Source organism: Oenanthe melanoleuca, chromosome 5, assembly GCF_029582105.1.
Source record: "Oenanthe melanoleuca isolate GR-GAL-2019-014 chromosome 5, OMel1.0, whole genome shotgun sequence".
Classification (NCBI taxonomy): domain Eukaryota; kingdom Metazoa; phylum Chordata; class Aves; order Passeriformes; family Muscicapidae; genus Oenanthe; species Oenanthe melanoleuca.
Window position 1 is genome coordinate 38,020,878 of NC_079339.1, and position 60,072 is coordinate 38,080,949.

The 60,072-nt window shown below is 37.8% G+C and overlaps 1 protein-coding gene and 1 long non-coding RNA gene across 3 annotated transcripts; both read right to left on the reverse strand.

Moving 5' to 3' along the window:
• Window positions 1–8,729: 8,729 nt before the first annotated feature.
• LOC130253766 (uncharacterized) lies at window positions 8,730–23,785 on the reverse strand. Of its 2 annotated transcripts, none has more exons than XR_008840609.1 (4): window positions 23,606–23,785; window positions 18,085–18,180; window positions 15,651–15,771; window positions 8,730–8,814 (listed from the first exon to the last, which is right to left on the reverse strand). It is a non-coding gene; the product is annotated as an uncharacterized LOC130253766 (long non-coding RNA). The 2 variants fall into 2 exon arrangements; XR_008840608.1 differs by having other exon boundaries at window positions 18,085–18,205.
• An 8,077-nt stretch (window positions 23,786–31,862) lies between these two features.
• SEC23A (SEC23 homolog A, COPII coat complex component) lies at window positions 31,863–59,617 on the reverse strand. Its single transcript, XM_056492635.1, has 20 exons — window positions 59,543–59,617; window positions 55,915–56,156; window positions 54,018–54,075; window positions 53,678–53,764; window positions 52,277–52,513; window positions 52,098–52,177; window positions 51,065–51,209; window positions 50,580–50,738; window positions 49,649–49,764; window positions 48,113–48,236; window positions 46,918–46,998; window positions 45,734–45,823; window positions 44,451–44,557; window positions 43,295–43,448; window positions 42,494–42,571; window positions 41,362–41,523; window positions 39,807–39,893; window positions 38,197–38,352; window positions 37,533–37,598; window positions 31,863–33,293 (listed from the first exon to the last, which is right to left on the reverse strand). Exons 2-20 carry the CDS (start codon window positions 56,133–56,135, stop codon window positions 33,204–33,206), a joined length of 2,298 nt encoding a protein of 765 aa, XP_056348610.1. The 5' UTR covers window positions 56,136–56,156; window positions 59,543–59,617; the 3' UTR covers window positions 31,863–33,203.
• Between the last annotated feature and the right edge of the window lie 455 nt (window positions 59,618–60,072).

Sequence of the window (60,072 nt, forward strand, 5' to 3'; positions counted from 1 at the left end):
GCAGTGGTGGAAGTGCACATGGAACGCAGCTTAGAAGTTAAAAATAAGTTGCCAATAGAGATGTTTATATTATCCCCTGAGCAGAAAATTCTTTAAGTGAAATCTGCTCCATTTAATTAGTACTTCTCAAAAGTGATCTTTGTGAAGTAAGACCCAGTTCCACAAATTAGTCTGCAAAACTGTCTTAGATGTTTGCACTTTTTTCCTCACAAAAATAATTGGGTAAGTTGCTTATGATGTTGAGCAGTCAGGATCATAATGTTAAAAGCTTTAACTAGGCATTTAAATATCCCATGAGCATTTGAAATTACCAAAATTTGTCAACATTAAAAAGATCAAGCATTATTTACTGAATTTCTCATTGAAATAACAGCAAATACAGGAAAGAAAAGTATTTTAAATTAAAATCAAATCAGCAAGATCATATACTAAGCACCAGAGCTACCATAAAGCTTTTGATGTTGTCTACCAGTCATTTTGCTTGAGAGAGAGTTGCTACATACATGGCACTCCTGAAGATAAATAATTTGCTTGCATATCTGGGTCTTCATTTTGGAGTAGTTTGGGTATATGGAGCAGTAGCCATTGCCAGAATCAGGCTAGCTACTCCTAGGAAAAGTAATCCTCTTGCCTTCCTCCCCCATTTCCAGCATCAGAAATAAAGCAAGTTCTTGCTCCTCTTCCCACCCCAAGAGTACAGGTTAGATCAGGCTTCACCCTTCAGCGTTGATACATAGTGCTATAAAGTCTTCCACTGACCTTGTTGTTCTCACTGTCAGCTTCCCTTTCCACTCTCCAGTTAGTCATTGGCCTCAGTATATTCTAAACAGTTGATAGTGAAAAGTGATCAACTTAAAAAGAGGAATAACTCCCCAAAACTAAGACTCAAGAGTGCAAAATAGAGCAAGGCTCACATACCTTGATCTCACAAGAAAACCTACATAACCAAGTTATTAACACTTTAAGTAGCATCATTGCATGTTTTATGAAGAAATTCTTTGAAATTAGGCTTTTAAGGGGAGAAAGAATGCTATCAGTAAAAAGATGAGTGTACCAATAAAGGGTGCTTATAGAGACAAGTTTCTTTCTTTCTGATCTAAGTTTCTGCAAGATTAGGAATGAAGTGCAGAGGAATACCATACTTGAAGCAGTCCAAATTTGCTCTGAAAATGATACATCACTGGCAGGACTGTTTAAAGTTATTGTTTTATATTTTACATCATTATCATCATTATTTGTGGTGGAATCACCACACATCCCTGGAAGTGATTTAAAAAGCTTTTGAATCAGGCACTTGCAGACATGGTTTAGTGGTGAACATGGTAGTTCTGGGTTAATGGTAGGGCACAATGATCTCAGAGTTTTTTTCCAAACCTAGCAATTCTGTGGTTATTATTCCACTCAATATAATATTTGAATACCTTTCAATTCTTTGGGAATCCAAATGCACAGAAATAATGGGAAGAGTTCACCCTGATTTCAAATGTCCAAAGAAAAATCAGATATTGTAAGATTTGCTGAAGTACAAAGCTTCTGACTGACAAGGCAGAATAAAATGAAAAGGAGTTTCATATAAATGGGTCAATTGACAGCTAAAACATGGAACTTCTAAAATTGAGGGGAAAAAAGATAATACCAGGTTAAAATTCTTAAAAGACAGCATTATATACTGCTTTCTTAAATATTTTGTTATCTATTACTGTTCCTACAAAATATATAGATAAAGGACATATTGATTTTCTTTCCTCCCATTAAAATCCACTTATAGAGTAGCTGCATTTCTTTTCATATTTGGTACCCTATTTAATATTCTTACTTTAACCTCTATGATTTATCCTGTCTCAGCATATCAAAGATTTCAACAATATAGGCACATTCATTTGGACATGACGGAAATTCCTGGAAAAACTGAAGGCTGGAAATGATAACAGAAGTATAGTCTGCCTGATATGTTAGTTTAAAAATTGCTATGAACTGCTACATAACATAGCTCAATAGCAAAGGGGATCAAGCACCTTCCTTCTTTAAAAGTTTTGTTGATTTGGAGGTGGAGGATGGGGAAGGAACTGCAGTCAGATTACTCTGGTGTAATCTCCAAGGGTGTCATAAGATACTAATAATAATTCTGGAAGTTCAAGAAATTTTGAAATGTTTATAAGCTCCACTTTTGAAAGCTTAGGTGATACCTCAAATTTTAGCACCTGTCAACTCAAGTACATCAGAGCAGAAGGTGGCACTGGTGTAATGGTGGTGGGGAGTGTGAGCCTCTGGAATATCACAGAGGACAACCAAGTGAACAAGGTTTCTCTCCCAGATAGGAACTGAACACGTGAAAAGGACACCTAGACATTTGTACTGAAATTAAAATAGTGAATAAGTTGTGTCTCCAGGCGAAAGAACCATAACTGAGTGTGATTAGTTTTTAGGTGGTCTCTGAATATTTTGCTAATTTGTGTGTGGTTTGTTTGAAATTACAAGTTTTGTTTGTTTTGGTCTTTAAGGAGAATGAGTGTTGCAGGAAACAGCACTGCAAAGTCTGCAGACTGATCCAAGGGGAAGACTTTAGGCTGCATGGCCCAGAAGGAAAACATGACACAGGATGAAGGATGGAAATAAAGGAATTATAATATATAAAATTGTCAGGATGATCAACAGCTCAGGACAGAAATGGACAGCACAATGTGAGAGCAGCAAAAGAAGGGTGAGAAAGGGGAAAGTAGAGGAAAAAAAGTATTTTTAATTATAACTAATTACTAATGCAACTAAAATTTTTCTCCAAAAATGGGAAAGTTCGTCAGCATCTCTTGGATGAAACTTTATCTTTGGGACTGCAACACTGGTTCTCTTTTTTAAGTGTCTGGCATACAACTCACTTTAGCCCTCTGAATCCATTTTTAAATCTGTGTAATCACCACAATAATTATTAAAAGACTTTCAGATTGCAAGTATTAAGTCAGTTTGTTTCATCTGCAGATTAACACCAACAATCTGTCCACTGTCTTACTGCCTTGCACTGCACCCAGAAAAACATTTTTTACCTGGAACAGAGTTGCTGCACATCATCATCATCATACCAGTCTGGAGTCTTTTCATACCATGGTTAAGTAACCATACTTGAGATTAAGGATATAATCATTTGTAGAGGTTTTATTAAATTTTACTTTGCTTTGTTTACCTGGCATCAACATTGAGTTGCTTGTATCTATGTTGGTTTTTAAATACCACGGGACATTATTATCAGATTATTATATTGGATAATTTTACTTAGTTTATCTAGAGTGCTGTGCACTTTGCATGTGCTACTACAACCATTGCTACAACAGCAGTCAACATTTATTTTAATTCTACTGTTTAAGGGACATTGCATAAGAAAAACTAACACTTCTTTTACAGTAATATGTGAACTTTATCTCGAAGCAGAAAATACTAAACATTTTTAAAGGCTAAATCTGCTCCAAGCAATTCTGCATAAACTATTATTATGAATAATTTAAAATCTAAAGTAATATTTAGTTATTTCTGACAGTGAAACAGCAAGAAACTTATGCCAGCCTGGTTTTCTTCCCTGAGACTGTTTCATAATAGACTATCAATATTTACAAATTCTCTTGTCATAAAAAGAGCATATGAGCACTGATTTAATTGCTGAGACAGTATGTTCACATATGCTCTGGACCAAAATTGAGCTGTTTTTCAACAAGAGACTATCACCATCAGTTTTCTGTAGCACACACACACAAAATGCCAAAGTCTACTCTTCTTAATACAAGGCCAGTGGGAAGTTTAAAGATTATTTGTACTTTGCACTGCAACTTTCCCTAATCAAAAGAAATCTTAAGTATGTTTTTTAGGCACTTACTTCTCGTTATAGCACGAATTGAGAGTATGTGTATAGAACCAGCATAGAAAAGCAGATTACTTTTATTAAAAAACATGTTATATTCTTGCAAATATCAAAACTCTCCCTGCATAAATGAATCTCGGTGGCTAGGCAAAAAAATCCACAGATTGCCAAGAAAACTTCAGAAAGTCTCTCTGCATGGAGATGTACAAAGTCACTGCTCATCTCCTGCATCCACAGCTGCTCAGCAGGTGCCTGGCAGGAGGCACCAGGCTGCTGTTCTTCAGCTGTAGGAAGCACATGGAAAGAGGACCTGCAATGATAAAAAGCCAAACAGCAGTTTTTAGTGCCATACTGGTTCTTCCTAGAGATATGTATCTGCTTATATCAAGCCTGTCCCTCCCTCTTGCTATCCTTTGTGCAGTTTCCTTCCTTCTGTCTTGTACCCCACCCTTTTCCCATTGCCCTTCAGTCTTTGGCATAGCAGAACACTTACACACCTTGTGAGTAACCTCGGGGTTTATTGCATTTTTTAAGTGAGCAAATACTCTCCCTCCACAGTCAGGAAATTAATTTGATGCTCTAAGTCACAGCTTTACCCTTGCTCTGCCATATCAGGATGCCCTGACCTCAGCAGCAGTATCTGGCTATGTCCAGCCTCCAGGGGAACCAAGGAAACAAGGTACATTGTCCAGACTTAACTATTCCTTGCCTCAGTGACAGCAAAGGTACCTGCTGTATTTGCCAGGTCCTGATTCAAAAATCCAGACTGCTGAAGCTGTCAGAAGTATTGGAGAGCAGGTAAATACTCTTCCCTCCTCCTGATCCCAAAAGCCATTCTCCACCTCTTCCCAGCAGCCTAGATCTATAAAAAGAGCAAGCAGTATAATCCAGTGGTTTGGGTACCCTTTTTTTCTGGCAAGAAGTGTTTCCCCATCTGTTCTCTAAAGACAGAAGAGAGATCAGATGGATGGCCCAAGCCATCTGCACTGCAGGTCTGGGTGCAACAGCTCCAGGCTGAAGGAGGTTCAAGGTTCTTCTTTCTCACCCACATACCTTCCTGAAATGCAAATTTCCCCGTTTTGGATTTGGGCTCAGAGAACAGGGTCATAATGTAAATTTGGGGCTGTAAGCACAGAAGGTAAAAATTCACTAGCATACAGCTGAATTTCAGGAAGCATTTGATTGATGCTCACAGAAAGGTACATGCAGATATAGGCTTTACATACACTCTAAGGAATTTCTGCTCTTTCCTTATAGGATAAAGCACACAAGAATGCAGACAATTAGGAAATGCACTACCAGGCTATAACATCTGCACACTCTGTTTTATTTAACCTGGAAGACAAAATTGTATCTGTGACAGCAGTGTTTAGAAAAAATTTCCTTCTATCACTGAATCTATAAACTAGGACAGAGTGGAACTGGGGGGTCTTTTTAACATTTTCCTTCATTTTCTTTCACTTCAGTTCATTAATTGAATCACCAAAAGTAATCCCTTGCTCCCAGAAGCAAGGGTCTGTAAGAATACAGTAAGTTTAGCGATATCATTTTGGTTCTTGAGCCAGACACTTGAGCATTGTATTTAATAGAATTTGAGAAATCTTTCTAATGTTGATTTTCACAATTGCTCACCTCTCTTAATTTCTGGAGTCCTGTGGAAAACCTTGATGAGATTTGCAAAACTATGCAAAAATTCTGCATTTCTGTTGTTTGTTGAAATCTACTATTGGATAGCCCTTATACTCAACAGTGGATGATTATTGCTTTCTACATTTTCAAAACATTCTGAATTTTTAATCCCTTTCATCTGTCTACCTCCTCTCTCTTCCACACTGAAAACCTCCATGCTGTTTAAACTCTTCTCATGAGAAGAGGTTACTCAAATTATATGATAGAACAGACACAGTTTAGAAAAATATATTATTGTAACCTCAGATTTTCTGTTTGCTTCTTTCCTACTATTCCATAGTACTTCACAATAGAAAAAACAGTGATGATAAGATCTTTTCTGGGTAATAATAGACAGCTGAAAGATCCTGGCCCATGCACAGAAAGCAATGATAGCACAAAAGCTGAGACTTCTGACAGCCACCTTTTTCTGACTGCTTTGAAAATCCAGTGTCATTGCTAGGTTTCCTCACATCATTACTCAGCTCCAGGATTATGTATGAGTAGAATGAAATCATTATGTACATGCACTGATCTTTCCTACAGTCTACTTCCATTCTCCTCTACATTGTTAAAAATGTCTCTGCTTCCTCCTTTTCCTCCTTCTTTGTTAATTTTGTTCTTCAAAACTCTTAAATAACCTAAAGACACCATAGCAAAAAAGGGAAAGTTTTCTCACAGATTAAGAGTTGGCTGAAAAACAGGCACAGAAGGACTGGAATAAATGGATGGAGCTTTTTACTGGATGTCCTCTGAGCAGTGGGCTTTCAATACTTTGCCTTCTTGGTTCTAGCCCTGGCCTCAAAAGTATGCCCAAACACTTAAAGCCACCTAAACCTTCTGCTGTGCTTCCTTTTTTTTTCTGTGAGCCCTCTTGAAGAGCCTTCTCTGTTAATTTGTCTGATTTTTGTACCCCTTGCTGATGAACTGATGGTATTTTTCTACTTATTTTGTCCTCCCCCACCTCTCCACCCCCAATCTCCAAAAACGCAGAGAACTCATTTCCTTTGTGTTCCCATTAGTAATCACAATGCAGTAATCATCAAGACTAAATTATCTCCACTGTCCTGCTGATGAGTACATACTTGAACACTGCTAGTCAGGAGAAGCATATTCATAGTACAGCAATTTTCATAGCAACAACTATATGGAAGCAACAACATTCACAGGAGTAGAGCTTCCTTTTACTTTTACATTTTATTATTTTTTTAACTTCTACCTAACCCTATCATGTCATTATCATTGACTTTTTAGGAATCACTGAAGTATAATAAGTAATTTGAAATATCTGTTCAACTCACAGTTGAAAATCCTAAAACAGACATTGAAAGAAAGTTGTCTTCTGTGGCACACCAACATCAAATTTCTGCCTCAAAGCCAAGGGGAGTATAACAAAAGGATTATTTATAGCAGTCAACAATATTAAAGCAGAACTCATCAAGGTCTCAGAAAGCCTTGAAGCTGTTTGTTAATAATACAATTTCCACAGTTTGGAACAGAATAACTACATTTTACTGGCAATATTACTCTTAGATTTGCAGTTCATGAGACTCTGAACACCTTAACTGCCACTACACACTTCTGTTCTTGTGTGTTTTTTCCCATCTGGGTATTGCAGGGATGGTAACTTCTGGAAAAATTTCCCTCAGGGTTTCCAACTAAGGCCACATTTTCAATGCTGATAAGCTTTCTGAATGCTATGAGTTTAGACTAAAATTTCCTGTGCCAGAAGTGTGCCTTGGAACATAAGGAGGAACTTCTTTACTGTGTGGATGAGCTCACACTGTGGCAGATTGCCCAAAGAGGTTGTGAATCCTCCTCACTGAAGATATTCAAGATCTATTTGGACACAAGTCTGTGCCTTGTGCTCTGGGCTGACCCTGCTTGAGCACAGAGGTTGACCTAGATGAGCCCTGTGGTCCTTCCCAACCTTACCCCTTCTGTGATCCTGAGATTTAGTTTTGTGATTTTCCATTATGTAACTAGCTTTATAGGAAAGTGGGAAAAAACACCAAAACCCAAAAAACCACTACAGGATAACTAGTGTTTCACAATTAAGTTTTCATTAATGCCATTAATGCTATGCTCTTCAAGTTACACATTGCTGTCTTTGCCTAATCTGACTAGTACCACATTCACACACAACAATTAACCAGTTTTAACAAACACACATCCACAGGTTTTCTCCCCCATATGATAAAATATCACTGTCAATTGCTATGATAAAAGGTCCTTTTACCTTATTATATTAACTTTTTTGTGTGTGCCTCATTATTTCTTCATGTTGATTACTCAGTGGAAGAGTTGGATTCTATTTAAGGCTATGGAAAAGGTCATGGACAAAAGGGAACTCGAGTCTCTGTTTGCCATTTTAAAAGAAAACTACCACACTTGTGTTAATATTTGCTTTCACTTACAGCAGGTACACTCAGGCTATCTGAATAGCAAATCATGGTGGGCAGTGTGAATGAAAAAGTACTGAAGTGAAGTTATTGGTCTCAGGAGAAAGATGTTGACATGTAAGAATTGATTCTTTTTCAACAGAAATCTCTGAAAATATTTGGGATTTCTTGTTATGGTTAAAAGTTGTTCAGCTACCCAAACTTATCACCTGCCCACTGAAGAGAAGAGAAATGGCATTATTTGTATCTGATATCCAGAGAAGTAAAATAAGTAATCAGAACATGCAAGTTGAAACACAAGGCTCTTAAAATAGTTGAAACTGAATGCAAAGAAAAAGTTTCTACAAAAAAAAAAATTTTTTTCAATAAAAATAAGGTTACATGGCCACAGGACACGAATGACTTCTGGGTTTGGTCACCTGGCTGATTCCTTTTGGTGGGAGGAGTGAAAACATTGTGAGAAGAATTTTGGTTGCAATTCCAGTCTTAATTCAGCAGACAGACAATCATTTTTAGATGCAAATATTACCACTGCTTTCAAGGAATGGTGTCAAACCAGGTTTTCTAAGAGATAATAAAGGTCAGGATTTGAGGTTTGCTGCCTGAATCCATTAATAACATTCAAAAAACAATGTATTTTATATTGCGAAAAATTATTTATTGAGAGGCAATATTTCATAACTTTCAGAAGTGTTTGATTGCTAATTGTGAGAGTTTGCACAGACTGTAAAAAGGGTTCAGTCAGGTCAGGATCTTCCAAAACAGGCTCTGACAGATAAAAGCAATACTTACCTTGCCTGCTCTGCCTTGGTTGTCAGAAGTTACCAATGCAAGACATCCCTTCCAGCATGGTATTATCTCTGTCCTCAAAATCATTCATCTCTTTGCTCTCTTGGCCATCTTGGAAGTGGATGCAAACAGAGAAATTAAGCACAGGAAGATCAAGACTATCCTTGCTTTACAAGAAAGACTGGAAGCAAAATGGAAAGTGCACTGAAAGAATTTGTAAAAGACTATACTAAAAATGCAGTTATGCTCCAGATAGAAGAAAAAATGGCAGGAAACTGCATCTTGGAAAGGTTGATACAGGGTGGCATTTCCTCCCACACAGCTTTGGTACCAATATGCTAATGCTGTGTATTTGACAGTAGTCTTCTCCAGCTTCTGCATCTGTGACAGCCAAGGCATGAAACAGCATTTAAAATAGCATTTGCTCATTATTTTAAAGTAGTATCTAAGTTCATAGCTGCCATGGTATTAAAATGTGACTCAGATAATCACTAGTTACTGTTCAATCCAAGATTGCAGTTAAACTGGAGTTACTTATATGAAAATGGAATCTTAAGGGTATTAAATTACTAAATTCACAGACATCCTAGAAACAATGCTTCATACATGTCAACACATCAGGGATGCTGAGAAAGCTTGTTATGTCTGAAAATTGCAAGGCATGGTCTCTTGATGGAACTAACGTAGGAATGTAGGTGCTATTTTGCTTTTTAAACCTAGATTAATTTCCTTTGTTCTTTTATAAGCTTTTAAATATCTATAAATGAGAGCTTGGTTCAGCCATTCACTGCAGATTGAATTATTCAGTCTAATTACTTTTTTCTTATGTTATATGAAAGCATTACTCATAAGTTCAATTTTACTGGATGACTGATCTAAAAATAGACCTGCATCTCCAGTCCATTTTACACACTGAATGAACAGATAAACACCATAATTCACTTTCACAAAGGTATTGTCTTCATGAAAATTATACAGTTCAGTCCACAGAATTAAAAAATTAAGTTGTACTAAGTGATTAAAAAGCACATTGGTGGTGTTGAACTCTGCAGAGATTGAGAATGTAGAAGGCAGCTAACAAAGTTTCAGACTGGAACTAGGAACCAGAGAACAGCGTGACATGGGGTGGTAGGGGAAAATAAAGAGTTCAGGATTGTGTCAGAGTGTGCCTTTAGTGACTCACTTGGCAAGAAGAGAATAGTTTCTTTGTATTAATCCTCAGTGCATCTGAGTTCACCTGAAGCAGGGAACAATTTCTGTAACCTGCCCAGAATGCACTCTATTTCCTTTCCCATGGCCTCTCCCAGAAGCACATCACCAAAATGTACCCTACCCATTCAGCAGAGTTCTCTGGGGAGCAGAGCATGAATGAGGAGAAAGTATCCATACCCAGAGAGAGCAAACAAAGTGATGGTCACCATGTCCTTTCCAAGAGGAACTCAGAAAAAAACAAGTTTCCAAATTGCCCCTTACTTTCTCCATTCCCTATAACTTTTGAATTGAATGCTTTCACAAGGCATATTTTTCAGTATAGATTAAATGTGCAGGCCAAAGCCATGGAGAGGGAGAAGGGGCACAGGGACACACAGGGAAAAACATCTTCATATATTTGTCAGCACCTTCCCTTAGTTGACCAACATAACAATGAAAGAGTTTCTATTGAACATCAGTGGTTTGAAATAGTTCAGGATTATTAGTAGGTCAGGGATAAAAATAATCTATTTCCAAGATTCACAGCACAATAGTTTATACAATTCTGCTTCTTTTAATAGTCAACAACTTTTATCACCTAAACATTTTTATTCATTCCAAAGCAAATTTCAGCTTCCTTAGTGTACTGCTGTTATTTTATTGCTTTCATTTCCATTTTCTCCCTTGCAGTAAGGTTCCACCACAGAGATTACACAGCCATTCATATGTTCAGCAGGGCTAAACAACTACTGGACAAATCCCAAACCATTTTACTGCCTGGGGGCCAAGAAAAGGAGTTTTCACATGTCTGCAAAACCATTCTGGATTGGAATTACTGACCCTGAGAAAGTTCATATCATCCTCTTTCCCTGCTTGCTAATTTCACTGTTCATTTTCAATCAGCATGTTCCATCTTGAAATAATTACACTCAAGAGATTAGTTCTACAGTTATGTGTCCAGTCTCAGAAATCTCAATTACTTGCACTCATCACAAACAACTTTGGCCCAATTTTTATGTCACAGGGGAAAAAAAAAATTAGAATGTTACTCTCCTTTTGAAGGAAAACACAGAAAAAATAAAAAACAATCTTGTCATACAAATTACTGCAGTACCAAAGCACTGTCATTGTAGCTCCCTAGGAAGGGAATAGTGTGGCAAGTGTATAATAAACAATTTAAGCTTCTTTCTTCTGAAAGATAAAATGATTGCTTACCTCACATATCTAAAATACAAAGTATGTAAGTTGCAGTTAGGACTGTAATTTTCCAAGCACAAATCCTAAAACTGGACAGAATCCCAGCTCCATATTACTGCTGTGTGTTCCACGTTGCAGGAAGCTCAGATTTGCAGCCCTGGGATCACTGCTATTTGTGAAGTTTAAAACAGAAACCAGCTCTTCCCACCCTCAGCCCTGAGCTTGTCCTCCAAGAACAGTGTATTCCTAGATGGGTAGAGGAAGGGTTTCAATCATGAGCACTGCCTGATTCAGGAAGAATTTTGAGCATTTGCAGTGTTACCAAGCACCACCTCCCTTCTCAACCAAGTATTTTCACAGAATCATGGAATAGTTTAGATTGGCAAAGACCTTTAAGACCATCAAATCCAACCCTTAACCTGGCATTTCCAAGTTCACCACTGAGCCGTGTCCCTAAGTGCCACAACTACAGGGGATGGTGACTCCACCACTCACCTGGGCAACCTGTTCCAAAGGTTGAAAAAATCTTTCTGGGAAGAAATTTTTCCTAAAAAGTCTAAACTTCCCTTCGTTCAAGGGAAAATGGTAATGTGACACAGCTAGCAGTGGTAGATTTACCAAGTTGTAAGAAAACAAAACATATTAAAAAACAAACTTAAAGAAGCACTGAGCTGATATTTTGACTATCTGGTGATGTGTAGGAATAGGAAAAAATACATCACCTTTTAAAACTGAGTTTTCACCTCTAGATTTACTATCAGTTTCTTGTAAAAGCATTCTACAGAGCACACTATTTGTAAACTGTCATCAATATAAAGAAGAAACTGTTTAGGAGATGCTATCATACTACTGCAGTATTTTTTCTCTCTAAACACATCTATCATAAGCCTTTCTCAGTCTTTCTTAGTGTAAAAGTAGCAACCAAGGATCATCATATTCTTTCAAAGATTGTTGAAAGGTCTGAACATGAAGAAAATCTTTCGACAACCTTTGTAAAATGACCACAGAACTCCCAAAGTCATTCTTTTAACAGAGATAGAGCACTGTATCTGCACAAGTCCATGAATACCTAAGGACACCACCATTCAGCCTGGTACCTGCATTGCAAGTCAGACTTCCAGCCCTTTCTGTGGCCTTCAGCTTTCAACACAGTCAATACACTTAAACATTCAATCTGCTGTTGCAGTGTAATTTTTATGTGTTGACTTTCTTGTTCTGTGTGACATTTGCTTTTCCCTTCCTTTATATATTCTTCCTCTGTCAGCCTAAGGCCTTCTTAACATAGCTGCCTCTTTCACTATGCCATTAAAGCACTTTTTCCTGTGATCCATTGATTTTAATTCTTTCCAGCTAGTAACAGCATATTTCTATTTTATATGAGAAACTGTCCACAACACAGATTTCTGATTACATTTTCTGCTGAAAAACAAAGCACCTTTGTTCTAATCAATTTTTTCTTTAATATAGTTGGAAATTGGGCCCTATATTAATATATTTTCCCCTGAGATAATACATTTACATCAATATTTCATTATATAGTTGACTTGAATTTTGGAGATTCTTTCTTTAGGTTGGTCACAGTAGATACCAGTGTTCATAATATGTGCAGAGACTGAAGTGACCACTGGAAGTCACAATATTTTCTTTCAATGTCTTCCAGAACAAGGGAACACATTGAAATAGCAGGACAAATGCAAGCAAAGAGCTTTTCTGAGGAAATATTCACAATTATTGTAACTTACCTGATCTACAGACCAAAGTAACAAAGATATATGGATTGATTTTACTGAAGATAAGACATAATGATGTCTGGTATCTTTGTTTAAAAGGAACCTATAAAATCCTGTTTCTTCAGAGTGCCAGAGAATGCAAAAGGAAACAAAAAGTCTTTTCTGAATTCTTCAGCTTTTTTACATTGGTCAGTATCTAAGCCTCAACAGTGAAATTCAACATTTCTCTCAGAGGTTCTGTGTTCTGTGGGTATATTTTAAATTTTCTACTTTCCTTTGTCATTTCCCACTTTTTACAGCCACAGAGCAAGGTTCCTCTGCCTATACAGTCTTACTTTCTGAAGGGTCTGACCATACCACAACTAAGCAATGGCACATGTAATTTTAGATGGAACTTGTTCCTGTTTAAGGAAAAATAGGTTTTCCCCATCATAAGTGGCAAAAGATAGCATTTGCACGTGCTGACTTTAACATCTTTTGTCCAAAACAAACAAAAAATCTCAATATACTTGGAATTTCTATGCTAGATTTGTAAGTGAGGACAACAAAGATTTTTAGACTTAGTATGAAACGGTGGAAGTAGAGGAAGATAAAAAGTTCAGCTGCCTCCCCTGCCATTTACTCCAGTAACAAATTCATGACTTAGCTATTATTAGTACCTCAGCCTGGAACAGCTAACCAAAAGTCTCACTGATTGCATTGCAGTAGCAGCATGGACTTTTTGTTGCCACTGTGAAGTAATGGGAACATCACTGTTGCACTGTTATGCTCTGATTCAAGGATGACAAAATTGGCATTTAGAAGTACATGTAAGCCTAGAGCCACAACCCAACCCTTCTGAAAAGTGTGTATTCCATGTTTGGTACAACGAAGTTTCCTGCAGTTGTAAGGTGTTAAAGATTTGTGTAAAAGCTTCCTTTAGCAAAATACCTTGAAGTCACTTGAAAAATGAGTGTGGTTTGTGGTAATTATTGCAACCATTAGTAAAACAGATATGAATTCCCACTTATCAACTCTACAGCAATAGTGCATGTTTCAGTCATTAAACTGCAAGTCAAATATTTGTCAATTGTTAAGCTACAGATCCTTGACATTCACCAGGCCATCCAGGACTCTCTAGTCCTCTTCTATCCAACCATTAGGTTCTAGGAACACTTAAGTTTTTCCAATGTATGAGCTTGGGGAAGACAGAGTAACCTTTAGGCTTTCTGAGTTGAGACCATTGGCAAGCATTCTTTCCACCACAAAAAGGGCAGATATAATTAGCTTTTAAAGCAGCATTCTACTTAAGAAAAAATGGTACACATGCAGTCTGAACAGATTCTGAAGTTATCAGTTTAAACCAATGTCAAGGCAAAACATCCTGTTTCAATGGAAAAATGTTCCATTCATTTCTCCTCCCAGACCTTTAGTTATTAATCTTTTAGAAGAAAAAATCCATTTCAGGGAGATCTGAAAAGAAAATTATACTAATCATTATATCCTGTAGTTCTTAAACCTTGTAAAATAGTTCTTCTCTGAGAAGAAATCAGAATGACACAACTTGCCACAACACAGCTAAAGTCTTTGACAGATGAGTCACCATGTCATAAGAATGAAGAAATTCAAGTCATGCATTTACTAATCTTTCCCAAATTAAAGAAACAAGAGTGTGAAATAAAAAAACTGAAGGTAAAGTAATAAATCAAAACTCTCCTAGAATATTTGTTCCCTAATACCAAATACTATCACAGATATGATGCAATTTCAGAAGTTTTGTTGCTTTCAGTTACCATTACCATTTTGGGCAATTTCAGTTATTTTTTTAAACTCTTTGGCTTAACACATAATTTTCATCATGGGTATCATTGTACAGCTTTGGAAATATGCAATCTCATAGTCACAAATCACCAAGTTTTGCTCCCTCTTTAATATCTATACAAGTTTGGTTTTATTTAAAAAATGTATCTTCAAAATTGGTTTAAGGCACAGAAACTTAAGGAAAAAAAAAAGTTGTAAGGAATCTAGACTAGAGAAATAATGATTTTCTAGTTTCATAGTTTCTAACTCATTCAGCAGAATTTTCAAACTTTTCTCAGATCCTTGGGCAATGGAAGCTTATGTTATGAATTTGAGGCATGATTTTACAGGCTACTTACTCTCCCAGTCATCACATTAGAGAAATTAATCTGGCCACACAAACAAAAGCCTAATCACAGCTACAAGCACTAACTGAAAGAACAAAGATATGAGAGCCCAGAGGGATAGAAATCAGTTTTGAGTTGACATGAATATCTTTTGGAAACTCAGGTTAGATAATTGATACCTTCCCACCATGCTTTTAGAACACTTTTACCTTAGATAGCAAATAGAATTTCTAGCTAGGAAACATTGCCAGTGAATTCAGAACTCTCTTGATCCCAGGAAGGTCATAAGAGAACTACTAGGAGCTTACCAGCTTATTAAACATTCTTGTACCAATAAATTCATTTAACATCTGTTGTAAGCTGAAACTCTCATGGTGCCTCATTGAGCTTCTTCTGCTTGGTTGCACTTTTGTTTATAATATGAGGGTATATTTTCAAGTTGCAGCTGTGTCTAGAAACTCCATACAAACTAAAAGGAAACCTAGCAACATAGAAAACTGATTTTTTTTTTTCTCTTTTTTTTCTTTTATTTTTTAAAAAGCCACCAGATTTCATGGAGAAATTATTTAGAAGAAAAACACTGCCATTTCACGGATGTCCTAGAAAAGATGAACAATGAGACTCACAGTAACACATTTCTGCTCTGCCATAGATTTTGTAGTATTTGTGACTAAATTTCTACAGAGCAACGACTAAATCATACCTGTGAGAAGATGAGCCTCCCATTACAGCTTAGGCTCAGTTTTCCAATTTTCCTTTTCTCAGCCAGTTGATGTCTACTGGTATTTTACCAGAACCCTTCTCAGTATGGCAAGTGTGTGTTTCTATAAAGAAATACACATAAGCACACTCCTCAAAAACTGATCAAAGCTTGTATTTCTCAACACAGGTTTAGTTTTTCCAACAACCACTGAGCACTTCTGCACCATTATACATCACAGCTCAGATGAATGCCTCAGGAGCTGTGGACCATTTCCAAAGGCCTGATGTCCTTGCAGAGACCTTCTGCAAGTCTGTTCCAGAAGCAGAGTTACAGAGTCCTAAGAAGTGCACAGGACAAGCTCTTCTGCAGGACTGCAGCTTGCTGTCAGCCTGGCACAATGCTGGCATATTGGAGCTGGTGTATTCCAGTGAAAGGCACAAACTTGTCTCAGAGCAGGCACATCAATGCCAAGATCCACTCCCAGCTGGCAGTGTGGACAGGTTGCACTAGGTTTGGCTCCCTCCCATCCTCTGAGAGTATCCCAGACAGCTTCACACCCTAAAGCATACTTGCATGTCCTTATGCCAAGCCCCAGGTTTTCATGCTACAAAGACCTGTCATTTCACAGGTTCTAAATTCATCACTTCCACCCTGGATTATGTCTGAGTGGGACTGAGGCTCTGCATGGGGCTTGCAAGAGATTTATGGCAGCTACTACAAGTGTGCTGTGGTACTTGGCCTCAGTCCCTGAACACAGTTCCTGGCTCCATTTCACCTGGAACAGACAGAGACTCAGATTTCTTCAGCCTTGTAACAGAAAGGCAAGAAAATCAGCAAGATGCCCCACTCTTTCAGAGATGCTCCCCTCATTCCCTACACCAATTTTCAGCTACACCCTCAACATTCATGAAGGACAATAGACTCTGTGTTTTGCTGTCCCTCTTATTCCCTCTTTCTTCAACTGTGTCATTAACTTCTTTGTCAGGTCTCAGGTGAACTGCTGTGGTTTTGCACTGACCAGTGCAATTGCCTTTACTGCAGCCATCAGCTCAGCTATTCATCCCCTAAAGGAACAAAGATATGCTTTTTTTTTGTCTTTTTTTCCATCGATTGGGTTTTTAGCTGTTGAAGCACTCTTAAAGCCACATATAACAAACTGAATTAATTCACCAAAGCCCTTAAGGCACAATCTCAGCATACAAAAGAAACCTGCCCATAAGAAAATAGATTCACCACCTGTAAAACAGGCAACAGCTCCAAAACAAAAGGATCTGTTGTACCAAAGAAAAAACTATAGAAAACTCCAGTTACATCCTTCTACTGAGATTAAGTACACCACTGGCAAACCAATGCCAGCATGAAAAGTCCATAAAAGGTTAGAGTACTCCTTTTACTATGAGGTTTTAAGAGAAATGTTTTCCTTTTACTCCCACTAGTATCTGATGTCCCAAAAGAAAGGTGGATAAAACCCCAAACAATCATGGAAAACAAAACATGTCATTCCTCTTAAAAAAAAAAAAAAAAAGCTTGCAATTTAGAGAAAAATATGTTTGGGCAATATGTATTTAGATGAAAACCTATTCAGTGTTAGCCTAGAAAAGAAGTCAGAGAAGCTCTCCTCCACCTAGCACCAGCTAACAATGTAAGATTTCCTAGACTCCAGACAGATATCTCTGGTCACAGGGGAAGTGGGGAAAATGTCCTCACTCCACCACTTCTAGCACAGCTGACTGAACCTGGCACAGCAACATTACTGGGGCACTGACTAATTGAAACAAATTAATATTGATTATATTCCATGTTTCACAGTTCCACTCAAAGTCTTATTTCTCTAGGTTCTGCAAGTACACAGCTCTGCTTTCTAAATTAATCAGTTTTATAAGACTATCCCATATAATAAAGGTTCTTAGCACTGGTCCCTGTAAAAGGCAGGAATAAAAAAAGAATAAAAGGGATAATCACAGAATCATTTAGGATGGAAAAGATGTCTCAGACCATCAAGTCCAACCTTTGATCACTACTTGATGGCACAAAGTGCCACATCCAGTCATTTCTTGGACACCTCTGGGAACAGTGATTCCACCACCTGCCTGGCCAGTTCCAATGTTCAACAATTCTTTCTGTGAGGAAATTCCTTCTGATTCCAAACTCTATCTCCCCTGGCACAGCTTGAGGCTATGTCATCTCCTCCTGTCGCTAACATGCAACTAAATGCCAGGAGAGGATTAGGGATGGCCAGAAACCTGAACAGGTCCTTTTTTCTGGCTGGTCAGAAGGCTGCTGGTAAAGGACACAAATGTCAATCATATTTAATACCCCAGAAAGGTGAATCCCAGAGCTCCCCAGCAGCAGCACAGACACATCTCTGCTGAGAAGGCAGAGCAGATAAGCCTGCATGCTTGTTCTTACATGGTGCAAATGAATGTGCACTTACCTTTCTACTGGTGCTTTGGCAGAAGAGACCTTCCTGTTTCTGACACAAACTCCACATCACACAGACGTTGCCAAATGCTTACACAACATTATCAGCCTAGTTACGAACAGAAAGGTCATTTCTGTTTAACAAAGATAAAACCAAAGCTGTTTTTTAAGCATAAGTGAAGGGGGAAGATGAAACAAATACACCTTTTCTCTTCATGAAACCAGGAAAATAAGAGACATGTAACAACATGGGTTATAGATGACTTTCCCTTGCCTTTCTCAGGGGAAAATCAGAAATAGCCACAAATAGATTTATAGGCAGACTAACCCATTTAAATGTTAAATTGCAATCTAATCCAGCATGAGCTAGAACATTAGTGCCTGGATTTCCTATCTGTTGACACCCCACACAGCAAAATCTTCCAGTTACAATGAAATTGCTTTTCTGCTGGTGATGCAGCAGGGAGTTTGGGTGGGGGTGTTTTCTATAACTAGATGCTAACATTTTCCATTGGCCTGGGCATCCTTGAGGATTTAACTTTTCAGTGAAGAGTTTTGCTACAATTGCTACAAAGGCTTGGATGAGGAAGTTTCATCAATTGCCTTGTATTGCTCAGGTGTCAGATTCCAGTTCAGAAAGTCTCAAGGTCTTAAGGTAGGTGTGCCCTATCAAGACAGGGAATGGCAGAGTGCTCAGCAGGTCTGTCTCTCATGTATTGTTCACATCTCATAATCCTTGTCTTCCCTCAGACACTTCTGAGGGTCAAACCTCCCAAGCAGGTGCCCTACAGGTGCTCCTGTAATGCACCACAATGCACTGGAGCACAAGGTGACAGAGCTCAAGGCTCATCACTCCAAAGGACAGCACAGATTAATAAAGAGCACAGGGACATATGCTACCACTTCACAGAAAAACTTCAGAATTTGTATTGCATCTATCCAAAGCTGGCAGTTCAATTAAATATATAATTTCAGGTTTTCCAGAGAGAAGCCTAAATATTTCAGCATAAGTGTCAATTAAGCAAAATTCCTTTATATATCATCCTTGTACTAAATTTAGAAATTCCTAGCCAGCTAGTGGAGGTCAGGGAGAATAGATGGGATGTGTTTATCTGGAAGGCTGTAGCTTTCAGCACTAGCCTCTAAATAATCTATGCTGAAGTCTCAAATTTAACATTTAATAAGGTCTCTAACGTTCAGACCACGAGTCATGAATCCTGGTGATGACATATGCAGATAAAAATTAGAAAATATAATAAATAATGATTACAGCAGGTAAGCAAAAACCCTGTCACTGTGAAGCCAAGAACATCAGCACATTCCTTAATAGTTTGCTCAAGCAGTTTTATCAAGTGATATTTTCTGCTCCCAAGGGATCACTAACTCAGCAATAAGTGGGTGCACATTTAGATGTGATGAAAAACCTACTAGTAAGACCTAAAAATATTCTCCAGTTTCTTCCCAACACCATCTGTATTGAGATGGGATTAGTAGTTTTTTAAAACATACATCAGCCCACATTTCTTCATCAGTTCTCTTACTGTTTCAAATTAAAAGTTCCTCCTGTGGCTCTCAAAGTTCAAGAACTCCCCCACTGTCCTTCTGCTTGCCATTTTGCCTGGTGTCACCAGTCTATTAGAGGAAACCTCTCAGTCATGGAAATTCTTCTGTTACAAGTCCCATACTGGTACTTCTCTTCCACCAAAAAACACAATAAAATATGGTTATATTGAATTGATATTTTGCAGCTATCTTGGAAAATCATCTTTAAAGAGAGACTATGCCAAAAATTAAATAAAAAATTAATTAAAATTAAAATATAAGTAATGTAATTTCAACATTTTGTATGAATAGCAGAAAAATGAAACACTTCCATTTCTTTTCTGTCAGTTCAAGAGGCTCATCTCTTCTTGTGCCAGCTGTACTACTTTGAAGTTATACTTGCACACAGAGATTATTTCCACTCTCTTTTCACTTCCCCCTTGGTATTCACTGCTCCCAAAAATATTAATAAAACTTTGTATAACTAAAGGCAAACACCTCCCATCCTGGCAGGAAACAGAAAATGTAACTGTCCTGCAGGTTAATAAGCTAGAAATAAGACATTGACACTCTGCATGGTTATATGGGTGAAATAAACATAGAATTCCACTTTTCATCTCAAAATGATGCCTACAAAATTAGTGCTACCTGGTTTTTATTGCCCTTAAATGAATCTCCACAGTGGTAAACATTCAGGGGTAAAGATTCAAAAGACTTGTCCCAAGTCACCATGAAAACAGTGACTATTCTATTTCTCTGCAAATATATTTACTGTAACTACATATGAAAGTTGCTGAGAAGGCTAGTTCTAATAGAAGAAGGAAAGGTAAGAATTAAAAGGTAATTTTTCTTATTGAGAGGAAGTACTGGAACTGAGGGCAGGAGTAAGGGGGACAAGCAGGGAAAAAACCAGTCATGCAGGGGCAACTGGCTTCCTTTGATGAGGTGGGTGAGGAAATACTAATTTAAAAACCCAAGGTGAATGACAAAACATCTACAAATAAGTTGAAGATGCTGGAGGTGCCAAGTGTGATCTCATCACCTGGAAACCTTCCAGCCTCTGAATCAGTCCATGGGGGCCTGTTCAGAACTCATGTTCTGAACACTCAGCCACCAAAACACACAGAGATCAGTTATATCACAAATGCCACAGCTGCAAGGCTTGCACTTTAGAAAGGTGTGTAGTACTCTGTCTGTGTATACACTGAAAACTGATGGAAAAACAGTGTGCCTTTTGGATAATTTAACTTGATACTCCACTCCATTATATCTGAACCTAATTTATTAAAATAAAAGTCAATGGAATATTTATAACTATCACAGAACACTTCCAAGAGTAAAAAGTGTTTCTATTTCACTCCTTGTATGTCCTTAACTAGTGCCAGCCAAAACATACCATTGTGTTAGCCAAAATGAAACTAACTGGAGAATTAAAATCTTTCCTATTACTGGAACAGAATTCATTCTATCATACATCATTTGTAAATTAATCAGCACGGATAAGCCATCATTTATAACACCAAACTACTTGACATTCTAATTCTTGTTTCAGTTCACTGAAACAAGCCAGAAAACTCTGGGTAAGCAACACACACTCGGAGTGATTTTGCTACTGCAGTTGAGACAGTGGTCATCTCATCAGAAACCAAATTGCAAGCAAATCAGAATTTTCTCAAAACAATTTTAGTAATACAACTGAAAATTAAAATATTAAAAAGGAGCCTAACATAAATTTAAATCTTAAGGCCTGATTTCACTAAATTATTATCAAAAAAACTATTACCACAACACTATTTATGGCCTAGGCAAGAGCTACACGCCCATTTTGAGAACAGACAAGTTAACTCTTTAAACCTTGACTCAGTTTTCAATCAGTACAGTGGCATCACTTGAGATGGATCCCTGAATGTAGTGGATGTACTCTAGACCACTGTTTCAAGAAGTGGAATTTAGTCCACTGTCCAAAAAAACATCAGAAGGCAGCCTTAGTTACTGTGGTTCTGAGGAGAGTTGTGTAATTATCCTATGATAGCACTGAATTTAGACAGAAGCTCTACAGAGAATGACAATCTGTTCTGGTTTTTGCATTTGTAGATCATTACTACACTGATATATATTTCAGGCCAGAATAGTGAAGTGTCACAGTTTTCCCTTAAGAAGGTGGGCAGCATTCTCTTGGGATCAGATTATCTTCTGCTCGACATTAAAACTGTAGTGTTGTGGGAAAAAGAGTTTACTACATCTGCTGTGAACAGCATTATAAAAACCAGTTACTATACAGAGGATAAAAGGAATTCCAAGTGTTATGGACTAGATAGTAGGAACACCCAGGATGTGACTTACCACTCAAAACTCAGGCATATCTGTGACTTCAGCTCTGTGTGTGTTCTGACAGTCTGAAGAAGAAAACCAATCCTTTTCCACATTGAAGTATACATAGTATTCAACCAGAAATGCATGCACAGTTAGAGCAACCAGGACTTTGCCACATCAGTCTCAGACCTGAAACTCGTTCTGAAACATTCTTAATACTTATCAGCATAAAGTGTGGCAGATCTTACAGGACTGGGTGAATTCTAAATAACTGTGTTTAAAATAATAGTCTTTAATTCCACAGGAACTTTATTAGTGTCCTGTGGAACCCAGCAGAAAGTAACAGCATGGATTTAGGGAAAAATTTCCAGGTCATGCTGAATTGCAAAAGCCATATACTGAATACATAAGGAAGTAGATGGGTTTGATTTTAATCAGCACTGCACTTCAAGCAGGCTCTCATCTAATCCTGTTTGGGGATGCAGTCACACTGAATAAGGGAGCTGCACTGAAGGAAGAACAGTGCTGCACAAAAATCTGCTGTACTGCTTCAGGCCACATTTGTGAGGTATTTTACAGCAGTACAAAAACTACAAAGAAGTTAAGCCACTGGTACTTTGGAAAGCAGTAAGTTCTCTCCAAATTATTTCCTTTCTTCTTGGGCTGCAGGATAATGTTTGAAACTGCCCTTATTTCCAGCAAATAGCACAACAAGCACTCTTTTCTGTAATGAAAAAAAACACTGTAAAGAGCAGAGCCAGGTTCTGTCTGGTGCTTGGGTGAATAATGGTGGTATCAACATAAAGTTGGCATCACATGCAGACCCTACAGACGTGCTCACTAACCTACCCCTCACTCTGAAGCCATGGGGCAGCTCCAAATAAATCCCCCTCTCAGGTTCTGCTGGCACATTTAAGGGAGTCACCAGGAATGTACAGCCACCCAGCATTCCCTCACACAGTTGGCATTCACCATGTCACCATGCATGTGGCTCTGTGCCTGGCCAGACTCTCTGGTGGCTGCACTCCAGGGAGAAAACAGCTGTGCCAGCCCCTTCCCAGCAAGGATCCCTGTGCCTGGAGATGTGCTCCTGGGAACCATGTTTGGCCCCTGTCATGGCACCCCAATAGCTTTCCAGCAGGGAAGGTGTTTTTTGTGCCTGAGGTGCCCACAGTGGAGCCCAGGACTCACCTCACAGCAGGAGTGAACCCACCACAGTGTGCTGTGGAAATGGGATTTCCTGCACTTCCTGGCTGAAAAAGCCAAATACCTCCATTTCTGACAGGATGCCCTGACAAATGCTCCTTCCACCTGAAACTGAAGCTAGAGCAGCCAGGCTGTGCTGCCCTCACAGCATGGAGGGTGGGCAGAGAGGACACGGCCAGGCTGGGCACAGGGCAGGCTCTTGATCCAACACAGTAAGTAGAAATGAGGTGTTACACAAATCAAGTGTCTTAGTGCCCTTTCCCAGAGCTCTGTGGTTCACAGCTCATTCCCTCCAACAGATATTTCATGCTGTAAGTCAAGCCTGAGCCTCTACATCTGTAGCCACCCTTCAGGAAATGAGCTAATTCAATCACATGGTGAGAACTGCTGTTTCATGGTGCTGCAGCTCCTGTCTGCAGCCTAACCTTTGAATCCAACAGCTGCTTGGGAGGTGAAACCAAATCCTGCCTTACCAAAGTCATCATTGGATGATCCTGTAGAAGAAGGTAATTTTACATTGCCTCGTTCTGGGTAGGTTTCTTATTGTATCATTTTCTCTGTTTTGAATGAAAAGAATAAAAAGAGAGAGAGAGGGGAAAAAAAAAAAAAAGGCAAGTAATTTTTCAGGCTATTTCCCAAAACAAAAGGTCACTATATTCTTACTACTAGTAATGAATCTGAAAATTCATTCAGTGATCACAAGTTACCACTATCACCTTGTTCCTGTAGATTTTTCCTGCAGTCAAAATCACCTTTTTTCATTGCTGAGCCCACTCTCCCTATTACTCATGGTATGGAACACGTCTTGACTTCACACTACTGGTTATGCTGACTCAATGCCCCTTTTCCCAACAGAAAAATCTTCAATTCTGTTTGACATGGGAAGAACTTAACAAGGTCTCTATAGTCCTTGCATACATAAAAACCTTCTATCAAAATTGAGTTCTTGTGATTTGAGCCTTCCAAGCTAACAATAGAGACTCTGATATTTGTGGAACAAAGGTTTTCTTTTCCCAATTTGTGTACCTTGAGTGCTGTGTTCAAAGATAAAAGCATTGTTTTATCAAAAGCTGAGTCCACCAAAAGCCATGGCCTTATGCAATATGCATGTACAATAAACACATTCCATGGTGTATGACATTAAAGACTTAGAAATAGTGAAGTGTGCATTAGCAACCTGAATAAAGATAGGTCAGCTGGATCTGAGCTACACCTGCACCTTGCAAAGGTTACAAGTGAATGTCAAACTACATTTGCATTGCATTAAAGTAAAAATTCTCAATTATTGAATGAAGGAACAGAGGAGAATCATTCAGATTTAAAGTGGCTCCTGCAGGGCAGGATTGTCATAAAAACTGGGTCACAAGATCTGTGAATTGGCCAATGGCAGAATTTAGTCCAAAAATAATAAACGGATAGATGCACCAAAAAAAAAAAAAAAAAAAATACCCTTGAATTCTAATTAAAGGCTAATTTTGTATACTACCAAAAACTTTGGCAGAAGGCCCAATTCACAAAGCAAGGAGCAGCTAATGAATTAAAATGGGAAAAAAAAAATCCAAAAAGCAGAAACAAGGACAGGCAGCAAAGGAGGACTATAAAGTATTGCTTAGGCAATTAGGGATGGTGTCAGTAAAGACAGAAGCCAGTTAAAGCTCATCACTTGCATTCTGTGTTTTTTTGTAGGACTGCAGGAGCAGGGCAACTTTCAATTAATTTTTTTTCAGTTGTTAGATTGTTCTTATCTCAAGCCATGGGTTCTACCCTTTTCCAATCCTCCTCCCTATCCCACCAGAGGCAGGATGGGCAGTGAGCAAGCTGCTGAGTGGTACTTAGCTGCTGACTGGAGTTAAATCACAACAGGATGTAAAAGAAGAACAACCAAAGGCACTCAATTACACCAGTAACTAACTGGAACCAGGATCAGAGCAGAAGCTTCATGTATCTACTGCCGTCTGGAGGTTTGCTACAGGTAATGCACTGATGGAAATACTCCCACTCACTGGGAAGCTGCAAATCCATATTACTATTTTCTCTGCAGGTGGCCTTCTACTGAAATCCTACAAAAAAGTGGAATAGCAGCCAGAAAGTGGAGGAAAGGGCTTATCTGTTAGCATTAAGAACTGACACTCATCTCAGAAGAGAACATTTTCTTTTCACCAAAGCTCTGATCCTGCAGGAGATTAGCACACACATTTGATCCACACACAGAGCAAAGCAACCACTTATTCCATTGGGATCAAAGCTGCAAAATCAAATAATTCCATTCCTTTGTGACACTGGAGGCAGAAGCTGTAAAAGTATTCTTTGCTTCTTGCAAGGACATGGGAACTCTCAATTCAATGGACAACACAGTATTTCAAATATTACATCTTTTTGATATATAGTTCTATCAGCAAATGAAATGCTTGCATCTAAGATTAAGAAGTTGCAGAAATGTGACTAAAACAGATGTCCTATTTATTCTGTTCAACTTAATTCCAAGTTATTTCAAGCTCTGCTTTGAATGGCATTATAGCATACATTACCAAATATAGCAACTCAAAAAATAAATCCAGACTCATATACATTACTTAACTAGGACAAAGTATAATTTTTCATACAGATGCAACTGGCTGACTCTGCAGACCTGTCACGTCATGTATTTCAGATACTCACACATAGGGAACAATTTAATTTTTGTTTAATCTGCTTTCAGTCTACTTATTAAGATGGATTAAGCCTTTGAAAGCATCCTGCCCACGTGTTATCTTTTCAGTTAAAATCCTCTCTCAAAAAGTACTCCCTGTGTGTTTATTCATGTAGTTTTGCACTATGCCAAAAAGACCATAGGAAGCAGAGAGCTTCTGGTCCACCTCCTGCAGTTTATGGGACTATTTCCATTTGGGCTACAATTATACTGGATAATAGGAGCCTGTGCAAGGACTTATCTTTAAATTGGTAAATTTTCAACTACTTCTCAAGTGAAAAAAAAAATAAAAATAAAAAAAAAAAACCTCTACACAAGATCCTAGGTAACCAGCTGTAGGTGGGCCTGCTTGAACAGCTGGACAAGCAGGTCCTTTCCAATCTTCAGCTCCCTGTGATTCTGTGAAAAGTAGCACATACAGTGAAAGGACACTCTATCCTGCAGCAGTTCACATGTAATTACCAAATCCATCCATTTTCTACAGTTTTCTATAAGGGTTGTGTTCTCTCTTTCTCAAGGAAAATTCTTTCATATCCCTTACCCAGAAAGAGGATATGAGGTTACTAAGTCACTTAGTCACTTTGATCTGGAAGCTGCAGCCATCAGTTTGTGCACCTGTGATCGAAAGTATCCTGTCAACATGTGACTAACACATCTCATAAGTATAAAGTAAATCAATTTCAGGTACTCACAAAGGAAAGGAAATAACAGCAGAACATTTATGCACTAAAATGTCAGCATAACCATCTATTTTCCTGTAGTCAGACAAAATATAAAAATAGCAATCACAGTGTACTTGGCTCAATTTGCTTTTGATGGGCCAAAAATCAGAAAACAGAATTAAGAAATATCTTTTTTCCATGAACATACTGTATAACCTACTCTGCAAGGGCTGCAGTAGTCTGCTCCACCACCCATTCATGGCACAGCTGTGCTTCTGGGGCCTCTTTGCCTTCCTTGGAAACAGCCACTAACAACTGCTTGCTCTAGGATGCCAAACTGGCGCGCATAATCAAATGAAAGCTCCAGGGTGTCTTGCTAGCATTTCACATTAAATTAGATTTATGACTGGAACACAGCAAGGATTTTTCTGCTCTGGTTGGATTGGCAGGGACCTCCAAGTTATTGCATTTCACAAGGCTAACTTGTTCCATCACCTGGGCATTTCACCTAAAATTATTCGCTATTGCAGAGAATCCCAGACACTGTAACATGCTTTCAACCTCAGCTGCTTTCTCTGCCATATCACAGAGCAAATTTTATCTTACATCTTTGTGAGAAAAGTTAGTTTTTCCATAGATGTTAAGATATCTTCTGTGGCTGACATCTCATTCACAGAGGAAACAGCAAAACATGGACCCGCCTGAGCAAAGTCTCTGTTATGCACGTATGGCTGTTGGGGACTTAGCTGATGGCAATCTCTCTTTCCAGACCCATCTGCACTCCAGTGAGAAAATGCTGGATGTTCTGCAAATGGTTTTCACTTCAAGAAGACTGTGATAAAACTCTCAGCTTCTAAATTACAAAATATACCTTTTTCAGAGTTCTGCAGTAAGTTAGCTTTCACATTTTCTTCTTTCACAGGGCCAAAAATGGACAACAGTTCCATTGTCTGTCCCATGCCATCATTTAAAGGGTATTATCTCCATTTACTTCCTCCTATGGCAGGTGAGTGGCAAGTCTGAAATGAGAAGCTATATCCCCTCATGCTCAAGCACTGCTCACACCACATCTGGGCTATGCTCCCCCTCAGTGCAGTGTGTAAACCTAGAGTGGAAGGAAACATCACAGCAACTTGTGAAGGAGAGTCACATTTTGATCCTAACTAGACTGGCAGCATTGCTTGAAACCATGAGCCACATCAATAGCCCCAGCCTGGCCCTTGTGAGCCAGCTTGGCCACCTGTTAGTACCGTCCCTTGCCATTTGTCTCTCACATCTGCTCTTGGACAAACGAGTTTGTCAGCAGCTGGGCTTCCATGCAGACAGCAACTGTGGTGGCAGCAAGAGATCTGAGGGTCATTCACTGCTCTTTCTGCTGCTTCATGGCATGCCAGAGAAACACAGCAAGTAGAATTTTGACCACCTATAATCTCCCATGAGTTTTCTAGAAAAAAATTCAAGTCCTCTTAAAAAACAGAGCTAACAAAAGTAAACTCAAGGATGAATAAAGACCAGCAGTATTATAAACTCATAAAACTACTTCATTAGCCAGGTGTGACATGTCTGCAAATTAGGATAGCTCAGTTTAAACTGTTCATGCTCCAATTAATAATTCAAGCTATCCTGTTATGCTGACATACCTAGAAGGAAGAAGCACACTAAAAAAGGAAAAACCAATCTCCCATGGAAGCACTTGCTTCATGTCACAAAGGATAGGGCCTTAAAATGTTCACAATTCAGAGCCAAGACTCAAACACGTCTGTGCTGCTACAGGAAACAGCAAAATCCACACCAGCTCATGGTATGCAGCTGAAAAGGAGCTCACAGTGGAATGCTAAAAACAAAAAATCCTCTTCTTTGGTACTTATTAAATGCAAGGGCTACTTCAATACCAATCTAGTGCCACCTAAGTTTTTCTGGGTCTCTGCCTAGCTCCAATTTTTTACACATGGCTATGCTCCCTTGCTAAGCTTTTACTAATAACCCTATAAAAGCAATGCAGTTCCATATGCTATCTGTAGACTATGAACTCTGGTACATGAGTCACTGACACGTCTCCTAAAGTTGAAAGGCTGGTAACCACAAAGAGGTGAGTTCTAACCTAGGAGGAAGTGCATGTTCAGGGAGTTCAGAGGATGTCCCACTTTTATTTTGACCCACTTCAACAATCATTACGGTTCCAAGTTATCCTGATGATGTAATTCATACACATGCTTTGAGAGTGGTAAATCCCTTGAGTGGTTGTCTGTTCCCAGTATTCAGGAAGAGAGACTATGACGAGGCTGCCATGCCTGCACTTCAAGAGACAAAGGTTCTTTTTCAAGTAAAGTATATTGGTATATTGATCTATGGCCATTCTCTAGCCAGAGAAACATTCCCTAAATGTGCACAGTTCCAATGCATGAAGCTGACTGCAGATCATGACATAACATACATATTTCTCCCCAAGAAAGCCAAAGAACAGCCTACTGCTTGTTCCACATACATTATCCAGCAAGCAAAGTCTTCCCCTGCTTTATGGCAAGTGTACCACACAGCTGGATACCTCCAGGCAGTCACAGAAAAAGATGGAAAGACACGGAAAATGGACAATCTGTAGGAATTGGGGACAGCCTCCCTTATTAAAGTATGCAGGGACTATTTTGCTTAATTGCTTATCTTTTAGCATCACAGTTCTTCCTTCAGACAAAAGCTTAAACTATTAGGAACAATCTGCTATTTTAAACAAGATTTTAGATTAAATTCAGAGCAGAGCAACAGCTTCATTAATTTTTCCATCTGTTCTGTTCAGGCTTGTTGGCTTTCATGTAACATTTAACTTTTGTATGAACATAAAATGCCAAAAGCTAAACTGAGCTCAATTCTATTGCACTTCACAATATGACAGGAGGTAATATAATAATTTGCCTCAGATTTGGTTGAATAGGAGAGGCTTCTCATCACTATTCACCAACTCTTCTATTTGACCAATGAAAAGAGGGAACACTGAGAAATGCAATTTTCCTAACATCGATGGCAACCATAGGACCACTCATTGATGTCACAGGTCCACATGCCAAGATGTGAAGTTCTAGGAATTTGCATTTCTAAGCAAATCCACGTGCCTTTAAGCAACTTAACTTCAACTTTTGGTTCAGCTTGTTAAATCTGTGCCTAAACATGGAAGTTATCCCATCCAAGAGTGAGAAGACCATCTACAGTTAACAATCCAGTACTTTTTCCTCAGGAAGAGGAAAGCAAATTATTAACAGTTGGCATTTCAAAAAACCCCAGAAAATATGAAACTAAGAGTAGCTTAAAAAAAAAGAATCCTGATGAAGCTGTATTGTAGTATTGTAATAGATTAAGTTGCTGTCAAGTATTTCCAAAGGTTCTTAACACACTGACTGCACCAGCCCCAGTCCTGTGAAGCAGGAGCAGCCAAGAGGCCAAGCCAGGGCATTTATCACAACAGCTCAGACTCAGCAAGAAACCAAACAGCTGAGGCTTGATGTCTTGCTAGTTAAAGAACAGAGCACTGTCAAGGATGTTCTGACCTTCTTTCCAGCATATTTAAATATCTACGTGGATGGCAACAATTCTGGTTTTGAGGTCCAGTCAGAAATACTTCAGAGTCTGAGGGTTTTAAACATATTAAAATATCAAAATATCATCCACATTTCAGATGATGGCTTCTATTGCTCTAAATGGCTTGTTTTGAAATAATTAACCATGATTTCTCTTCTTGAATGAAGGGTAGCTCTCACACTTACAAGGTCCAGAAAACATTTACCTAATCTTTAAGACACTGACAATAGAACAATAGAAGCTTTGTGCTGGGGTCTGATCTAAATACATGAATGGTGTGTGTATATATATATTTATATACACACACACACATATACTGTAATAAATATAATATAATGGACTCAAGCTCAGGACTTAAGACACTGGAAAGAGAAGAAAAATTTAGATGGTTGTGTAGCATGCACAGCCTGTAAAGGTGTGCAGAAAAAAGGCAGCAGGCTAGAACTAAGCACCTTATAGACCAGGGACTATATAAGCACTGTCAACCACAATGTGCTTTCCTATATGTTCTGACATCAGACACAAGAACATCAAAGAACAGGAACCGCTGTTACACTGCTGTGAGCTCCACCTGATTTTATGATCCTGGCAAAACTTTAACTTCAGAATCTCCCATGTTGCTCTATGAGACAAACACATTTCCCAGATGGCAATGCTTCTGTTTTATACATGTCCAGTGAGGAACTTTGGATCAAGAACAGTTCTTGCACTGTTCTAAAACTCTCAGCCTGCCCAACAACGTAAAGAAAGCAGGACTTGGATGCTTGTACCCCTATCTCTGACTTGTCATGGATAATTTCTCATCTTTAACTTGCCAGTTCTTAACAGAACAGTCAGTAACTGTTTAATCCCTTGTTCTGCAGAAGGTTAGCTCTTCCAAATCTTTCTCTCAAAAACATTTGACCAACTCTTCCTCTGATTTCCCATCTGTTTCCTGCCAAAATCAAATGTTCAAAGCAATCATAAATAGATCAACTTTGAGTGTCATAGATATTGCAGATTGGTAGAAACTCTTCAACAAGAAACCCAGTAATACAGACACTAAGGAGTTCTAAAGGAAGTGAGACACGAAGGGCAGACTTGCCAATGAACACTTGCAACTACTATTACAGGCAGTCACTGTGCCAGCTGACTAGCAGAACACTGCCCATGTCACTCTCATCCACAAGAAGGGCTGTGGAGGGAATCCTGCAAGTTACAGACTGATGAGCCTGATCTCAATCCCTAGTAAAACTGCAGTAAGATTTATGAACCTATGGATAGATACGGACATTTTGAAAAGAATCTGCATGTTTCTTAGGAAGGAAAATTTTGTCTCACTAACCACAGAGTCTTTGGAATAGGTGAATAAGCAGGAGGAAAAAGGCGATACATCAGACATATCTGGATTTCAAAAAAGTCTTTGACAATGTAAAATACTTGATAAGTTAACACTGCAAAGAAATTGGGTTTTTAAGAAACTACTAAAAGGTGAAAACTGGTTAAAGGCTAGGAAAGAAAGCACAAAAAAGCCCATTTATTATCATGACTTTGTAACAAATTGATTTATTAGGCAAACAGTATCTAACTGTCAAATAAAGTGGACATATTTAGTGTTACAAAAGAAATTTAAACACTGTTTACTAGCTAAAACAAAAAGGCTACTGAATCATCACTAGCATAACTCACTCAGTACCTCAGGAAGTTAAATTAGTTGGATACCCATTATTAAATGAAAAAAAAGTGAAGTTATTCTAAATTTTATCACTATTATCTTTATTTCCACACTTCATTTCAAGAACTGACAGAAATCAGCACAATAAATACAAAAAGTGAGAGAAAAACATGTATTTTATTTGTATTGAGGCAAAAGGAGCTCATCTCACTTAGATCAAAGAAATGGAGAGCAAGTGATTTAATCATGTTTTCTAGAATTTACAGAAAACAGAAAAACCATCCTCATGTTTATCACACCAATAAAAAACTGAATTTCCTATGAACTCCCTATTCCTTTAGACTTGGCACATTTTTTATCGCCCACTATCACACCACATCTTGCTTGTCAAAATATTTTATTTACCTATGTAAACATCTGTTTCATGTGTAAACTTCAACAAGTAAATGGGAAAGCCTACTAATTTATCCACCCCAAAAATCAAGTATGAACTAAATATCAAATTAATTACATCATATTCTACATAATACTGTTTTGACAAGAACTATAGCGTGTTGAATTCATAACAAAAAGGATGCAGAAACAAAAAGCAGATGTGCAGTGTCATGCATTAGTGTAATAACATTATAAGGAAATAATAAAAAAGGTAAATTTTATTTTTAACTATACTCACCAAGATAAAAATCAAGCCTGTTCACTTAGTTCATTTTGGTAGTGTAGGATTTCTTCTTAGCTCAAGCTGAAAGTGTTCACTTTTGAGCATATTCACCTGTTACTGTGTTTGATAATAGACACTTTGGTCAAAATACACATGGATTTAAATTTGGTGCAACAGCGGATTTTGTACATTTTTAGTTCAAATTCCCTAAGCTGAAATAAAGAAAAACTCTGTTCCCAAAGAATCAAACAGGGTAAATGGGAAGAAAAACTTGAAATTAAATACCCCTAAAATAAACAATGAACAGTAATATCTCTGCAGGAAATAGAAGTTCATCAGCCTAAATCAAGACTGAGTTAATACTATTCTCATATGCTTTTTGTTGTTGCTTTGTTCACTTCAGGCTCAGATTGAGTGAAGAAAAGTAATCACATGGCAGTCTGGAAAGCCAGACATCACCAAAGATTTCCTTTATTGTTCAAAGGGCCTTTGTACTGCAGAGCATAATCAACCCCAACCATTTAAACAAGAAACTGAAATCACATCTCAAAGTTGTTGCAAATGATCTCCAAGTAATTATAGTATCACAGTAATCAAAGTGACTGTTCTTTTTCCTCCACTTATAACTGAATCTACTACCTGTAATTTTTACAAACTGCAGTTCACATTAAAAACATTTGCTGATAACAAAGCTTTTCTTTGAAAACAACACTGCTTTACATCTAGTCAGGCAGCTTGTGCATATCAGAGCATTCTGTCAAGATAGACATGGAAAAGGGTAAAGGAGAAAAAAGCTGAAATATGGCTGCAGTTTGTCTGTGCCTCCAATGCACTCAGAATTTTAGGCAGCACTAGAGACGGCGAGTTTCTTCAGATGATCCATAAATACTTGTAAGCTGACATCATCAGTAAGAATGGGTGCTCCAGACTCCTATGAAATAAGGGAAAAAAGGAGAACTGATTATACACATTGTGAAGAAATACCATTTTAAGACACAATATGTTCCATTGAATAAACATTTTACAAATTTTGCAAGATCTTAGAAGCGTATCATTGCTGAAATTCTCTGACAAAAAACCTAGCAGACTGTACATTTACATAAATTTTCATACATTTACATGAATCCAAGCATAAACCACAGCTACATTCTCTTCCATATTAACATATATAGCAATGACTTGCTGTGTAGCAAGATCTTTACATCAGCCATACAAAACTCAAGTGTTTTTGACGGGTGCTAAATATTAACTTACAACTTTTAAATGTAAATAAAATTTCCACGGCATAGTTCCTGCATCATTCCTACCTCAGTAAAGCAAAAAGGAGACAAACAGTAATATGCAAATGACACAACCAACAAATCAGTGTCTGTCAGTGAAGCTCATACATATCAAAATGGTCAAAGGAGGAAACAAATCCCCTGAGAGTCTGATTTGACACAGTCAAGGTCACCCAGCTTTCCCAAAGAGAGGTGGACCTATTCTCTCCTGTGGCTCTGCACTGCCACAGAGAAAGACCAAGCATCTGAAAGTCACAAGCAATCAGATCACAAAAGAATTGAAAAAACCCTTTTGGTAGATTCTTGCAATTTCACAAATCCAAGAAGTTCAAAATGGTCATGTTTGAATTAGTATTTTTAAACAAATTTACAGCAAAAATAAACCAGCAGTTGTCAACTCTGCAAATATTGCAAAGTAACTCCCTTAAGTCTTTTGAGACCAGTCTAACACTATGTCCATTTATAGATATAGGAAGAATTCCTGTACATCTCAACAATTCAATCTTTTCAAAGGCACTAATCATCCATATTTCTAAATAAAACCAGAGCTGTCAGGACTCTTGTAAAGTCTTCCAAAACACAGACATAAAAGTCTTAACGAGGATGCTCAGAAGTGGTGCTGTTTTCTGAGAATTGGCCAGAAACAGTTCTCAGTTAATGATCAAGAGACAAACCCAAGTGCAGCAAGATTTCTTGGATCACTTCAACACACAGCCACTCTCAGGGAATGCACACTAAATTAGCTATCACCTGATGGCATCTGAGATTAAAGGATGCTCTACTTCCAAGCCTGTCAAATGCTAAGTCTGAGCTCTCTTATTTAAGAATCACAGAATTATTTACACAGAAAACACCTCTAAGGTAATTGAGTCCAACCATTAATCTAGCACTGTCAAACCCACCACTAAACCATGTCCCTAAGTGCCACATCTACATGTTTCTTAAGTGCCTCCAGGGCTGTTGACCCTACCACTTCTCTGGGCAGCCCATTCCAATGCTTGACAACCTTTTCTATGAGGAAATTTTTCTGATATCCAATCTAAATGTCCTCTGGCATAATTTTTCTGGCCATTTTTTCTCTTCCTATTGCCTGTTACTTGTGAGAAGAGACCAACTCCTACCCGGCTTCTTCCAGGCAGTTGTAGAGAGTAGTAAGGTCTCCCCTGACCCTCCTCTTCTCCAGACTAAGCACCCCCAGCTCCCTCAGCTGCTCCTCACAGGACCTGTGCTCCAGAGCCCTCACCAGCTTCTCTTCCCTTTCCAGGACACATGCCAGCACCTCAGTGTCCTCCTTGCAGTGAGGGGCTCAAAACTGTACACAGGACTTCAAGGTGTGGCCTCACCAGTGCTGAGTACAGGAGGATGATCTCTTCCCTGATCTTGCTGGACACAATATTCTTTATCCAAGCCAAAGTGCCATTGGCCTTCTTGGCCACCCAGGCACACACTGGCTTTTCTTCAGCAGCTGTCAATCAGCAGTCACACGTCCTTTATGAAAATTTCAACTGCATCTTCAAACACCAACCACATAATATAGATGCACAAAAAGTTCATCGTTATTCACTGAAAATGCTTTCTATACTATTAAGGCACCTGCCTGCTAAAGTTTAAAAAAAACCTTTACTTAAAATATTAAAAACCAAACTAGGCAATTCATCACCTCCTGAAACACATTTTCAGTGGTGTGTGGGTGCCCTCTTCAGGTCAATGTGGACTTTCAGTTTTGCACAAAATAAAATATGAAACAATCCAGGAAGATTGTGAGAAAAAAAAAGCAAGATCCAAATCAGTTTTAAATTTCTCCCAGACATTACATTTCTCATTTCATAATTAGTCCTTGATTCAACTTTTTTCACAAAAATCCTGCAAATACAGGAGCATATTATCTTGAGTACACACACTGCAGTGCCCCTGGGGAGGTTAATACGCCATTTCTTATGTTACCCTAGAACTGAACTCCTTTCAGCATTAAAACAGACAGCTATCTTTTGCAACATATATCAGAGTCTCACCTGTCCAGCATAAAAAACTCTTATACAGATCAGTTAAGAATTTTTTGGTATTTATATTTGGAATACTGTTTCATTTGATTATTAATTAAACAAGAAGAAAACAGTTGTCCTGTACTGCTGGAAATGTGAAAACTTGAAAAAATTCCAGGTAATGTTTAGATTAAAAATAACACCTTCCAAATTACAGTAATTGTGCATATATTGAGGGGAAACATGATGAAGAGAAGCACTAACAAACTGCTGGTTAGATTACCAATTTTAGAAGCAAAAGAATTTGGGATCTGTGTTCAAATTGTTCTAGACCTGACTGACCTGAATTCAGTCCAGAATTTTCAAGTATTTTCACTGTGGACCTCAGTGCTGTTCACTGCCAGAAGCCTCATTAGAACCAATTCATTCTTAGAAAATGTAGCCTGATAAAACTTACTTGACAAAGATGACTGCCATAAAATTGCCACAGAGCTTTCTCACTCATGACTTCAACACTTAGCAAAACACTCTAAAAGCACAGTTAATATGTAGCTTCAAATGTCTGATGCCATTACATTTGCATGAGAAGATGACACTGCACTGGCACTTATTCACTAAAGCTGAATGTGGAATAAGAATGTGGAATAGAGATGCAACGCTCAAGAATACAACCTTCTACAGAATGTTTAACTTCTGAACATAACTTCCTTCCTAAAGACAAGATTTGAAAAACGATTCCTGGTCAACCAGGCCACAGAAATTCTGGAAAACATCAGTACACTGACACTGGTATATTTTCCAGCTCTTGCTTATAATTACCTTCAAAACTTATCTCCTCAATTGCAAAAAAGTCCCTTAGATTTTAAGTGTCTCATTTCCAGTATTTTGAAGGTATTTATAGGGATGAGATCTAAAGCTCTGTGATACAGGTGGACAAGAAGATAACAAAACAAGGCAGCAACATGCAGATTTGAAGAGGAAGCCACCAGGCAAAGGTCAAGCAGCTTTACTAAAGGCTCAGCAAGATGGAAGAAGCGATACTGAAGTGTTACAGTTGTGTTCTGCCCTTGAGCAATACATGCACATTTTCATCCACAAGACAGCTAAGCCTGACCAAAGCTGCCTAAGTCCTCACTATCACTCATTCATATATGAAAAAACACACCCACCAATATGAAAATTATAAAGTGGCTATCCTTCTTATGTCTTTCACAGCAGCAACAGGGAACCAATCCTATTTGACTACAGCAGGTAAAAAATTGGCATTTTAATTCCACTGCAGTGAAGACAAGAATATGATTCTACCTTTCAGACAGGCTGATGGGTTTGCTCCTCTCTCCCACCAAAGCAGGAACATTCTTTGGTAAGATCTGCATCTCTGCTACTTAGCAGAATGAAACTAAACTTAATTACAGGTGAAGTTAAGTTTAATGAATTGTAAATTGTAAACTTAGCTTAATCAATCATTGTCTAGCCTTAGAATGTTTAGTACAAAGGCAGGAAGTGCACTTATCAGTGACTATTCCAAATCTTTTTATCTGTTGCCTCAATAAAATATCTGTGCTTTCAACTTCGCAAAACTGTTTCAGTGAAAGTCCTTGGAGGCGCTCTGTCAGGCAAACATCAAAACCATAGTCTTAAGACAACACTGTCTAAGAAAGTGGGCTAGACATGAAAGCAGCCTAACAGAAGCTTAAAATAATAAACCAGATCATCTCTTTCTGAAGAAGTAAAGCCCACTTTTCTTAACTTCTGTAATTTTTTGTCACATCAGACCAAAACGGATTTATTTTTCAGTTTTAAAGACTGCATTATTACTTATTATTATTACATAATGTGCCACCTGCCTTCTGAAATAGTGGGGGAAAAAATCATGTGTACAAGCTTCATCAGCAAATTCATACTCACCTGTCCCCAGGCATACATATTGTTATGAGTCTGAGAGGGATTTACTTTTGAAAGCAGGAAACGAGCCTTTAAAAAAATAAAACAAAGACAATAAATTGATCTTCTCAAAACAGAATTTTCCTGCACTCAAAAAAAAGTTGCATATGTATGAAATATGTAATTTCTATTATCTGGAGATTCAGAGACACTGCAAACAGCACCTCTGTAAATAAAGCCACTCGCTGATTCCACAGCTATAATGAACTGCTCACAACTTTCTGATGCAGCTGAAAGTAAGCTTTTTGTCTTTTTCAAGCACTAGCAAAGCAAATTTGAATATCAACAAGATATGAATTAGTAACTCTTAAAAAAATAATACAAATAGTAATTCTGGTATTGGTTCAGACACATAGACAAGGACTGTCTTTTCTGCCTTATGCACCTTTCACAAAGAATCTGACAGTACAAGTCAGTATGACTAAAATAATAATAACAAACAGGAGGATTCATAGATTAGGGGGAAAGCTACTAATAAACATCTTGTTCTGTAAAAGCTTTAAGATTCAAAATATTGATTTGCAATTTATACCTATTTCAGCAGAGAATGTATGTTTACTACCAAAAATATCTCACAACATTACTAACACATAATTTCCAAGATTATACAATATACACTTCACCATACCTGGCTTCCTCCATGCTCTGTATCAATGTATCTGGGCATTGGAAATCTGGAATGGAGAATTTCTTGGGCATCATCTATTGGAGCTTGTAGCAAGTGGTGGAAATTTTCATATTCTGGCATATCCTGGTACCCCGACTTACGCCACTGTGCTATGGTCTGGGGACAGGGGAAAGAAAGAAGTTTAAAACTGATTCACCAAACTTTCTTACAGGATATACAGGTCTTTTCAGAGGAGAATGTGTCATTGCTGGCCTTTTTTTCTACCACTTGTCCCTTTCTACCATATAGTATGAAAGTTAATTTTTAAAAACCAAGATGTGCAAGTAACATGCTACTAGATAGTTTTTTTTCAAACTCCTAACAATTTGTGGTCCATCTGTATTTTCTCTTTTTTTGTCATCTTTTGTCACCCTTTACGTGCCAAATATTTTTTCTGGAGGAGGTCAAAGATATTATTTACATTTCTCTAATATGCATGTCTATGACATATAAGAAGTAAGTATTTATACTGATATCTTTCAGAGTCTGTAGCACAACCTCCCCACCCTCTAGGACCAAAGGTGGCTGCTCAAGGTCAGCTCACTGGTGCAGCAGGGGCTCCTCCCTCCTCTGCCTGGCAGCTGCTTTTAAACTGAGGGTCTTACTTCTGGCTACATGCCTGAGCTACATGCCTGTACCAGGCCATGCACCTACTGATCTGGGCCTCCCCTCAGGGACTTGACTTCATGGCCAGAACTTGGAGCTGCCTCATCCCTGTCAGCTTGTCTGGTAGGGACTGAAGGCTGAGTCTGGATACTGCCCACAGCTGCTCTGCCTGCCTTGCTCAGGTAGAGTGGGGTCAGGTCCTCAGTGAGAAGACCCTGCCTGCCTTGCAGTGATGCTCAGCTCCCTGTTCCCCTTCCCTCAGGGAGCAGCCCACCACTGCTGCTGATAGCCCCTTACAAAAATGAGATAACATTCCGCTACTTAAGAAGTGCTGAAGTTTAGTAAATATTTTTATCAGTGCAGCTACAAGGACATGATCCAGAACAATATTTTTCAAATTCTCAGCCATGAACTATTTACAGTTGTAAAGTAGTAAAAAGCAGCAGATCAATTCCTCCAGAGAGGAAGAACACTAGCAAGTCACAAGCACTTTAATTTTATTACTAAGGAACATCTTATCTACCAAACTGCCAGAGCAGTTCCATTCCTCCAGGACAGTACAGACGAAGGGTAACTATAAAACTTGGTGCTCTGACTACCCATCCCTGAAGAACCAATTTAAAGGTCTAAAATAAGTAAGTGAGAAGTGGGGAGGAGGGGGAGGCAGGGTATAACACTCTCCAAGTAGGAAAAATACTGAAAAAAATACTGTGCTTATTGAAGCTAATTAATCTCAAACTCATCATAAGAACCAGAATCAAAAGGTCAAATCATGTCAGGTATCTGCAGACAGACATGTTAAACTACCAAACTACAAACATGAACTAGGACTCTGCTCTCAGCCATGCAGATTGAGAGGGTAAAGCAATGAGGTGCATGACAACTGGAGCCTGAGTCACAGTGATTTCCATAATGTAGCACTCCTACAGAAAAAGAGTAATTATATAAGAAATGACAGTTCTTACCTCTCCATGATAAATAAGAATTTGGAAAAAGGTGTCCATAAGGAGAATGCGATCTGGCAAAATGCTGCTGCTATCCAGAAGAACAGGCTAAGATTTAAAAATAAATTTTAAAATTATCAACTGATGCAGAATTGAGCAATCACATGGCATTGCCAGGTTTTTTTAATCAGTAACTGAATCTTAGGAACTTTTTCAATCACTTGCTAAAGCTCTGTATTTGCTCCTTTTCATGTTACACATCTGCAACACACACAATTTCATTCTGAAGTTATCCTGCCTGATTCTGTATCTAAAACTTCATGAAAGTAATAAAAAATGTATTCAAGAGCTGAAACCCCTTTCATTATTATGCACTTTGCTAGTCTTTCATGTACCTCTGCATTTACCCATTGAATGCCATTAATTTGAATTGCATTTCAATGCATAAGGATTCAACAGTTATTCAAGTAAGAACTGGGGTTTGTGGGTTGTTTGGGTTTTTTTTTTTTAGTCTTGTTCTTGCAGCATATTATTACTGTGCATGTATATCCCTCAATACTGTATATAGTAAATACTCACAATTTATGAAATCTAAGGTAAGATTTAAGGTTTTAAATCAACTTTTTAAGGGTAGTGACACTGTATCAGTGCTGCATGATTTAACTGAATGACTATTACTACAGATAATAAAAACATCATCTATTCCAAGAATCAAGAAAAAAATACTATTATTCATTCTATACAGAGACACCAGCTCCTGTTAAATCATATTTCTCCTTCAATCACCAATGGAACTACTTGGTTTCCATACATGGGAGAGTGATACTATACTTGCAAGCTGCTCTTCAGAAACCAGCTTATGACTTTCATTTAAACTCCACTTCTAAAAAGTCTTTTTTAATATCCTTATGAATAGTCTAAAAAATAAACCACCACCTTGAAAAAAGTTAGAAATTCAACCTGCCAAGGTTCTTGACTACTATGCTTGTTTTCACTGCCTCCCTCTATTTTATGTAACAGACTACTTTTGTTATCTGCTGACACAAAGAAGTGTCTGACACTTCTTTCAGAAGCTTCTGGAAGATTAGCTTTTTATTTTAGGTTCAAACGGAATGTGTCACGACAAGGTCAGCTGGAAGGCTCTGTACTAAATCTACACATAACGGGAACCAAATCAAAATTTGAAGCTTTGGATTAAGGTAGTAAAATAGAGGAAATTTTGTACACTTTTAAAAAATATCAACTTTTCTTTCAGGCAACAACGAAAGTACATTTTTATATATTTTTGTTTGTGTTTACATTCTGGCTCCACAAAAACAAAAGAAGCTCTCAAAAACTAACAAAAAATACCATCCTTGAGTTTAAAACATAGCCTCTTTACAAAATAACTTTTGTTTTCAGGACTGCTACATCAGAATTCTATGATATGCCTTGTTCATAGCTGTTTTAAATTACATTAATGTTCTTCCTCATACAATAGACTTTAAACCAATACATTTTGTAACAGCAAAGACAGCAATCATCTCTTTCCCAACAAAGCACCTTTGAACCCACTATGGAGTTATTCTACTGATACCTCTGGAGGTCCATTGAAAGAGTAGGCATAAAGGATTGGCTGAACCATGATAAGCGACTGGGTTAGATCTTGTCGCATAAAGTGATGACGATAGTAGGAGCTCTCATCCGGACTGTTGTTAAAAACTTGCAAGAAAGGAGATCTTCTCAAGTGAAACATGAACTGCAAAACAAGAACCACTGCTCTGATCTTTGATAGATCAAAAAGATAACTGTTCAAGGAAAGAAATATTTTCCACAAACTACATGAGACCAACGCCACAACAAAACTGAATTCTAACTCCTTTAACATTTTGAATTTATATATACAGTTTTGCCAGTTTTTACACACTCCCTTGACAGTAAGAGAGGTATCAGAATGGGTAAACCTACAAAGCAGCTTTGAAATCCTTCCTTTACTGTAAATTCCACTGTTCCTGTGAGGCAGGTTGCTGTTCTACAACTAAGTTATAGCATGTGAGCAGAAAAAGGAACATTAACCACAGCAAAGTCAAACTTTGCTAGTAAAAGCATATGCCTTCATTGCTGAAACAAATTCCCCACATGCTGATTCAATCTCTACGCAACACTTAACATCGACAGTCAGATGAGTAGGTAACTGAAACAGAAATATCATGGAAATGTATGAAGAGTCCAAAAGTGAAGTATCTGGAGCTATCAGAAGGGAGAAATTTATTAGAATGGATTATTAGCAAAGAAACTATTCAAAGTTTAATAGTCAAGATCAAGTTCACTGCACAGAGAAATGTCTCTTTTCTGGTCAGCATCAGACATCATATGGGAGAGAAACAATAAAGCAAACCCATTCACGTTCTTATGGTTTCTGAATTTCTTCAGTAGAATAGTCCTTTAAAAAGTGTCATTATATGAATTACAAATTCAGGTGAGATAAGGATTTCATTGTAGGAAAAACAAAAATACATATAGTTAGATATTTAACTCAAAGGGCAGAGGACAAAAGAGGACACAGCAGCAATGGCAACAGAAGTGATTTTCCTAATGTCACATGCCAGAGCAGCTGGGGACAGGGGGTCTGTTCATCCTGATATGCCTTACTGTACTCAGTGCTACGACTCTTTCTTCACTGAGCATTCTCTTCTATCACTACAGACATACCTTCTAGACAAACTCACCTGTGGATAAAGTGAAAATGTTTCTGAAAATCTGAAAGAGCTTGGATCATCCTTGTGATATTCTCCAAATTTCTGACACTGGAGTAAATGAGAAAGAAAATCTATATTAAGAAATGCACTTGCATGGTCATGCCATTACTGTAAGTTGGGTTTTAACAGGCACATGACTTGTGGTGCTTGCAACTTTGCAACAAACAGAAATGCAGCAAAAACACTGACACAAGTTCTCTTTTCAAAAAGCAGTGATTTTCTTGCATATGAGGCTTTAAGAACTTTGTGTGTTTGTTGTTTTCCCCTTTAAAATCACTAAGCAGACTTAGATAATTAAACAGCCCAGAAAAAATGGTTTAAAATTAAATTTTTAGTAACTAATTAATTACAAATAAAAATTAAAATACATTTTAAAAAACCCAAACAGGCAATTGAACTTTTGAAAATAATTTAAAAACCCGTATGGTTTTCTAGAAACTTTGCCTCCTTTTTTTTTTTTTTGTAAAAATATTTATACTGAAAGTAAGAAAGTAAAAAAAACTTTGATTTCTGCTAATCACATGCTAAAATTTCTCTAAATTCCTGGCAATCATCATGTGCTGAGGAAACATTAATGAATCAACTGAAAATACACCTCTTTTTTTCTTAATTTAAAATAGAAAATCTTAGCTAATTCTGTATAACCACAAGTGGAAATTAAGCATTCAGTTCATTTTTTGCTTTTATTTCAAAAGAAACTATCTCTGAACAGTAATCACTTATGTGTCTGCAAACAAGACACCCATCTGACTCTTTCACAGCTTGTTTTACCAGTCGTATAAGTTGTCTGTCCAGCCACCTCAGCACATCAGGGCCCTCCTCTGTCTCTGCCCTGTACACTGCCAGTCTGGCCATGAGAATTGCAGCAGCTTCCTGGTCAAAAGATGCAGCAATGTTTTGAATCTGGGTCTGTGCATCTGCCCAGCTGCAAAATAAAAATACAAGGATTTGCATCACAGTGAATGGAAAAAAAATCCAACCTTAAAATATCCCTTCAAAATTAAGGCAAAGAAAGTTTAACAGTTAGCAGTTAAATAAACACATGCTGAAGCTTAAAAAAAATCTACTGGGGAGATTAAATGAGCAGCCTCCCAGTTACCCATTCTTTAATTGGAAATGTTCCTTATTTGTACAGATGCCATGCAAACAGTGAAACAAAATATAATGTCACTAATAGAACAGCAATTATATTTTTTTAAATTAATGATGAAAATTTGTTACACAAAACAGCATCCACTAATCTAATCACACATTCCCACATAGGCAATTTTCTTGTGCACTTTGCCAGTTCTTTCTAATTTACAGAGTAAACTATTAATTAGACCTCACATCAGTCACCAGGATTCAACTAAACACAACTAATTAAGTTAACAATATAGTCTTTTCAACAGTTAGAGCAATGCTTTTTTCAATAAACTGAATTTTCCATCGAATTAACCATGCAATCATCTCCTTCAGCTGAAAGTAAATAAATGTCACTGGACATTGAAAAATGTCTTCAAAATATGAAAACATAATTTCCTAAAATTCTGAAGTATTTTGAATCAAGGAATCTGCAAGTAAAGGTTATACATGGAATACCAGGAATACCAGTTATACCAGGAATTACCATTTAAATCTGAACTGCAGTTAGCATTCTCAAGTTAAATTATGAAGTGATTTTTGCCATTCTCTAACTCCAAACATATCCTCAGTTCATGCCACAGAATTTCACTCAAAGCTTCCCTTTGTCTAAAATCACTTGGCTTTCTTCACAGCACTCCAACAATAACATTATACAGCCACTGTAACCTCTCAGAGAAAACACAGTCCAGAGAACAAGAGAGGAAACTGTCTCAAACAAGAGACTGCTTACAAAATCTACAAAGTAAAAGGCATATACATCTATACCCTGACTTTTCAAAAATTATTCACAAGTAAAACATACTTTCTGGCAACTGTGGTCACTCGGATACGTCTCTGCCCACTGGAATGCTGGTACTGAGTCACAAACTGGATTGCACCACGTCCTCCTTGAGGAATGGGAGCATTGTGCTATGTACAGAAGAAAAAAAAATGAAAGAGAATCTCAAGATTTTACAATATAATTTGAAAATGTATAATTAATAGAAAATCATAACATCCTTTGCAATAGGCAGCCCAAGTTATATTAATGCATTGTCTGGTGCTTTTGTTATGTTGAGTACCTTTACTAATCAACTTGAAGATTGTTAAGGGCTGTTGGAAGCAGTTGCTGACTTCACCAGATACCCTTAAAGCAACCAATGCTCTCCTATTACACATGCCCTTACAGAGACAACATTTTCCAAGGGGCCTTACAATTCCTGTTTACAGCACATTCTACCTGAACACCATATGCTTCACTGGAATTACAGGATAAGAAAACTGATACTAGTCTAAAATGTTGCTCTCCAATAGTGCCATCAAAACAAAGATCGGAAGGAATCCAGATGTAAACATGAGAGAAGGATAGTTGAAATCAGCTATTACACACAATAATTAGGCTGGTTTTAGAGCTACTAATAAAATGAGCCCAACACAAATATGCAAGAAGTAAAACAAAAACATGGCTAAGGTAAATTCAAGTTTTCAAACCTTTGCATAGATAACAAACTATGAAATACAGCATACTAAATATATAGAATATACAGTCAGCTCAGTTTCTGAGCTGCCTCTTAGAATAAGAAATGGTATGAGAATGAGTACCACACTTGCCCCTCATATTTTTATCCTCTTTTCTAGTAACCCCTTAGGGAAACCAGACTATTTTGCCGTTCATGCATTTTAATTAAATCAATCTTTGCTTACAAATACTAGCAATAAATTAGAATGTAACACTATGTAGTAATTACCTTGTAACAAAAATATCAGAAAAATACTGAAAAGCACTTTTAAATATACAGATTACAGCATTTTCATGTAATGCAATTAAAATACATTCAATAAGTAACACACTGAAAGAAAAACAGAAGTTAGAGATTATGAACTCGAATCAAAATTTGTAGAGTTCTTTAGTGCTCATAATTACATACAGGATTAGCCCATTGTTAAGCAGTTTATGTCCACCTCTAGACTTTGACAACACAAAATGGCAACATCATTTTTATCTCAACTACTGTGCTTGGGAGAATCACACAAAAATACAAGCTTCAACAGTCATATAAAGTAAGATTACTGTGATTAGTAGACAAGTAGACAAATATTTATTACCTGATTTACCACCTCAAAGTAAAGTGCAAGTGTTGTAGTAGGATTAAGACCACAAATCTTCCACTGACAAGTGCCTCCTGTTCCAATCTCCTGCAGAAAGATTTTGTAATACTTGTATAAACCAAAAGCATTGCCTGGTTCGTGAAATACAGCATTTAGCCATTATAGGTAACTGTTTGCAACTACTCTCACAAGCTTTCTCCCTGCTCACTCTGTCAACTTCTCAAACACTCCTGCACAGCAACTGCAGTGTTGGATGTAGGAATAATAAAAAAAGAGACTGTTATTTTAAATAATTAATACATTAGAAAGATCAGGAGCTGGCATTAGAAAAAGACTTAAAAGCAAGTCAGAAACAGGAAAAAGTACCAGACTTTGCTTAAGCAGAGGCAAAAAGCACATGTAAGCAGAATGATTCTTGTAAGGCGCAGCATAAAACTTTAAGTAATAGCTTACACACTGTATTTTACTTAACCACACAGTCTCTACTAACAAACAAGGTAACTGTACACAGGTAGCTATGTATTTCAACTGAGAATTCCTTTTTGACATCAAAGCAACATAAATATCCAGCAAAACCAATTAAAGTAATCCATCATCCATAACAGACACAGTGAAACCAAACAAAATACTTAAGGAAAACTATGCTGGCAATACTGTCACTGTGCCTGTGTTCACTTGAAAGCTCTATGGCTAGAGGAATTGTCCAATTACCACTGAAATGAGTTGCATGCACTCTCATCTGATTCATATTCAAATTTTAATTCAGATAATTGCAACAAAAAAGGGTTTGGAATAGAAATTAATCATGATATATGCAAAGCAGCAGATGATGCCACAACTGAATTTTCTATTACCTCCTATGAAATAGAAATGTAGCTTAATAAAGGAGATGTAACTTTAATTTATTTTTAGGGATTTCAACTTTTATTTTAATATATGCAATCCCTTCAGGCAATGAAATAAGAAAAATCTGTGCCAGATCACCAAGAACAAAAAATGCTGGTTAAATTGAAATTTTTATGTTCACACTGATGCAATCATAGATATTGAATTTAAAATCAGTAAAAAGTGAACACTTTGTTCCATTTATGGAAGTTTTAGACTCTCTTCAAATCCAGAAATCTTAAATCTTGTTTTTCCATGGGAGGATATTAACTCCATTTTCAGTGAAGTTTACTTACATTTTCTGAGACACAAGGTCCCTTAGAATTGAGAGACACACAGGGTCCAATTGCTCCAGAAATCTTCACTTCTCTTGAAGTCTTCATATTCCAAATAAAAATATACATTAATGTGCCATGCTAAAGAATTCAGTCTCATTTTATCATTAAATAATTAAAACCTCAAGGCATATTACATTACTGATACCTATAGGAAAGGTTATAATAGTGCTTGATACATTTGGAGACACTTTTTTTTGTTTGTTTGCTACACCAATCAGTATATCTTAAGAGCATGAACATGAATTAAAACATGGAGAAAAGCTGCTTGATTTATAAACACGGGAGCCTATAAATTATACAGGGTAGTTTCCTTTCTAATGAAAGGATTAAAATATTCAAAGGAAAGATTAAAACTGAAGACTAGTAAAATAAGCCTACAGACACCTGATAAGGAATTTATACTCTACGTCCTCAACAAATTTAGCTAAAAGCAAGATCCAGTTATTTACATTCTTCCGAAGTCACTTTCCTCTTTGAAGTGATCAGTACATCCCTCTAGAACTGGGGCTCTCTTTTTACATTTTCTGGGATCTTTCAAAAATTTCACATGAATATGTATATGAAAAAAGAGGGTCCAACTATTTGTCCTAGTAGTAAAAATTTAAACAGAATTTCGCCAAAAATGAAAATAGTCTCATATTCTTCTATAATATGGGATTATAATATTTTCCAAGAATATTCCAAGAAGGAAGGCAGTGCCTGAACCTACAGCATATTCAACTCTAAGCTTCTCACATCGGTGGAGGCAAAAAGGACATTGTTAAATTGCCAGAATGGATTCTGATAAGAGGAAAATGAAAGAAAATTTGTCCTGGACTACATAGAGAAACTGACCTACCTAAAATGAAGAAACCCCTGATAACAAAATCTAAGCTTACAGCATTGTGAGTTTCGAATAGGAACATTTATTTTGCTTTAGCCTCTCTTTTAGCTGTCACTGAATGCAAGGTGAGAATAACTATCATTATACCTAACTCACATTTACAGAATCCCAGAACTGCAAAAAGATAGCTAGGACTATGGACAGCTACGTACAGACCAAATACATCTGTTAAGCATGTTCCTAAAAATTCTTTAAAAGGGCAAAGATTCCACAGTTTGTAGCCATCCTATTCCACTGTTTCATTAACAGACTACATTTTTGTATGCTTACCTTTATTTCTAATGTGCCACCAAATCCCATTTTAAATTGTCCTTGCATATCTTTGGTGAATACTCTCTGAAACGTTTGTTTGAATAATGATGTATTGAAAGAATCTCCCATTACCATGTAGCCTCTACACAACAACAAAACAAACAAACAAAACCCATCAGTTAAAACAGATCATTTATATAGCTCATTTTTATTGAAGACTAAAACTAAAGACAACTCACTGTGAGACATATTTTTACCTTCTTAGAATAGACTAACGTTAAATTAGTATTTTGCTACAATGTTAAGGATGAAAGTTTTAAGTGAGCTTCTTGCCCAATGCATCTTAAGGTCATCATATTATGTAACAAAATTGTTTACTGGGAAAATACTGTAATGGACTTTCAACACTAAGGATGCCTCAAGATCCTGTCACACAGAGTCATTTACTTCTAATATTTATTGTTCCAAACTACAGTATTTTGTGTAGTTCATTTATTATTTCAGGGTTAAATCTAAGCTCAAGCATGATTCATTTTTATGCTTAGCAACATTCTGTGGATGTAACTGCAAAAGTTGCCACTTGTCAAGAAATATTATACCCTGCCTTTAGAAAATAGTAATGGGAGACATTATTTTCAGTCATCAAAAAATGTTAATTGAGACCTTTTAAAATGTGTCGATAGGTCAGACATTACACTCAAAAGAAGGTTCCAGGTGGATACTCAAAAATAGAAGAAAATAAGACATTATAGGACATTATTAATAGGATAGAATCCGAAATTCCTCCCTGTATGCAGGATGTAACCAAGACTAAAATAGAAGAGCTGTAGGAGAAATAAATAAACTATACATTAAAATGACAGAAATAGAGTGAGTCACAGGAGTAGAGAAAAAGAGCAAAATAGTACAAACAAAAACACAACTTGAGTTTGATGCAGAAAAGGAATAGGTGTCAAATATGCAGGTCAAATCAAATTTTAACATAAATATCCTGAACACTGAAAGCTCCCAGACTAAGGCTATACACACAGCTCCAAAGAGAAGCTGTGATTAGCATGGCCAAGCTGGCCTGAAACTCAAGAGCTGTACGTGATAGTCATCTAAACCACTAGCTGAACCTATAAACAACAATTTATAAGAGAATGACATAAACAAGACAGAAAGAATAAAAGGATTTTTTTACTACTATGAGGAACAAGAAAAATAAGGACAGGTCCTTATCTTTACTGAAACCTGTCACACAGATACACACAGAAAAACAGAAGCAGCATTTGTGATAAAGTGTCTGTTTAAAAGATATCCATGGTATTCAAGCCTCAAAAAGATCATATTAAGAAAAAACAGCAAACTCGCTCCTGATTAAACCCAAAATTGTCGTGACAAATCTGCCAGAGGCCAAGATATTCCAAAATTCCAGTGCAAATGTAACCATCACAGTTTATTAGTGTGTTTATGCTTTTTTTTAAAAAAGCAGAACACTTTTTGCAAGTGCTTCCTGCTAAACAACTTTTAACTGAGTCTTCATATACTACTAACAAACAAATAGACACGTACCCAGTGTAGTTGGGGCAACACTTCATCTCCAGTAGACCAGTCTGATCCAATGCACATGCATATATGTCAATAACATGACCATTTGTTGCAGCTCGATTGGCCAGGGCTTCAAAATGCTAAATCCAAGATGAAAATACAGTTCATTGCAATTTACAGTGTGAAACTCTCCTCATCTTCACATTAAATCCTAAACTCACAAAATTTTCCTAAAACAACATTTTCAGATTCTAGTCACATAAAAGTATATTTTTCCTAAAGTTAATGAGACTGGAATTTTCAATACTTGGGGTCTTTTTTCTGGTCAGGTAAGAGCCTGACTCCCACTAAAGAGAACAGCAGTTGCTATTTGAACTAGAAAATTAGTTTGATCTTCTCCTTTTAAACTTTGCATTTAGTACTAGATCCAGCACGGAACTGAATTTACTATTCTAATCTCAACTATCTACAATGAGACATGCCTGCAACTGCACTAATTGTTTAAGCTCCCATTATAATCAGTCAAGACAAATTCAACAGGTTTTAGATGCAGTTCATCAACCCAAATGTACCTTCTAAATTAAATTAGATATGACTAAACTCTACAGCCTAATCCTTCCCCAACTACAGAGACAGTTTTGAGCATCTGCCTTAGAAGCACCAGCCTTACAACACCAGATATACCATTTGGTCACATCGGTTTTTTCTGAATTAAACCAGAGAAACACTCCAAAGAACTTTAATGTGAACTAGACAAGTCCTAACTCAATATACCAAAATTTCTGAAGAAATTCTTGAGACATATTGCTATTCAGAGCCAAATTAAAAAAAAAAAAAACAAACACACAATTCCCACCTCTTTTTATATTTTCTATTACCAACAGCATCTTACAGGGCCCAACAATTTAAATGTTTACTTACTGGTAAGTAATGAAATCCCATGATCATCTCTTACCTTAGTACCCTTTTTAACATATTTTGCATTGTCTTTTTCGATGTCATGCCATGATCTTATGGGTAACTTCAATTCATCCCCTACAACCATGCCAGGTCCCTGCGTGGCTGGTCCTCCAATGAACATCATGATGCGTGCACCAGTATTAGGGAAAGTGCACTGCAGGAAATAAATGACAAATCAAACCACTGGGTTTTGCTACAAACTGAACAAAAGAAATAGCTATGTGGGTTTTTAATCACACTGATAGGAATTGTAATAACTGCATTTTTTCACTCCCAGAAGTTAAATCTGCCAGTAATTCATTCTTAATTTTGCCTTATTAAAATATGCAAATGTCTACAAAATTCTATGCATGTAAGGGATCAATCAGAATCACTCTACAAATCTAATACATATAAATGAGCAAGGTTTTTACATATTGATTGTGGCAGCTTTTCTGCAAGAAAATTATCTACATTTAGCACAGCTATAAAAGCTTTTACCTCAAGGAGTCCAACAGCTATAGACAGGGCCACTCCAGAAGAACGTAAGGGCCGTTTTCCTTGTGGAACAGGCCAAGGATCCCGTTGCAGTTCACCCAAAAGATCAGTAAGATTCATATCAATCTTCTGCACTGGTTGCAAAAACCTGGAAACAAATACATGGAAGCAGTTTAGATTTAAATAATTAAATAAAAATTTAATTAATTAATTGCTCACTAGCAATATATTAGACATATATTTCAGATGTCTAATTCTAGATTCTGGTCTGAATTCAGAACAGGGTCTCTGCTTCATCAAAATAAGGCAGTTCACAGCTACTACATATACATTCAGATTAAGTTAAGAATTCAACAAGTTCAGCAAAAATGAAACTTGTAGACTTAGAGATAGCACCACTATCCACAAAGAACCCTACCCAGTCAAAAGAACAGTGCAGGTGATGACCTATGAACTTCAAACAGAAATTTCCTTACTTCAGCAGCAAGTGAAGATCAGGAGAAAAATGAACATGGTAAGATCTATTTCATGCTGCTGCAAGCAGTCTACATATGCAGCTAATTTTTTGAGGGCAGAGACAGCAAAATTGTCTTTCAATAATTTATTAAATTTCTTCTATGTCACAGTGAAATACACAGGAAAATCAATCAGCAGCCCACAATTTCCCAATGAGAGACCAAAGAGGGGGGAAGAAGAATAGAAGAGGGACAAAAAGGGAAGGCACAACAGGATATCTGCATAAAGGGCACTTAAGCATCTATTAACACTTTCCAGAACACCAATCAACAGAAGCATTTATTTATGTATCTATAACATGCCTCTCAGAGCACTTCCAAAAATCATCCAAATATTATTATTACCCATTGAGAGAATTCTTCCCAGTACAAACTGTAGGTAAAAAACATTCTACTAGTAAATTTGTGCATGACCAAGAAGTTTGGCTGTCAGCTTATTGTCTTAATGGTCATAAAACCTAAGTTTTCCAGTACTTCAGTGGAGTCAAGGAATATGTTTTAAGATGTTCAAAGTAGATTACCTGTTAGAAGGTGGTGGCTGTTGCACTTGAGGACCCCGACCAACTTGTGCAACAGCTACTTTTGTAAGCCCCAGCATTTCCTGCAGTCAAATAAATAAGATTTCATTACAAAAACTGTTTACAGACTACTTCACCACTAGCACCTTAAGGATTTCTTTTCGTTTGCTTCTGTTCATTACCTGAAGCTGTTTTGCAGAGAGGTCCTTCGTTCCTCTGAAGACATAACTTTTGGAAATTCCTTCACAGCCAAGTTCATGAACTTGCACCATTCGGCCAAAGGTAATGAGACCCACTAATGCTGTTGGGGGCAGGAGACTGAGGGACATTTGCATGGATTCCTTCAGAGCTTGCAAGTCTTCATCTTCCATGCATGTATCCACAACATAAAGAAATATCAATGGCATCTGAGGGCCACGCTTTAAGAAACAAAATTAGAATTGTAAGAAAAACAAGTCTTGCAATATTTAAAGGATCAAAAATGAACAACTAAGATACATCTTGTGAAAGTTTTAATTTTAAATGGCAATGTTCCATCTAACTTAACTGTCTCTCTATTAGTAATCAGGATCCAGAACAAAAGCCCTACCAAAGTGAACTCAGTACAAAAAGGAAATGCTTACTACAGAAGAAAAGAAAAAATCCTTTCAGGATATCAGGTAATTTTGAAGAATGAGCCAATCATATACATCTTCTAATATACAATGAGCTTTTATTGCTCCAAGTGAACAAAGCAGTCATAAAGCTATTCACAATTATAAATTATTCTAGACTGATGACAGTCCACAGCATTTCATCTCCTAATTTTACTCTAGAGGTCATCATTACTTTTTATGCTATCTAAACTAATTTTGCTGTACTATGAGCAAACATTCCATTTACTTCGCATTACAGGAGTTGCAAAAAATTACAGATTCTGTTCAGTATTCACTCTTCCTTTCATAAAAATTCGTAAGACTTCAGTGAGGATTCAAATTAAGATTTGCCTCACTGAGGTCTTACAAATTTTCATCTTCAAAAATTAATTTGGAGGTTAAAAATCTGCAATTGCAAAAGTTTTCAATTTAGAAGTTTAGGCCCATTTTTTTACTTCTATTCAAGTAACCTCTCCCCTGAAAAAGGATTAATATTAAAATTCAAACACCCAAATTGAATATATATTAGATGTTGTCTCTAAACCAGATAGCACTAGAACTAACTACTCATCATTCAAATACAAACCTAAATTCAAATGATTAATGAGAGGTCAAATCTGAAGAAATTACTTCAGCAAGAAACAGTGGTGAGCAGCCTCCTGACACACACAAATTAAACTCATTGTAAAGAAACAGACCTAACAGAAATATCACCTTTTGAGAACTCTGTTTTTTTTTTTAACAAACCAATCTTATTAGCCATCCTAGTGCTCTTATAAAATGTTTTCCTTTTCCAACTGATGGCATCAATGTTCAATCTACTAACAAGCACATCAACAATCACAGTCACCAAAATAGAGTGAAGAAGTAAAAGAAGTAAAATCAAAATTTATTCTTGTTGTATATTGCAAGGCAACAGATGTTCAATATTCTATTTAATGATTTTACCTGTACTACATATTCAATGCTGGAGAATTGAGGCAAAAGTTCAGCTGGCTGATTCATTTCAGATATACCAGCATAAGTAGGAGGAAACTGCAAATAAAAATACAGAAATTAAATATAAATAAAAGATTACCATTTCCACAAAGGAAAAAAACCAGACTTTTTTTCAACAGATATTCACTACTGCTGCTATGAAAAAATCTTAATGCAATGTCTGAAGATACAATTGCACACTCCTGATCTTGCTGTCAGTTTCAATTTGCAACTATAATTTGACAAATTAAGGCTTTCATTTCACCTTGTAAAAAATATTTTCTTTATGCTGAATGTTTCATTTTCTTACCTGATTTCTCTGGTAACAAAAGTTGCAAGCCCAGAGTTTTGCTCGATAATCCACTTGGCTATAAAAATACAACAGGAGAAGTTTATATAGCATGAACAATTAATTTTCCTCCATTGTCCATAGAACACATGTCTTTAAAACTTTAAAAAGCACATTGACTTTGAAAAAGCTTCTTTCTAATATAGTTTCTTCTAAATACCCACATTACAAACTGAAAATAAGTGGAGCCCTACACAGATATATCAGGCAAATTATTGTGTTTAGGGAGAAAGAATGGCCTTCAAGGAAAAGGTGCAAACAAGAAATTTAAAAATACAGACTCAGCACTTATATTAGAGTCTTTCTTCATGGTTTTAGTAAATCTTTTTAACTCTCCTTATCTTTTAATTTTTCATCTTTTTATGCCTCTATCTATTAGCTGTCAGAGTGTGGGACTAGCCTAAATATACATTATGCCCTAAAAAACCAGTTTCCAAGATGACAGATATCTCTATAAGAAAAACACTGGTTTCAAATTATGAGTCTATCTCCTTTTATCTACATTTTTATCAGCATTCAGACAGTTAAAATAAAAAATGCAAATTCTATCTTCATGTCACAGATGTCTTGAAGTCCTAATCATATCTTTAGGGAAAGTCACCTTAATAGTTCTCAATGTACACTTCCTGCTATTACATCTTCTCCTGTCTACAAGAGCAAAAATCTTTTTAAAATATCATTAAATCTTCAGGTAAGTCCCAGCATGCTGTAAAAAAAAAACACAGATCTATTACTATCTAATTATCTTTACCAGTTATAGGGGGGCTGCAAGTTACCTAGCCCAAAGTGCCACACAGACTTCTAAAGTCTCCTCAGATTGAGTCTCTAACCACCCTCTCAGGGGAAAAAAATCCAGTCATTACTTGCACATACAACACCGGAAAAATGAATACAGTTAACTGCAATGTCAGCATCTGTCTGATCTTCTACAACTTTATCTTCTCATTGTTTTTCTTCCAGCTCTCAATAAAAGATAATGCTTCTGAAAAACTTAATTTCAACTAAGTCTGACTACCAGTATAACCAGCCACTGTTGTTGCTTAATACTGAAACATAACTTTACAACTGCTTTGAAGTTGTCTTTTCTCCCATGCAGGGACAAGTCATTCATAATATTAAATTTGTTCTACAGGTTCTCTGACATCATGTCTAATTTCTATCGATCAGGACCCTTACCATGCCTATCAAACTCCAACCTAGAAATCATTCTGCTTCTTTTCCATATATCTATGACAGGAATGACATATGAAACACCTCCTCTGCTTCCAACCCAAACTTACCCACAACTAGTCTACAATCATTTGAGCTTGTGCCAATACCACCTTTAAGCTTAAACAGCTTTCCACCCTTCTTCATACCTACTTCTGATGTTATCTATCTATCTATCTATCTATCTATCTATCTATCTTCTGTTTTGATAAACTAATGCGGATAACCTGCTTTGGTCCACAAATGAACTAATGTCAGTAATAAATGCAGTTTATTTCACTTGGAAATTAAACTATATTAGGGTCCAACAGTTCAAAAGATACAGTATTGTAACTTTTTACCCAAGTCACTTTCTAGAGGGAAAATACAAGAGTATACTAACTCCCAAGATGTATAGTTGCAGAGAAATAACATACCTAATCAATACTAAGTACTTGAAACAACTTATTAAATGAAAGCTATGTTTTCAGTAAATATGTTACATATGCAAATCTATGTGCAGAATTTTTTAAGACCTGTAAGTCTGCACTGCATAATGATGTGAGGAGTACCTGAACTTGCATAAGCCAGATCTTTCCCACAGTTCAGCTAGCACTGTTCTCAAGACTCTAAGGCAAAGTACTGGAACAATAATATGCATTAAGTTTACCATAAGGGATTCAGAACAGCTCGGCACGTGGTCCTACTGCACAACACTGGCTCATACTGAATAGGAGGCAAGTCTGGCCGCTCCTTCAGTGGTGTGAAGAGCGCAGCCACCGGGACCACCATTCTTGTAGCTTCAAGACGACTTGAAGGCCAAACATTCCAGCTGAATCTAACTCCATCTCTGTCCTCATTCTGCTGGATGAATTCCAGGAAGGTTGTCATGATCGACTTCTCTCTTTAACACTAAAATAAAAAGATAACTGTCAGTAGAATGTTGACATGCAAAGACTTTTAACTACTAAATGTTGAATGCATGTAATGACAGTCACACATTCAAATACTGTAACTGAGCTACAGCCAATAGAACACTGAGTAGAGCTTCTTAAATCCTAAAAGGAATGTGCAGAATTCTAAGGGGAAACAAAATAATGCTGTATAAAAATTTTAAGAGTTTTTTGGTATCTCATTATGCAGTCTACATGTAAACATAAAGGAGTAACAACATGACATTCCACAAGAGTACCTTCCTACGGCAATGCCAGGAAGCAACTTTGTAAGAAATACAAGTGCCATATTCCAATACATTATGTACCAAGGAGCACTTTTAAACAATTCTTTGAACTCAAATTTACCATTTTGGCCACTGACTTAAGGCTTTCAAAGCTATGATTACTCAGAAGCTGGAAGACTGGGGAGCACAGACAATTGAAAAGCTCAACAGGTACCTGTGAACATCTGATAAAGTCAGCAAAGAACACGCCCTCCCTCCATTCCCAAACTCCTCAGCTATATATATACACACAGTTCCTGACTATCTGCTGCATGTTACACAGTACCTTTCACAGTACATGTAGCACAGGTTTTTCCAGGACTCACACTGCCTAATAATTAAGGATTTACTGTAAAAGCCTACATGAACCACCTAAGAGGAAATAAAAAGACTCCTAGATCTCAATTTATACTGTACAAAGTTAATAAACAGCTATCAGAAATGCTGGAACCCTCCTGAACGGGAATTTAGATCAGGAATTCTCCCAAGCACACTGACATTCTTAGTTCTGACCTTACATACATTACAGGAGACTCACAGAAATTCTCAATTTACCAAAACCTACCTCTATCTATCAAAATTATAATGTCATTGCATCTTTAGTTTCTATGAGAGCTAAAAACTTTTAAAGTTATTTTAAATTATAGCCTAACTTAATGCTTTCACTTTAATTGGAATTTTCAAGAAAACAGATTAACAAAATACATAAATACATAAATATATAAAGCAAAGGAAGAGCTGCATTTCACAGTTAATATCTTCAGGAAATAATCAACTGCCAGTACTTTAATGGGCATGTCTTACTGATATTAGGAGCAAATATGCTCCTATCTAAACACATCATGGCAATTACAGCACATGGAGCATGAGGGACTTTGTGCATAAGAGCATTTCCACCATTGCTTTTACTCAAATTGCTGCAAAGCCATTGGGCAGGGGACAAAACTGAGAAAAGAGAGAGTATCTGGAAGTTGTAATTACAGAAATTAACAGAAATTAACTCAGCTACGAGAGGAAAGAACAGCCTGCCATTTGAAGAGGATATAGAATTTAAGAAATTTCTGTCATAATAAATCAAAATCCATCCATATTTTGTAAAAAGGTTAAAGGAACATTATTTCTGAAAAATGGGATATTAATGCAAGAATCTGCACAATACATTTCTCCACTATAACCACAAACTGAATAATCTCTCCATTTAAAAATTATTTCCTGAGAACACAGAGAAAATTGCAACTTTAGGCTATTTCAGCCATTCACTGGCAGCAGATATAGACTCACCAAATCCAGCTCCACACACTGCAACGTGTCACACTTTCTGTCCTGGACTTCAAAGCATTTTCTCTATATTTTATTCCAGCTGTGTTTAAAATGGCTGCACTTGGATATTACTTTTATCACTTGGTTATTACTCCTTAAAGGGCAATGTTCAAACACCAGTGTGCAGTGACTAATCATGTGCACATGGCTACATAAACGATTTGTTAGATCTACTGAGCTAAATACTGTTATTTTCTATTAAGTGTAGATTTCCTATTCAGAAGGCAAAAGTGTACAAAAGAATAATCAAGTTCTCTTCCACCTTTGCTTCTTTTCTTCCTTTTCAAGAGCCAATAATGCTTACCTATTTCATCATTCATCAAATGTGGAACTCTTGGTCTGTCAAGCTACATTCAGTACCATTGTTACAGCTATGCAGACACATTTTCTGAGACAGGTGTGAAGAGGTATTGCATTATACAAGCAAACCCTCCTGGCCTACAGGCTACACACCAAATTCTGGACACCTGAATGCCACAAAATACACATCACCCTACTCAGAAAACCTCAGAGAAGAGATTTTTAGAACAGCTGAACAGCAACAGTTCCCACTTTGGGGTGTCACTGCTTTACCTTTGCTGCAGATTAGGATATCCAGAAAAAAAAACAGAAGTCCTTTCTGGCTTGCTTCCTCCCTCCCACTCTGCTAAGGCTGAATGTACCTCACAACCCTGCACCATGAGAATCTCAACTGTCTGTCACAAAAGAAGCCACACTTGAATTGCACTGAGTGTCACTGGCTGACTATCAGCACCTTTCAAAGTTTACGCATCACAGATAAATATGTCCTAAAACAGAACATCCCCAAAATAATATCCTTGCATGCATATACAAACAAAATCAAAACATTTTTCTCTACAGTACTGTAAGAGTCCCAGCATAGATAGACCAAAGTCCCTCATAGCACCGTGTGTTTAAATACAACTAAATGAGTACAGTTCACTGCTCTTTTCTTACAACACAGCCATTCTCTCAGTTTATTAGGCACCAACAATCTCGTAAAAGAGATTAATAATAAACCCTTAATTAATTTTTATGCCCAAATCATATATCAGATACAAATCTATTTCAGTTCCAAGGAGGAACTAAAATACACGAGCAGAATGATTTAAATAGTTATCTAAAGCAAGTTGCTGCCATTTTCACCACTCAAACGCAGCCATTCTCCAAATCTGCTTTCCCAGACCTCTCACTGAAAACTTTTTGTTTTTAAACAACCACGGTGTATGACAACCCACCTGAATTAAAAAACACATAATCAAAGGCAGCAGGGCCTGCATTTCTTGTAGCTTTCCCTACAGTGCAAGGCACCCCCGTCAGTGGCCCAGCGGCACAGGTACAGCACAGCTCCGGGACAGGCGCTGCCGGAGAGTGCCGCCCTTTACCCCCGGCCCTGGAAAGGCCGTGCCCGAGTGCCGGCAGCCCCGGCCGAGCTGGGGGCTGCTGGGGCCGCTCGCCCAGCCCCGGCCCGGGAGGCCGCGGGCGGTGCCGACCACCGGCCGGCGGTAGCCCCGGACCCTCAGGCCCCGGGGGCCCCGAGAGCAGTTTCGGGCAGCAGGAGATGCTGCCTCGGAGGGGACGCGGGGAGCGCCCACCACGCTCGCTCCAGGCCCGGCAGCCGCGCGGGGCCCCGCGGCCCGGGCGCCCCCCGTGCCTCCCAGCGCGGACAGCGGGGCTGCCGCCTCCCCTCCCCGCGGCGCCCCAGCTCCGCCGGCCCGGGCTCCCCGCGCCCTGCGCTGCCCCCTCAGCGCTGCCCTACCCGCGTCCCGGCCGCCGCCGCCGCCGCCGCCGCCGCCGCTCCCGCTGCGCTCGCTGTCCCCGCCCGCCCGCTCGCAGCCGCCCCGGCGCTGCCGACGCATCAACATGGCTGATGGGAGAGTCCGCGCCACGTCAAGGGGCAGAGAGCGGGGGCGGGCTGAGCTCCGCCGCTCCCCGCCCCGGGCAGCCCCGGCCTCCCCCGCCTCCGCCGTCCCACGGCTTGGGCTGTCGCCTCGCCAGCTCCTGCTCGCGTGTGTGTGCTCGCTGCCCTGCTCGGCTTTCTTCTGAAGGTCGGTCTGCATCTCGGTCCCAAATCCGTCCAGGATAGAAGGCATCCCGACCAGCGGGGGCAGTTCTGCTGCGCAGTACCGCCTGCGGCCCTTGCGCTGCTCTGTCCGGGATCGAAACAGCCGGGATTCCGGAGTTCTTGAGCTCACCCTGCCTGTTCCCATCTTCCACCTTCTGTACTTAGGGCAACTTTTTTTATCTGGAAGATTGTTTACATGTTTCTTCTGAGTGCCTGGGAAAAAA

Bases quoted from the DNA above. Each gene is read 5' to 3' on its own strand.
- SEC23A (XM_056492635.1), bottom strand. From the start codon at position 56,135: ATGACAACCTTCCTGGAATTCATCCAGCAGAATGAGGACAGAGATGGA. The intron at 46,999-48,112 runs GTAAGCATACAA...TGGAATATGAAG, and splicing joins GTGGCACATTAGAAATAAAG to ACTTCAAGAGAAGTGAAGAT. The intron at 45,824-46,917 runs GTAAGTAAACTT...ATCTTTCTGCAG, and splicing joins GACCTTGTGTCTCAGAAAAT to GAGATTGGAACAGGAGGCAC.